Source organism: Triticum urartu, chromosome 3 (genome assembly GCF_003073215.2).
Source record: "Triticum urartu cultivar G1812 chromosome 3, Tu2.1, whole genome shotgun sequence".
Taxonomy (NCBI): Eukaryota; Viridiplantae; Streptophyta; class Magnoliopsida; order Poales; family Poaceae; genus Triticum; species Triticum urartu.
The window spans coordinates 226394762-226463474 of NC_053024.1; the positions used below are offsets into that span (position 1 = coordinate 226394762).

Here is a 68713-nt window from a genome sequence, read left to right on the forward strand (position 1 = left end):
TCATGTCTACATGTCTCCCGAACCCGTAGGGTCTACACACTTAAGGTTCGGTGACGCTAGGGTTGTAGGGATATGTATATGTAGTAACCCGAATGTTGTTCGGAGTCCCGGATGAGATCCCGGACGTCACGAGGAGTTCCGGAATGGTCCGGAGGTAAAGAATTATATATAGGAAGTGCTATTTCGGCCATCGGGACAAGTTTCGGGGTCACCGGTATTGTACCGGGACCACCGGAAGGGTCCCGGGGGTCCACCGGGTGGGGCCACCTATCCCGGAGGGCCCCATGGGCTGAAGTGGGAAGGGATCCAGCCCAAAGTGGGCTGGGGCACCACTTCCCCCTAGGGCCCATGCGCCTAGGGTGGGGGAAACCCTAAAGGAAGAGTCCTAGAAGGGGAAGGCACCTCCTAGGTGCCTTGGGGAGGAGGGATTCCTCCCTTGGCCGCCGCCCCCCTAGGAGATTGCATCTCCTAGGGCCGCTGCCCCCCCCCCCTAGGCCCCCTATATATAGTGGGGGGAAGGGAGGACCTCTCACCCCTTGCCTTTGGTGCCTCCCTCTCCCTCTCCAACACCTCCTCCTCCTCCATAGTGCTTGGCGAAGCCCTGCCAGAGTACTGCAGCTCCATCACCACCATGCCGTCGTGCTGCTGCTGGAGCCATCTTCCTCAACCTCTCCTTCCCCCTTGCTGGATCAAGAAGGAGGAGACGTTACGCTGACCGTACGTGTGTTAAACGCGGAGGTGCCGTCCGTTCGGCGCTAGGATCTCCGGTGATTTGGATCACGTCGAGTACACCTTCCTCATTCCCGTTCTTTGAACGCTTCCACGCGTGATCTACAAAGGTATGTAGATGCAATCCGATCACTCGTTGCTAGATGAACTCCTAGATGGATCTTGGTGAAACCGTAGGAAAATTTTTGTTTTCTGCAACGTTCCCCAACACTTTTGTCCTACCCTCCCGTGGCAGTGGGGTCCTATTGGAAACTAAGGGATATTAAGGTCTCCTTTTAATAGAGTACCGGACCAAAGCATTAACACATAGTGAATACATGAACTCCTCAAACTACGGTCATCACCGGTAAGTATCCCGATTATTGTCACTTCGGGGTTAACGGATCATAACACATAATAGGTGACTATAGACTTGCAAGATAGGATCAAGAACTCTCATATATCGATGAAAACATAATAGGTTCAGATCTGAAATCATGGCACTCGGGCCCTAGTGACAAGCATTAAGCATAGCAAAGTCATAGCAACATCAATCTCAGAACATAGTGGATACTAAGGATCAAACCCTAACAAAACTAACTCGATTACATGATAAATCTCATCCAACCCATCACCGTCCAACAAGCCTGCGATGGAATTACTCACGCACGGCGGTGAGCATCATGAAATTGATGATGGAGGAAGGTTGATGATGACGATGGCGACGGATTCCCCTCTCTGGAGCCCCGAACGGACTCCAGATCAGCCCTCCCGAGAGGTTTTAGGGCTTGGCGGCGGCTCCGTATCATAAAACGCGATGAATCCTTCTTCTTTATTTTTTTTCTCCGCGAAAGCAAATATATAGAGTTGGAGTTGAGGTCGGAGGAGCTTCAGGGGGCACGAGGTAGGGGGCACGCCCGCGCGCCCCCCACCCTCGTGGCTAGGGTGTGGGCCCCCTGGTCTTCATCTTTTGCAAGGATTTTTTATTATTTCCGAAAAGATGTTCCATGAAGTTTCAGGTCATTCCGAGAACTTTTGTTTCTACACATAATTAACACCATGGTAATTCTGCTGAAAACAGCGTCAGTCCAGGTTAGTTCCATTCAAATCATGCAAGTTAGAGTCCAAAACAAGGGCAAAAGTGTTTTGAAAAGTAGATGCGACGGAGACGTATCACACACATACTAGGATCAACACTCCCCCTATATTTTATAGACAAGGCATATCTTGCAACAATACGGCTAACACTAAGCAAGATAGTACATGTGAGCATAATGTAAATAGCACAAGATAGCATAAGCTCAATAAGGTACGATAAAGTGCATACGTCTTACACCACATGATAGAAAGGTCTCACAAGCGCAAACCAAACCAAAGCAAACGAGGTCCAATGACAAAGCAAACGAAAACACGACTCACAACTCGCAAATCCTACACTCTCTCCCCCTTTGGCATTGAGACACCAAAAAGGCAGAGAGGACACCTACAACACAAGTGGTGGCTCAAGCGGAGTAATCACTCGCACGCTCCTCGTCAGACTCTCAGATCCGCTGGATATCTGCTCGCCAAACGTCCTCAAGATCCGCTTGTCGCGGCAGCGACTCTCCTTCTAAGCAACATGAGACCGGTACTGCCCCTTGGCCTACATACAGAACGGAGCCTTCATCTTGTTCTTCAGCTTCTTAGCCCAAGAGGGCTCAGAATATGAAGGCGAGTAGCCAGCAGAGCTGTCCTCATCAGCGTCCTCCTCCTCAATCTCATCTACATCCACATCCATCTGAGCAGCCGCTGCCTCAGCACGGGTAGTAGTGTTGGCCCACTGGGGCTTGACATAGAGCTTGATGGGCTCATGATGAATCTAGTTAGGGGCAAGAAACTCATCATTAGGATAGAGCTTCTCCCAAGTCCTCGTGATCAATAGAAATAGGTAAGGTCCATAGATGGGTACCTTACGGGTGAACACCGCAAACCGAAGCTCGCACCACATGATATGTGAGACACCAAGTGGTTGAGTCTAAGAGAGACGCGCCTCCTCACAGATGAGCATCATATCCACCAGATAGGCATGCACTTTGTCCTTGTCACCAATGCGGGGGAAAAGAGAGTTGTGGAAGACGCGATACATGATGTCGAGGAAGGGGTTCAGCACCCACGCCTTCTTGCCACTAGGAAGCAACTTCTCAACATAGTAGGGCTGAAGCTTGTTCTTGTTGGCTAACTCGGGATTGGCATGAGGGCATACACCAACGGGTGTGTTGAGCCCCTCATCAGGAACCTGAAGCAAATCCATGAAGTCCTTCCATGTAGCAGTCATCCGCTGCCCGTTGGTCATCTAGGTCATCTTCCTTTCCTCATCAGTATGGAAGTGGACCGAGGCAAAGAACTGGGCCACAATCTCAGGGTCATAATCCAAATGGAATGAGATCACATGCTCAATGCCAAACTGCTCTACGAGGTACAGAGCCTCACCAAAGTAAGCATGGTGCCTATCATCCCTCATGTGATGCATGTCGATCCAGTGGACACCCACATAGATGTTCTGCTTGGCCTTGATCACATCCACATAAGTGAGATACCGCTGCTTGATCCAGAACAGATCATTCATGCTGAAGTTGGCACGAGGATTCACATAGGGGTTAATCTTCCTTCGAGAGGCAAACTCAGCAAGCGGTATCTCATCCATGCCCTTGGTGGGCTCCTTGAGCTTGGTGGCGGTGGTCTTGGTCCTGCGTTGGGGGGCATTGGAGCCCTCTGGAGCTTCGTCTTGGTTGCGCAGACGCTTGGAGCCCGTGTCACGACTGGGATTGGAACGGCGAGCAGGAGCACCGGAGCCACCACCTAAGACACAAAACACAAAAACACGCACGAGAAGCGAGAAAGATCAATGCAAAGACCACATCAAAACAGGTGAAACAAGTACAACTCGCACTTGGTAATTGCCACTTGGGAGATTTGACTACAACGGTAGTACCACATGGCTACGCGGTACTAAAATTTTAGTGCTGCTCCTAGCCACGGTAGTACCGCGTCGGGGTGGAACGGTAGTACCTTGTCTTGGAGAGGCAATAAAACTTTAGTTCCACGCCTCGCGCGGTAGTACCGCTCCTGAGAAGCAGTAGTACCATACGCACGGTAGTACCGCACCGGAGATGCGGTAGTACCGCACGGTGTCAGATCCGAAACCTCAACTGGATCCAAGCACAACTGTGACAACAAAGTGGTACTACGGTTGATCAAATCTACCACGGGGCAACATATCAAGTACCATCTCTACACATTACTACTCTCCTACATCCTACTCTTGCATAGATTTAGCCTAAAATCTCAAGAACAACATGCATCTCCCCAAAAACCTAGAAACGAAAGAACGAAGCACAGAGAAAGGGATTTGGGGAGAAACCTTGTTCCATGGCAAGACGAAGTGGTGGGGAACGATCCCACCGGACGGAATGCGAGGAGAGCGGCCGGAGACGGAGATCCGGCGAGGGTCTCCGGTGCCGTTCTTGGGTAGGAGAGAGAGAGAAATGGCATGGGGAGAAAGAGTGAATGGGTATGGGGGAGTTGGAACTCCCCCTGCCCGCTCTTAACCCCCACGCGCTCTCGATTGTGCGGTAGTACCGCGTGTCATCGCGGTAGTACTGCCCGGGCAGAAGTACCGCACCGAGGGCAGTAGTACCGCTCCCCCAGGCGGCAGTAAAAAATTATTGCCGTGCTGGGTGTGGTAGTACAGTGCGCAGCTCCTGCTGTAGTACCGTGTGCCCAAGAAAATGCAGTTTCAAAACAAAGAAGACCAAAGGGCCTTTGCAAAGCAACCTTCAAGCGAACAGACGCACCAAAACACAGAAACACGAGACAACACACACAAGCACGACACGAAGAAAGAGAGACAAGAGACAATGAGGACTAAACAAGCAACCCAACCTCTCCAAAGAGAGGGCGGTGGCCGGAGCCACCTATGTTTGAGTCAATTGGTATGGCGCCGCGAAGAATTATCCTTGGGCCCATGACCAAAACTCGTCTTTGAAGCACAAGTACCATCAACAATGGCTAATGTGAAAGAGTTGATCAATTTATTCATAATGGAGGAGGAGTAGCTCATTGAGAGAACAACACTCCCCCTATGTCCATGCCTACACCTAAACAAGATAACAAGTTGAGTATGGTGGGGTGTGCAAGGGTTCAAGAAACATTGCTCGAATCAATGATATTTAGCTCATGCCTTAACTCACGAAATCTTGCTTCATCCAAGGGCTTCGTGAAGATATCTGCAAGGTTATCAAGAGTGTTGACATAGTTGAGCTTGATCTCCCCTCGCCTAATATGATCCCGGATGAAGTGATACTGAATCTCAATATGCTTCGTCTTGAAGTGTTGCACCGGGTTGAGAGAAATCTTGATGGCACTTTCGTTGTCACACCAAAGAGGCACTTTGTCACAAATGACACCGTAATCCTTTAAAGTTTGCCTCATCCATAGAAGTTGTGCACAACAACTACCAGCAGCCACATACTCCGCTTCCATGGACGAGAGAGACACGCAACTTTGCTTCTTGGAAGACCAACTCACCAAAGAGCAACCAAGAAATTGACACCCTCCCGAAGTTGACTTCCTATCCACTTTGTCTCCCGCCCAATCGGAGTCCGAATAGCCCACTAGGTTGAAGTTAGATCCTCTTGGATACCATAAGCCAAAGTTTGGGGTATGAGACAAATATCAAAAGATTCGCTTGACCGCCACATAGTGGCTTTCCTTAGGTGCGGCTTGAAACCGTGCACAAATCCCCACACTCAACATGATATCCGGTCTAGATGCACAAAGGTAAAGCAAGGAGCCAATCATGGAGCGATATACCTTTTGATCCACCACTTTACCATTGAGATCTATGTCAAGTTGGCATTTGACGGGCATTGGAGTGGAAGCCGGCTTGACATCACTTAGCTTGAATCTCTTGAGCATGTCTTGAGTGTATTTGGCTTGGTTGATGAAGGTTCCTTCTCTTCGTTGCTTGACTTCGAACCCGAGAAAGAACTTCAACTCTCCCATCATGGACATCTTGAACTTGGAGGTCACGAGTGCGGCAAATTCCTCATTGAAAGCTTTGTTAGGGGAACCAAAGATAATATCATCAACATATAGTTAGCACACAAACAACTCCCCTTTGACCTTCTTAGTAAAAAGAGTGGGGTCGATTTTCCCAATTTCAAAACCACGATCTTGCAACAACTCGGTAAGGTGGTCATACCATGCACGTGGGGCTTGCTTAAGGCCATAGAGTGCCTTATCGAGTTGGTACACATGATCGGGAAAATAGGGGTCCTCGAACCCGAGGGGTTGCTTGACATATACCAACTCATTAATAGGACCATTAAGAAATGCACTCTTCACATCCATTTGTTGTAACTTAAAGTTATGATGAGAAGCATAAGCAATCAACATGTGAATGGATTCAAGGTGAGCAACGGGAGCAAAGGTTTCACCGTAGTCGATACCCTCGACTTGGGAGTAGCCTTGAGCTACCAAATGAGCCTTGTTGCGAATGATAATCCCATGAGCATCTTGCTTGTTCTTGAATATCCACTTGGTTCCAATGACATTATGGTTCCCTGTTGGCCTTGGCACCAATCTCCACACCTTGTTGTGCTCGAAGTTGTTGAGTTCTTCATGCATGGCATTAAGCCAATCCGGATCCTTGAGCGCCTCATAGACCTTTTGGGGTTCAACACAAGATACAAATGTGTGATGTTCACAATAGTTTGCTAATTGTCTACGAGTGCTTACCCCCTTTCTTAAGCTTCCAAGCACATTTGTCATGAGATGATCTCTGGTGGATAGCTTGGATGCGATCTTGGCGGCACGATGCTCTAATTCCTCCTCTGGAGAGAGTTGAGGAGTGGTTACTTGATCATCTTGAGCGTCGTCTTGAGCTCATTCTTGATCTTGAGCTTTCTCTTGATCTTGAACTTGCTTGGATGAGAGAACTTGACCTTGGGCTTCTCTTAGTGATTCAACACCATCTTGAGGTTGATCTTGCCCTTGGTCTTGTTCATGAGGTTGAGGGCCTTCACTTTGTTCTTCGAAAGCGTGTGGGCCTTGGGTTGGTGATGGCTCCACGTGAGTGGAACATTGTCCTTCTCCTTCGGCCACAAGGGGATCCTCAATGGGTAGGATAAAACCAACACCCATTCTTCTTATGGCTTGGGGAGGAATTTCATCACCTACATCACAAGTGCCACTTTGCTCCACTTGGGAGCCGTTATTCTCATCAAACTCCACGCTACATGTCTCCTCAATAAGTCTCATGGACTTACTGAGGACACAGTAAGCATGGGAGTTTGTAGCATAACCAACAAATATGCCCTCATGAACTCTACCCTAAAATTTAGACAAACGAACACCTTTCTTGAGAATGAAACACTTACACCCAAACACCCGGAAGTACTTGAGGTTGGGCTTGTTACCGGTGAGTATCTCATATGGAGTCTTGTTCAAGCCTTTGCGGAGGTAGAGCCGATTAGATGCATGACACGCAGTGTTGATGGCTTCAGCCCAAAAGTTATATGGAGACTTTAACTCCGCCATCATGGTCCTTGCCACATCCATCAACGTCCGGTTCTTCCTCTCTGCTACACCATTTTGTTGAGGGGTGTAAGGTGCGGAATATTGATGCTTGATCCCCTCATCACTAAGAAACTCATCCAAGGTGTAGTTCTTGAACTCGGTGCCGTTGTCACTTCTTATTGTCAAGATCTTTGCATTGTGTTGACATTGAGCTTCATTTGCAAAGTCAATGACGGTTTGTTGGGTCTCGCTCTTCCTCTTGAAGAAATATACCCAAGTGTATCTTGAATAATCATCCACAATCACCAAGCAATACTTTCTACCCCCAAGACTATCAAAGGATGGAGGCCCAAAGAGATCCATGTGAAGGAGCTCCAAAGGCCTCTTCGAGTAAATGGTAGTCGTGGGAGGGTGAGCCTTTTCATGTAGCTTTCCTTCGATAAAAGCACTGCAAGCACGATCTTTAGCAAAACTAACATTTGTTAGTCCACGGACATGGTCCCCCTTGAGAAGACTTTGCAAAGATCTCATATTAACATGGGCTAAACAGTGATGCCAAAGCCATCCCACATCAACTTTAGCCATTAGGAATGCCGCGGTCTTAGTGGGTCGCTCCGAAAAGTTAATCACATAGAGACCGTTCTCGACATGCCCAATGAAGGCTACTTTAAGAGTCTTGCTCCATAAGAGGGCCACGGTATCAACATCAAAGAAAGTGGCAAAGCCCATGAGTGCAAGTTGACGAACGGAAAGTAAATTGTATGCAAGGGACTCAACAAGCATGACCTTCTCGATCGTGAGATCATGAGAAATGACAACCTTGCCAAGTCCCAATACCTGAGAGGACGAGGCATCACCCCACTCGACATTTGTGGGCATAGATGGAATCTTGTGAACGTCCACCACCAAGTCCTTGCTTCCGGTCATATGATTAGTGGCTCCACTGTCGAGCAACCATGATCCCCCACCAGAAGCAAACACCTACAAGAGATCAATGCTTGGTTTTAGGTACCCATTTTGTAATGGGTCCTTTGATGTTAGTAACAAGGGTCTTAGGAACCCAAATAGACCATTCAATGTACTCATAAGAAGAACCAACAAATTTGGCATAAACATGTCCATCACTAGCACGGCATAATACATAAGAAGGGTTAAAGTCGCCGGCTTTGTCGGGAGGGGTAGCATTTCCCTTCTTGGCATCACTACCCTTCACATTGCTCTTCTTCTTCTTCTTAGAAGCACCCTCTCCCTCCTTCACAAACGTTTGCCTGAGAGGGGGAGGTCGTTTGGCCTTGTCATCCTTCGTCTTGCTCTTGGACTTGGGTGTGAACCCAATTCCTTCCTTGGCCACAACTTCCTTTTGATTGCTCAAAAGGTCATTGAGGTTCTTCTCACCTTGTATGCATGACACAAGGACTTTCTCAAGTTTCTTCTTCAAATTTGCATTCTCCTCAACAAGATGCACATGCTCACAACATGGGTTAGTAGCATTTGCATTATCAATTAAGACCATATGAGGAAAGGTGGCTTTCTCCTTGGTTAGCTTTACTTGGAGTTGATCATGAGACTCTTTGAGACTAGCATGAGCACCCTTCAAGACCTTGTGAGCCTTGTCAAGTAAGTCAAACTCCTCCTTGAGTCTAGCAAGATCAACCCCAAGCTTGGCCTTCTAGGAGTTTAGCACACGAGATATAATAAGAGCATGATCAAGATCTTTCTTTAGTTGAGTGTGGTCACTATTGTATGACTCCTCAAGAGCCAAACGAAGACCTCGCTCTTCCTCAAGAGCATTGGAAAGATCCTAAATCTCATCGGCATAGTCACGACTATGCCCCTCCATCTTAGAGATGGTATCTTCGTGAGCCTCGATCATGTCATTGGCTTCACCAAGTTGTTCCAAGAGAACAACAAAGTGCTTCTTGGATTTGCCCTTGAGTTTACTCATAAAGGACTCAAATTCATTCTCCTCCACATTGGACCCCTCATGTTCATCAATGCAATCCGTCAACGAAGGATTATTAATGATGGTAGTTTTGATGTTGGGAGTTACCTTGTTGGTGGCTTTAGCCATGAGTCACTTGGTGGTGATGTTCTCATTGGGTGAGTCGAAGAGAGACGCCCGTGGAGTTGTTGCAATGGCAACGGAGGCCATGGCAACTGACTCACCATCTTCACCATCATCATCCTCATGGTACTCTTCTTGTGCCACCAACCCCTTGGGAGGAGTCTTCTTGATGAAGTTGCTCTTGTTGGGGAAAGACTTGGCCTTGTCTTTTCGGATGAGCTTGCCACCATTGTCTTCCCTTTTCTCATAAGGACATTCGCAACAAAGTGGCTCACATTGCCACAATTATAGCAAGTCCTCACTCGTTGCTTGACCTTTGTGCCACTTGAGTTGTTCAAGTTGAAGTTGGGCCTTGTGTTCTTCTTGCTCCAAAATTGCCTTGAAACAAGAGCCATGTGTTCATGATAAGCATACTTTGTATCTTCAGGATTGCTCTCCTCTTCTTCTTCTTCTTCTTCTTCTTATTCTTCCACACTAACTTTGGCCTTGAAAGCAAGGTTGGGCTTCTTTGCTCTTTGAGAGCGTAACACCGCATTGTCGGCGGTCTTGTCCAAGATGCTCATAGCCACAAACTCATCCGAAACTTCACTTGAGGACAAGGTGTGGAAGTCTGACCTTTGACGAATGACGGAGGACATGGCCTTGTGGTAAGGCATCATGGCCTTGAGGAATTTGCGCTTGATCCAATTGTCATCCGTATCCTTGCTCCCATGATCTCGGAGTGAGACCGCGAGAGTATTCAATCTCCGATAAAGCTCACGAGGTTCTTCATCTTCTTTCATTGCAAACTCATCGGCTTCATCTTGCACCACTTCATAGTTGGAGCGTTGAATGCTTGCGCTTCCCCGGTAGAGGGACACAACATGGCGCCATGCATCCTTGGCCACAGTGAATGGCCGGAGGTGAGCAAGATCTTCGGGTGGAATTGCATGTTGGATGATGAAGAGAGCATTCTCATTGAATTGATTGTCCGCGGCTTCTCTAGGGGTGAAGTTGCTTCGGTCATGCAGATAAAAACCTTCTTCAATGATTCTCCAAAGGTTAGTATTAACATGATTCAAATGACGCTTAAAGTGATAAACCCAAGAATCAAAGTCCTCATTTTTTACAATCTTAGGGGGAGGACTGGCATGATTCAAATGAGTGGAAGGAATCGGTCCACCATAAGTAAGTGGAGGTTCCACATGGGCAAAGATGTCGTTGCCAATTTTACCACTAGAGGAAGGAGCCTTTTCACTAGTAGCTTCCCCCTTGTCAGAGTTAGCATCCGTCACCTTGTTAGTGGGATCACCCACTTTCACGGCGCGGTAGATAGTTTAAGCCCTTCTATGAATTTATTAAACATGCTTTCAACCTCGGTCATCATGGAGGTTTTCAATGTGTCTAAAGCCACATTGAATTCCTCACGAGAGACCGTGGTTCCCCCATCGGCCGTAGATGAGATCGGATTCGCACCGGAGTGCTCCTCCTCACCGTCTACGGTGTCAACCATACTCTTTGGACGGTAAAGTCCTTAAGAAAGAGACGAGGCTCTGATACCAATTGAAAGGATCGATACAGTTGACTAGAGAGGGGGGTGAATAGGCAACTAACAATTTTTAGCTTTTCTTTACCAATTTAAACTTTGCATCAAAGTAGGTTGTCTAGATATGCAACTAGGTGACCACCCTATATGATGCAACAAGAACAAGTACACAAGCAAGCAAGGGATATAACACAAATAAGCTTGCACAAGTAAAGGCACGAGATAACCAAGAGTGGAGACAGTGAAGACGAGGATGTGTTACCGAAGTTCCTTCCTTTTGATGGAAAGTACGTCTCCGTTGGAGCGGTGTGGAGGCACAATGCTCCCCAAGAAGCCACTAGGGCCACCGTATTCTCCTCACACCCTCACACAATGCGAGATGCCGTAATTCCACTATTGGTGCCCTTGGAGGCGGTGACCGGACCTTTACAAACAAGGTTGGGGATATTTCCACAACTTAATAGAGGCTCCCAACGATACCACAAAGCTTCACCACAATGGAATATGGCTCCGTGGTGACCTTAACCGTCTAGGGTGCTCAAACACCCAAGAGTAACAAGATCCACAAGGGATGAGTGGTGGAATCAAATTTCTCTTGGTGGAAGTGTAGATCTAGGCCTTCTCAACCAATTCCTAGAGAATCAACAAGTTTGATTGGCTAGGGAGAGAGATCGGGCGAAAATGGAGCTTGGAGCAATAGTGGAGCTTGGGGGTGGAAGAGATGGTCAAATCGGAGAAGAAGACACCCCTTATATAGTGGAAGAACAAATCAAACTGTTATCCACCAACTCAGCCTGCGTAGCATGGTACTACCGCGCCGGGGACGCGGTACTACCGCAAGGGCACACGGTACTACCGTAGGGCCCCGCAGTACTACCGCCCTAGCACCAGAAAACAGAACAGCCCAGATGCAATGAAGCAGAGGGCGGTAGAACCGCTGGCGCGGTATTATTGCTCCTCCTTGTGGTACTACCGCAAGGCAGGGATGGTTCAGATTTTGGGAAGGCACGGACATATAAAAGTACATCCGTGGCAACTTCCGCTGAGTTGGGACCTATGCAAAAATCCGACACGGTAGTACAGCAAGCCAGGAGCGGTACTACCGTGCGGGGTGCGGATGTAAAAAATTACATTTGCTCCTACTGCCGCGCAAGCTGCTGAGCCTGGCCAAAGCGCATGGTACTACCGCGCACCTAGCACGGTACTACCGTGTAGGGCGCGGATGTAAAAAAATTACATCCGCCCCTACTACCGCAAAAGCAGCAGCGCCTGGCCTGAGGCCACGGTACTACCGCTCCAAGGAAGCGGTACTACCATGGGCACTTGCGGTACTACCGCGCCAGAGGCCGGTACTACTGTCGGTGTCAAAACCGGCGAATCTCGGGTCGGGGGTCCCGAACTGTGCGTCTAAGGCGGTTGGTAACAGGAGGCAGGGGACACAATGTTTACCCAGGTTCGGGCCCTCTCGATGGAGGTAATACCCTACGTCATGCTTGATTGATCTTGATGATATGAGTATTACAAGAGTTGATCTACCACGAGATCGTAGAGGCTAAACCCTAGAAGCTAGCCTATGATTATGATTGTTGTCATCCTACGGACTAAACCCTCCGGTTTATATAGACACTGGAGGGGGCTAGGGTTACACAGAGTCGGTTACAAGGGAGGAGATCTACATATCTGAATTGCCAAGCTTGCCTTCCACGCAAAGGAGAGTCCCACCCGGACACGGGACGAAGTCTTCAATCTTGTATCTTCATAGTCCAATAGTCCGGCCAAAATATATAGTTCGGCTATCCAAGGACCCCCTAATCCAGGACTCCCTCAGTAGCCCCTGAACCAGGCTTCAATGACGATGAGTCCGGCGCGCAGATTGTCTTCGGCATTGCTGGTTCCTTCTCCGAATACTCCATAGAAGATTTTGAACACAAGGATTGTGTCCAGCTCTACAAAAAAATTCCACATACCACCGTAGAGAGTACAATATTTCCACAAATCTAATCTACTGACAACTTTTCATAACATGACATCACGCCATGGCCCGGTCATTATTCGAACCGTTTTTCTCAACCAGCTACCGCACATATTGCGAGGCAGTTTTCTTGGTATGTCTTGTCGAAGCAGAGATTCTATCCCCTTATCACGGGATTCTCATCAATACGGGTGTGGGTAACCCAACTGCGCCTGCTGGTATGACTCCTCGATTTTAGGCAAGTTCCGAACGGCCACGCGGAGGACGCTTGATATTCATCCTCTTTATAAAGGGGCACATACCTGTCCTTTTCTTCTCGCGCTCAATCCTTCCCCTCCCCCACCTCGAGTTCCAACACCCAAGGTTCAGGCTAAGCGCCTCAGACCTTCAACCATGTCCGGATCCAACCTTCAAGGCCAGTGGATGGCCTCCTCTGTCACAGAGGGGGACATCAAGAAGCTAAGGGAAGCCAAGTATCTGACCGCCGAAATCTCGCATAGGTTGCCTGCTCAAGGGCAGGTCATCCCCACTCCCGAACCCAACGAGAGCGTCGTATTTGTTTCCCACTTCCTCCGAGGGCTAGGCTTTAGTCTTGATTCCTTTGTCAGAGGGCTTATGTTCTATTACGGGCTCGATTTCCACGATCTAGCCCCGGATTCCATCCTTCACATCTTGTCGTTTATCGTCGTGTGTGAGGCCTTCCTCCGCATCACCCCACACTTCGGCTTATGGCTTAAGACCTTCAATGTGAAGCCGAAGATGATCGATGGGCTACACGCGGAATGCGGAGGTGCCATAATAAGCAAAGTCGTCGATGCTCCATGGCCAAAGGGTTCCTTCCCGAAGGTGTCCAACTTATGGCAGCGGGAGTGGTTTTACATCACAGCTCCCTGAAGTACTAAGTGGGTAGCTGCCTCCACCTTTTGTTCAGGCCCCCCGCCACAACTGGCATCATGGGTCAACAAGGGGCTGGACTAGGGCCAGTTAATGACGTGCTGACATTGCAAAGTCGCATCCGAGATCTCCTCAAGAGGGATGTCAGTATCGTCAAGGTAATGCAGGTTATGCTAGTTCGTCGGGTCCTGCCATGCCAACGCCGATCTCTCCGTCTGTGGGAGTTCAACCGGGAAGGACCGTGAACTATTCAACAATTCTTCGGCATGACGCTCGAAGGGATGTATGGATTGTTCTTCGGATCACGGATAAAGTGCCCGGACACCACCGAGGATGCGGGTCTAAACTGCAATCGTCTAGATACCCATGTAAGTAATTCTGCGGCCGAACATGCTGTCTATTTATTTATCACAACATCGTTATGAAAAAATTGATCTTGGCCAGGACTGGATAAGAAAGGCGAAGATGATCAGGTGTTCAGCCCCCCTTCCCGAAGGCTCACCGGATCCTGTGCTAGCTAGGATGCTCGAGCACGCACTTTATCAAGTGCCATCAGGGGAAGATAAAGGCAGAGACAAAGAAGCCGAAAGCGGGCCTCACGCATTACTCATCCAAACCGGGGGAATTAGTGTCTCCGCGAAGGAGGATAATCGGGGAGAAGAATCTAGAATCCCCTCTCCCCAAGGAAGGAAAATAACCGCCCCTGAAGACCTGGAAACGAAGGTTTCCAAATGAGGGAAGAAACCTTCGCCAGGGGGCCCTGCCCCGGAGGGCGTCCTTACTGCACAGTGCCCGCAAGGGGGCCAGCCCTCCACCAAGCTGTAAGTGAATCAAGAGTATTTTTGGTAAATATATCCTGCTTTATCTCCGAGGACAATAATTGAGACATATATCTTGCAGTCCAGCTCGTAGCCCTTCTCAACAGAGTTCGTATTTGGGGGATCTTCTTCCGGAGATGATGGAGAGCGAAACGCCTCCCCCTGCCTCCCCGCCTCCTGGCGTGGACGACCCTGAGGTGTCGTCACGGAGGGTTTCTCCTGACCTGCCAAGGCCAGAAGGTAACCCTTTGGCCACCCGAAGTCCGGAATATTCATCTCCTACGGAGAGCAATAGAAAGAGTTCGGGACTGTCCAGTGCATGACCGGACGCACTAATGAGTCTTTTGGAGAAAGCGGCTATCTCAGAGGCGCATCGTACTTTAATGGGTACGGTGGTTGAGAGGATTTCATCCGCCAAAAGTGGGTTGCATGAAGCTTTTGTGAGTCTGCTAAGAGGCTTTGAGGTACGCAAAGTAATATATAAATTTTTTTTGATGGTACCGCACACGCTAGGTGTGCTCTATACAGATAGTAGCCCCTGAGACTCTGGTTGCTGTCTGGAGGCGTCAAACAGAGGATCGTAGTCCCAGGTAATGATTGTGCTACTTTCATGTGCAGGCAGCTGACGGTCCGGTGGCTCGCCGGACTACTTAATTTGCCGGACTTAGCCGGCAACTTGACGCGGCAGATGCTAACATCGCGCTTGTGAACAAGCAGCTTGACGAGGCACAGGGTATGTATTTTCGGGTGGTCAACAAATATTAAGAGGAGCATGATGCTAGTATCTATAATGTGTTGTGACTGCACATGGAGTTGCCGCCGTGGAGACCCTTCGGGCGGAACTTGCCCAAGCCAAGGAACAAGCCAGGAGGAGTGATGCGGCCGCCCTAAAGGTGGCCGAAGAGTTAAGAGCCGAACAGGCTGCTCGTCGCCAAAGCGAAGATAAAATAGCCAACATGGCTATTGAGCTGAAGGATGCCACCGACCGGTATGAGCTTCTTGAAAAGGAAAGCCAAGCGAAAGCGGTGGACCTGGAGAAAACCATGGTAGCAGCCAAGGAGACCCGCTCTAAAATCAGAGCCACGAAGGAGGAGCTTCATCAAGCCGGAGATATCACAGCTGGGAAGCCCTTTTTATTGCGGACGAAGTTCGGAGATCCGAAGTATGCCCCTCTGGATCAATTATGGAGTGCTACAGACGTGTATACGGACCTGGCAATGAGTGCTGCTGATGTGACTGAGTTTTTCAAAGATCAAAAAGATCACGAAGTGGAAAAGTTGTTCTGGTCACAGTTTAGTGCTCCAACGCGTCCGCTGCTGTTAAATGAGCAAATGGCCGAGTGGGCTGAGCTCCATAGGTTGTCCGGGCTTGCCATGAGGTCTGTCGTGGATCATCTTTGGCCGGAAGGACCAAGGCCGAATAGTTATTTTGGGTTAGTGCAAAGATTCATTGGTGTTGTGCCACATATCGACGCTGTAAAGAGGTCGGCGTGCATAGAGGGTGCGCGGATGGCTCTTGCCCATGTTAAGACATACTGGACAGAGATGGATGCCACCGGTATTGCAACCCGGGGTCCGACCGTAGGCCAGGTCTCGTCCGAGCACTATTTTGAAGAAGTCCTAGAAGACGCTCGTCTAATAGAGGCTCAGTGCTCGAAGAGTATCATGTTCGAGTGACATGTATCCCAATTTGTAAAAACAGTGCTATTTGGCTTATAAAAGGCTGTGTTTATACTTTTGCCTGAAAGTATTATGAGGCCTCCTGTGCAGCTGTTTTATGTATGTATATAACCTGAAAGTTTGCAGTTGTCGGCTTCAGCCCCCACACATATAATGCGGGGGTGTTCGAAAAAGCGCGTATTCACACTTGATCCAATGTCTTGGTCCATTAAGGAGGTGATAGCGCGGCGAACAAGGCAATCGGACTATATTGCTTTAACACTTTCACTTAGCCATAGGAGTTTGACAGTGGGGCTACTATATAGCCCCTGGTACTTCCGCGCTTATCCAAATGCAGTGTGCGTACATACATGACCGAGAAACCGGTCCTTCGTTAATGCGGAGGAATCGCGAAGATTCCGTTGAGTCCTCGAGTGGTTGACCAGTCTCGCGCTTTATCATGACAGTCAGTTTTCAGCTTTCTCTACTAAGGTTCTCGTCCAGATGAACCAGGGCACAATCGCAGTAGTTCTCCCGCTGCACCGATAGAGCGGAACGTAAGGTAGCAAAACACGGGAGCCGGGAAAACCCAACTATTGACCAAAGACATGATTCGGATCTGATGCATATAAGGCCAAACTCGTGACGCCGAACACTCCCTAAGGTATTTGGTCTTTACAATTTATACTGGGCTGAGTAACGCCCTCGATAATAAGCCCTGAATTTCCAGGTACGTGCATTAGTCTGACGTGACGAAATGTCAATAACGCCAGCATCCCTCTTGGTTATGTTGAGTATCCTGGGGGGTGAAGCAACAAGAGACAGTAAAAAAGGTTTACACAGGGTCTTAATCTAAAAAGAAACCTTTGAACGGGGCCCTGCTGCATGTCTGCGCCTGTGTCTCCATTGTGCCGTATCCTAGAAGGGTGTAGCACGATGATCATCTGTAAGAGAGAAAAGCCCAGGTGAAAGCTTTCGTGCGAAAAATTGGTTATTCTTAATAAACCTTTAAAATTCAATCTAAATAAGATCAAGCCGAACTGTAGTCCTTTTTACATGTGGGAAGCCCCAAGCACCACCTATGGGGGTGTATTCATCGACCCAGTCTTGGGTTTATCCGAGCTGTTACAGTTAGTTGTGCGCCGGACTCGTCTAGCTGTGTCCGCGGTCTTGACGACCTATCATTTATTCTGGTTGGAGAGGGCGTTCAGTGTTCGGCTGCTAAAGCTGCCACACGTTCTTCCGCACGTAAGGAACGTTCTGTGTTTCTGCTAACTATGATGATGCCACATGGACCGGGCATCTTAAGCTTAAGATAAGCGTAATGCGGTATTGCATTAAAACGAGCGAAGGCCGTTCTTCCAAGTAGTGCTTGATAGCCACTTCGGAATGGAGCGATGTCAAAGGTTAACTTTTCACTTTGGAAGTTGTCGGGAGAACCGAATACAACCTCTAGTACTAGAGAGCCTGTGCAGCGGGCCTCTGAGCCTGGTATTACTCCTTTAAAGGTAGTATTGCTTTGGCTGATTCTTGTCGGGTCTATCCCCATTTTGCGGACTGTGTCCTGATATATCAGATTAAGACTACTGCCGCCGTCCATAAGGACTCGGTGAGATGGTATCCGTCAATTATTGGGTCTAGTACCAAGGCAGCCAATCCTCCCTGCCGGATATTAGTCGGGTGATCCCTGCGATCAAAAGTGATCGGGCAGGCCGACCAAGGGTTGAACTTGGGGGTAGAGGGCTCCACGGCGTGTACGTCTCGGAGTGTGTGTTTGCTCCTCGTCTTCGTTACGTGAATCATGTTCACTGTTTTGACCTCCAGTGGGAATTTTTCTGTCCCCCAGTGTTCGGCTGGCGAGGCTCATCCTCGTCTTCGCTTGGTGTCTCCCTCCCCTTGTGTTCGGCGTTTAGCTTGCCGGCCTGCTTGAAGACCCATCATTCTCTGTTGGTGTGATTTGCGGGTTTGTGGGAGGTGCCATGAATCTGACATAATCTGTCTAGAATCTTGTTTAGGCTGGACAGTCCATCTCTGCTACCTTTAAATGCCTTTTTCCGTTGACCGGGTCGAGAGCTCCTGAATCCGGCGTTTACCGCCATGTTGTCTGGATGTCTTCCTTGTTTTGACGCTTGCTTTTATTGCGTTGTGGTTTTCCATTGCCATCCCTGACTTCGGATGTGCCTGGGTCGCTAGTGCCACTACGGGACAGCCAACTAGCTATCTTCGCCCACGCAAAAGCGGGTCATAAGGCTTGTTAGGGCTGCCATTGTCCTCGGTTTTTCCTGGCCGAGGTGTCTGGCGAGCCATTCGTCCCGGACATTGTGTTTGAAAGTCGCTAAGGCTTCGGCGTCCGGGCAGTCGATAATTTGATTCTTCTTAGTGAGGAATCTGTTCCAAAGCTTTCGGGATGACTCTCCGGGCTGTTGAATTATGTGACTTAAATCGTCTGCATCCGGAGGTCGGACATAGGTCCCTTGAAAATTAGCCCAAAAAGCATCTTCAAGCTCTTCCCAACTTCCAATTGAGTTTTCGGGGAGGCTCTTGAGCCAGTGCCTAGATGGTCCTTGCAACTTGAGGGGTAAGTATTTGATGGCATGGAGATCATCTTCGCGAGCCATGTGGATATGAAGGATAAAGTCCTCAATCCAGACCCCAGGGTCTGTCGTTCTGTCGTATGCCTCTATGTTCACGGGTTTGAATCCTTCTGGGAATTCGTGATCCAGAACCTCATCGGTGAAGCATAGGGGGTGCGCGGCACCTCGGTATTTGGATGTGTCATGGCATTCTGACGGTTGTAGTGTTCAGTTCTAATTCTACGTCGGAGCACGCTTCCTAGATCCGTAGATGGACCTGGTCATACCGGCTTTTTGGTGCAAGTCCTCACGTAAATCGTGTGCCGACTTATGTGCGACACTGTTAGCCGCCCTATCGCGGCCACGAGGTGGTTGATCTGGCTGATCGACTGTTTTATTTTTCGGCTTTATAGGCTCTAAGGCCTCGTCATCGAATTCGGGCAGCAGCTTGCATTTTGGATAGCTCTTTGTGTGGCGGCTGCCCTTGTGCTTTTCTTCAGTGTCGAGTACTTTGTTCCATCTACTGTTGAGTGTATTTTGCGCGGCCTTAAGCCTTTGCTTCTGTTTCTTCAGACTCCTCGCGGTGGCGATAAGCCTTCTATGGAGGTCCTCTTTCTCCAAGTTCCTTTCCGGGATGATGTGTGCATCATTGTCCGGACTGTTCTCCTCTTCGGAGACAGGTTGATGAGCTTTACCCTCGGTGTCGCCGTGATCGGACAGCGGCTCCGTGCTATGTTCGCTGTCCACTGGTTCATCCTGCTCTGTCACTGGGTCCATGTGGTCGTCGTTTGCTTTGGAGTCGACCGGGGTATTGTTCTTTCTTGCGTTGTTATCGCTGTTTTTGCCGAGGCGAGGTTTGGAGTGGCGCCTACATCGTCGCTTTGGTTGCTTCTCGAGGGAATTATCCTTCGCTGCATCCTTCCGTTCCTCGTCATTGTTTACTTTGGGTGTATCCACCATGTATATATCGTGTGATGAAGTGGCTGTCCAGCGCCCTGTGGGCGGTGGTTCCTGTTCCTCTCCTGCATCGTCGTCCATACCGTCGATGTCTTCGGAGTCAAAATCAAGCATGTCGGTTAGGTCGTCGACAGTGGCTATTAAGTGGGTGGTGGGTGGGGAATGAATTTCTTCGTCGTCCGCTTCCCACTCAAGCCGGACATAGTTCGGCCAAGGGTCTCCTGACAAGGAGAGAGACCTCAATGAATTTAGCATGTCGCCCAAGGGTGAGTGCTGAAAGATATCCGCGGAGGTAAACTCCATGATCGATGCCCAATTGGATTCGATAGGCACATATGCAGGCGGTTCAGAGCCTATGGCCGGGGACGAATCCAAGGATCCGGCAACACAGGTCTCATAGGAGGTGGAGTCAGTGTTCGGCTCTATCGCTGCTGGGTGTGCGGCCTCCGTGGTGGGGTCCATCCACCTATCCTCGGACGGCATGATCTGCTCCGTATTGAGGGCTGGAGTAGCCACATGTGTGATCTCCCAAACACCGTCCGGCGGCAGAGCTAAGTCATGCTCGTCGCGACTGTGCGGTGCACCTGACATGGGCTCGAATTCGTCGAAGATCAAGTCTCCGCGGATGTCGGCAGTATAGTTCAAGCCTCCAGACCTGACCTGATGGCCAGGGGCGTAGCTATCAATCTGCTCCAGATGGCCAAGCGAGTTGGCCCGCAGTACGAAGCCACCGAATACGAAGATCTGTCCGGGGAGAAAAACCTCACCCTGGACCGCATCGTTGCCGATGATTGAAGGAGCCATCAAACCTTATGGTGACGACACAGTGGAACTTTCAATGAAAGCACCAATGTCGGTGTCAAAACCGGCGGATCTCGGGTAGGGGGTCCCGAACTGTGCGTCTAAGGCGGATGGTAACAGGAGGCAGGGGACACAATGTTTACCCAGGTTCGGGCCCTCTCGATGGAGGTAATACCCTACGTCCTGCTTGATTGATCTTGATGATATGAGTATTACAAGAGTTGATCTACCACGAGATCGTAGAGGCTAAACCCTAGAAGATGGCCTATGATTATGATTGTTGTCGTCCTACGGACTAAACCCTCTGGTTTATATAGACACCGGAGGAGGCTAGGGTTACACAGAGTCAGTTACAAGGGAGGGGATCTACATATCCGAATTGCCAAGCTTGTCTTCCACGCAAAGGAGAGTCCCACCCGGACACGGGACGAAGTCTTCAATCTTGTATCTTCATAGTCCAACAGTCCGGACAAAATATATAGTCCGGCTGTCCGAGGACCCCCTAATCCAGGACTCCCTCAACTACCGCAAGGGCCTGCGGTACTACCGCTCCTAGGAGCAGTACTACTGCATGCCCCAGATCAGCAAACACGATATTTTGCATAGAGAAGAAAAGATGGAGGATGCTCCAAAGTGCCAAAGGAAAGGCGGTGCAAAGGAGTAGACGTGTATGTGATGATTCCACCCAAACCTTTCCAAAGCGGACCCCCTCTTAATAGTATGGCTTTCCTACGACTCAAATCCACCGAAAAGAAACATAGAGAAACATCGTCTTCAATAGTCTTCGAGGGGTACCAAATCGTCTTGTGCCTAGTGATGAAATGTTTGAAATACTCAATGCACATGATTAGTCCGCAAAAGCATTGTCATCAATCACCAAAACAACTAAGGGATAAATATGCCCTTACAACGTTGTTGACGAGGAGGCCACCGGAGGCGTGCGTTGGAGCAGAGGAGGACAGGGCGTGTCGTCCTCCCCGTTCGACTGAAGTAGAGGTGGGGCAGGGAACCTCCAGCGACGCCATGACCGCAAAGAGGTGGCTGGAGGCGGCGGGGTCCTTAGATCTGGTCGAGATGGGGAACGACGGCTAGCGTGGTCGTCTCTCGATGGAGCTGAGGCAAGGGAGGAGCAGAGCTTGGGGCGGCCGGACTTGGGGCTCCATGGCCACGGCGGAGCTCCTACGGATGTTGTTCCAAGAGAGAAAGAGAGGTCAGGGAGGTGAGACGAGGAAGGGAGAGAAAGAAGGGAGGAAGGAAGAAGGCGGAGGGGCAGCGCTGCTGCTGGTCTTCGTCGGTGGCTCGCGGGCGACACACTGCTCCAGCGAGGCAAGGCGCGGTGATGGAAGTCGAGGCCTTAGGCGCCTCCGAGCATTGAGGCTACGAGGAGCTTTGGTGCGGAAGAACTGGTGCGATGGGGGCCTTGTGATCTGGTGGGAGGTGGCTGCGGGCTAGAAAGAGCTGGTTGGGGCGTGCGGAAAATAGGGGAGTTGGTCGGAGGCGACGCTGGTTGGCGGGGTGGATCCCGAGGGAGAGGAGTGGCGGCGTTGAGGAGGATTGGTGATACGTCTCCAACGTATCTATATTTTTTGATTGCTCCATGCTATTATATTATCTATTTTGGATGTTATTGGGCTTATTTTTTACACTTTTATCATATTTTTGGGACTAACCTATTAACCGGAGGCCCAGCCCAAATTGTTGTTTTTTTGCCTATTTCACTGTTTTGTCGAAAAGGAATATCAAATGGAGTCCAAACGGAATGAAACCTTCGGGAACGTGATTTTCTCAATGAATGTGATCCAGGAGACTTGGAGTGGGCGTCAAGAAACAAACGAGGCAGCCACGAGGCATGGGCGTGCCCACCCCTCCTGGGCGCGCCCTCCACCCTCGTGGGCCCCTCGTTGCTCCACCGATGTACTTCTTCCTCCTATATATATCCACGTACCCCCCAAACATCCAGGAGCACCATGAAAACCTAATTCCACCACCGCAACCTACTGTACCCAAGAGATCCCATCTTGGGGCCGTTCTCGGAGCTCCGCCGGAGGGGGCATTGATCACGGAGGGCCTCTACATCAACTCCATGGCCTCTCCGGCGATGTGTGAGTAGTTTACGTCAGACCTTTGGGGCCATAGCTAGTAGCTAGATGGATTCTTCTCTCTCTTTGGATCTCAATACAAAGTTCTCCTTGATTCTCTTGGAGATCTATTCGATGTAATCTTCTTTTGCGGTGTGTTTGTCGAGATCCGATGAATTGTGGGTTTATGATCCAAATTATCTATGAACAATATTTGAATCTTCTCTGAATTCTTTTATGTATGATTGGTTTATCTTTGCAAGTCTCTTCGAATTATCAGTTTGGTTTGGCCTACTAGATCGATCTTTCTTGCAATGGGAGAAGTGCTTAGCTTTGGGTTCAATCTTGCGGTGCTCGATCCGAGTGACAGAAAGGGAAATGACATGTATTGTATTATTGCCATCGAGGATAAAAAGATGGGGTTTATATCATATTGCATGAGTTTTTCCCTCTACATCATGTCATCTTGATTAAAGCGTTACTCTATTCTTATGAACTTAATACTCTAGATGCATGCTGGATAGCGGTCAATGTGTGGAGTAATAGTAGTAGATGCAGAATCGTTTCGGTCTACTTGTCGCTGACGTGATGCCTATATACATGATCATGCCTAGTTATTCTCATAATTATTCGCTTTTCTATCAATTGCTCGACAGTAATTTGTTCACCCACCGTAATACTAATGCTATCTTGAGAGAAGCCACTAGTGAAACCTATGGCCCCCGGGTCTATTTTCCATCATACAAGTTTCCAATCTATTTTATTTTGCTTTATTTACTTTCAATCTATATCATAAAAATACCAAAAATATTTATCTTATTATTATAATCTCTATCAGATCTCACTCTTACAAGTGGTCGTGAAGGGATTGACAACCCCTTTATTGCGTTGGTTGCGAGGTTCTTATTTGTTTGTGTAGGTACGAGGTGACTTGCGTGTGGTCTCCTACTGGATTGATACCTTGGTTCTCAAAAACTAAGAGAAAAACTTGTGCTGCTTTACTGCTCCACCCTTTCCTCTTCAAGGGAAAACTAACGCAGTGCTCAAGAGGTCGCAAGAAGGATTTCTGGCGCCGTTGCTAGGGAGATCTATGCCAAGTCAAGACATACCAAGTACCAATCACAACTCTTATCCTTCGCATTACATTATTTGCCATTTGCCTCTCGTTTTCCTCTCCCCCACTTCACCCTTGCCGTTTTATTCGCCTCTTTCCCATCTGTTTTCTTGTACCATGGCCGATTCAAAAAGGGCTAAGGGTTCTCTCCCGGGTTTTACCTTGGATAGTCCCTCTGTTCTCTCTAAGCTCATAAATAATGATGCTATGGAAAGACCTACCGGGGTTATCAATGAGAGTTTGAATAATTTCGATGAAGATGATCTCAGAATTTTTCGTTATTTACTTGATGAATCTTTGAAAGACGCTTGGGATAGGCAATTAAGGATTCGAGCTAGCTATGTGCCCCAATATCAAATTGAGGTTTACCTGAAAAGCTTTTATATTGGTTTACCCTCCTCATTCAAGCAAGTTTTAGATTCTATCTTTGAAGAAGGTTTTCTTGAGGGGGATCCTATTGGTACTTATGAAAGGATGAAAACTATATTTGGACACCCCATGTGTGAGAAGGTTGAATCTACCTCTCTTTTGTGCTTTTACCAAAATGAAATTATCAAAGAAATGAGGGCTAGCTTAGATGCCAATTTCCGTAACATACTTAATCTTTCTTCTACTATCAATGGCCATGTGCTATCTCAAAATAGAAAGATAAATGCTATGGAAAAGAATTTTTCTCTTTTCTTTCCTAATACCAAAGATGGCAATACCTAGATCTATCTTCGCTTTTATGCCTAGCTAGGGGCGTTAAACGATAGCGCTTGTTGGGAGGCAACCCAATTTTATTTTTATTCCTTGCTTTTTGCTCCTGTTTAGTAATAAATAATTTATCTAGCCTCTATTTTGGTTGTGTTTTTTGTGTTTAATTAGTGTTTGTGCCAAGTAGAACCGTTGGGAAGACTTGGGGAAAGTCTTTTTGATCTTGCTGTAAAAAAACTGAAACTTTAGCGCTCACGAGAATTGCTGCCATTTTTTATTGAAGAGATATTTAGTTAATTCTTTTTTCAGATGATTAATATATAAATTCCTCACGTACAGCAATTTATTTTAGAATTTTTGGGTTCCAGAAGTTTGCGTTAGTTACATATTACTACAGACTATTCTGTTTTTGACAGATTCTGTTTTTCGTGTGTTGTTTGCTTATTTTGATGAATCTATGGCTAGTAAAAGAGTTTATAAACCATAGAGAAGTTGGAATATAGTAGGTTTAACACCAATATAAATAAAGAATGAGTTCATTACAGTACCTTGAAGTGGTGTTTTGTTTTATTTCGCTAACGGAGCTCACAAGATTTTCTATTTAAGTTTTGTGTTGTGAAGTTTTCAAGTTTTGGGTAAGGATTCGATGGATTATGGAACAAGGAGTGGCAAGATCCTAAGATTGGGGATGACCATGGCACCCCAAGGTAAAATACAAGGACACCAAAAAGCCTAAGCTTGGGGATGCCCCAGAAGGCATCCCCTCTTTTGTCTTTGTTCACCGGTAACTTTACTTGGAGCTATATTTTTATTCGCCACATGATATGTGTTTTGCTTGGAGCGTCTTGTATGATTTGAGTCTTTGCTTTTTAGTTTACCACAATCATCCTTGTTGTACACACCTTTTGAGAGAGACACACATGAATTGGAATTTATTAGAATACTCTATGTGCTTCACTTATATCTTTTAAGCTATATAGTTTTTGCTCTAGTGCTTCGCTTATATCTTTTAGAGCACGGCGGTGGTTCTGTTTTATAGAAATAATTGATCTCTCATGCTTCACTTATATTATTTTGAGAGTCCTTTAGAACAACATGGCAATAATAAAAACTTTCATGTAAGTGCATTGAATACTAAGAGAAGTTTGATACTTGATGATTGTTTTGAGATATGGAGATGGTGATATTAGAGTCATGCTAGTTGAGTAGTTGTGAATTTGAGAAATACTTGTGTTGAAGTTTGTGATTCCCGTAGCATGCACGTATGGTGAACCGTTATGTGATGAAGTCGGAGCATGATTTATTTATTGATTGCCTTCCTTATGACTGGCGGTCGGGGACGAGCGATGGTCTTTTCCTACCAATCTATCCCCCCAGGAGCATGCGCGTAGTACTTTGTTTTGATAACTAATAGATTTTTGCAATAAGTATGTGAGTTCTTTATTACTAATGTTGAGTCCATGGATTATACGCGCCCTCACCCTTCCACATTTGCTAGCCTCTATAGTACCGCGCAACTTTCGCCGGTACCATAAACCCACCATATACCTTCCTCAAAACAGCCACCATACCTACCTATCATGGCATTTCCATAGCCATTCTGAGATATATTGCCATGCAACTTTCCACCGTTCCGTTTGTTATGACATGCTTCATCATTGTCATATTGCTCTGCATGATCATGTAGTTGACATCGTATTTGTGGCAAAGCCACCGTTCATAATTCTTTCATACATGTCACCTTTGATTCATTGCATATCCCGGTACACCGCCAGAGGCATTCACATAGAGTCATATTTTGTTCTAAGTATTGGGTTGTAATTCTTGAGTTGTAAGTAAAAAAGAAGTGTGTTGATCATCAATATTAGAGCATTGTCCCAGTGAGGAAAGGATGATGGAGACTATGATTCCCCCACAAGTCGGGATGAGACTCCGGATGGAAAAAAAGAAAAGAGGCCAAAAAAAGAAGAAGCCCCAAATAAAAAAATGAGAGAAAAAATAGAAGGGACAATGTTACTATCCTTTTTCCACACTTGTGCTTCAAAGTAGCACCATGATCTTCATGATAGAGAGTCTCCTATGTTGTCACTTTCATAAACTAGTGGGAATTTTACATTATAGAACTTGGCTTGTATATTCCAATGATGGGCTTCCTCAAATTGCCCTAGGTCTTCGTGAGCAAGCAAGTTGGATGCACACCCACTTAGTTTCTTTTGTTGAGCTTTCATACACTTATAGCTCTAGTGCATCCGTAGCATGGCAATCCCTACTCACTCACATTGATATCTATTGATGGGCATCTCCATAGCCCGTTGATACGCCTAGTTGATGTGAGACTATCTTCTCCTTTTTTGTCTTCTCCACAACCACCATTCTATTCCACCATAGTGCTATATCCATGGCTCACGCTCATATATTGCGTGAAGATTGAAAAAGTTTGAGAATATCAAAAGTATGAAACAATTGCTTGGCTTGTCATCGGGGTTGAGAATATCAAAAGTATGAAAAGATAGAGCATAGCCAGACTATATGATTTTGTAGGGATAACTTTCTTTGGCCATGTTATTTTGAGAAGACATGATTGCTTAGTTAGTATGCTTGAACTATTATTATTTCTATGTCAATATTAAACTTTTATCTTGAATCTTTCAGATCTGAACATTCATGCCTCGATAAAGAAAAATTACATTGAGAAATATGTTAGGAAGTATTCCACATCAAAAATTCTTTTATCATTTACCTACTCGAGGACGAGCAGGAATTAAGCTTGGGGATGCTGATACGTCTCCAACGTATCTATAATTTTTGATTGCTCCATGCTATTATATTATCTATTTTGGATGTTATTGGGCTTCTTTCTACACTTTTATCATATTTTTGGTACTAACCTATTAACCGGAGGCCCAGTCCAAATTGTTGTTTTTTTGCCTATTTCAGTGTTTCGCCGAAAAAGGAATATCAAACGGAGTCCAAATGGAATGAAACCTTCGGGAACATGATTTTCTCAACGAACGTGATCCAGGAGACTTGGAGTGGGCGTCAAGAAATAAACGAGGCGGCCACGAGGCAGGGGGCGCGCCTACCCCCCTGACGCGCCCTCCACCCTCGTGGGCCCCTCGTTGCTCCACCGACGTACTTCTTCCTCCTATATATATATCCACGTACCCCCAAACATCCAGGAGCACCACGAAAACCTAATTCCACCGCCGCAACCTTCTGTACCCAAGATATCCCATCTTGGGGCCTTTTCCGGAGCTCCGCCGGAGGGGGCACTGATCACAGAGGGCCTCTACATCAACTCCATGGCCTCTCCGGTGATGTGTGAGTAGTTTACTTTAGACCTTCGTGTAACGCCCCAGACACACCCGCCGATGGTCGTTACTCCTAGCGAGATCTAGACTGGCCCCACAGATCAATACTAGTCTTTTCTGCGCACTTTGTCCTCACTCGTGCGCACCCGGGAGCAACTTCCCGGTTGGTCACCCATCCTGAAACTACTCCAAGCTGAGCACGCTTAACTTTGGAGTTCTGTTCGAATGGGCTTCCGGAAAAGAAGGAATTCCTTATTTATATGAGTAGTCTATCATCCCTATAAGCCAGGCTATCACATACACCCCCACTCAGAGGAACCAACGTCTTCGTCGGGCCACAGGAACATTCCCTCTTGGTACATACATCTGTGCATCCAGTCCGATACATGTGTCATGCCGTGTGCCATGACAGGTCACAAACGTCATGAACAACATGACCGCGCACCTGTCCGCAAACATCCGTGTAACCACGAGGGTCGGCTCTGATACCAACTTGTAACGCCCCGGACACACCCGCCGGTGGTCGTTACTCCTGGCGGGATCTAGACTGACCCCACAAATCAATACTAGTCTTTTCTACGCACTTTGTCCTCACTCGTGCGCACCCGGGAGCAACTTCCCGGTCGGTCACCCATCCTGAAACTACTCCAAGCTGAGCACGCTTAACTTTGGAGTTCTGTTCGAATGGGCTTCCGGAAAAGAAGGAATTCCTTATTTATATGAGTAGTCTATCATCCCTATAAGCCAGGCTATCACACTTCGGGTCCATAGCTAGTAGCTAGATGGCTTCTTCTCTCTCTTTGGATCTCAATACAAAGTTCTCCTTGATTCTCTTGGAGATCTATTCGATGTAATCTTTTTTTGCGGTGTGTTTGTCGAGATCTCATGAATTGTGGGTTTATGATCCAGATTATCTATGAACAATATTTGAATCTTCCCTGAATTCTTTTATGTATGATTGGTTTATCTTTGCAAGTCTCTTCGAACTATCAGTTTGGTTTGGCCTACTAGATTGATCTTTCTTGCAATGGGAGAAGTGCTTAGCTTTGGGTTCAATGTTGCGGTGCTCGATCCGAGTGACAGAAAGGGAAATGACACATATTGTATTGTTGCCATCGAGGATAAAAGATGGGGTTTATATCATATTGCATGAGTTTATCCCTCTACATCATGTCATCTTGCTTAAAGCATTACTCTGTTCTTATGAACTTAATACTCTAGATGCATGCTGGATAGCGGTCGATGTGTGGAGTAATAGTAGTAGATGCAGAATCGTTTCGGTCTACTTATCGCGGACGTGATGCCTATATACATGATCATGCCTAGATATTCTCATAATTATTCGCATTTCTATCAATTGCTCGACAGTAATTTGTTCACCCACCGTAATACTAATGCTATCTTGAGAGAAACCACTAGTGAAACCTATGGCCCCCGGGTCTATTTTCCACCATACAAGTTTCCAATCTATTTTATTTTGCTTTATTTACTTTCAATCTATATCATAAAAATACCAAAAAAAATTATCTTATTATTGTAATCTCTACCAGATCTCACTCTTGCAAGTGGCCGTGAAGGGATTGACAAGCCCTTTATTGCGTTAGTTGCGATGTTCTTATTTGTTTGTGTAGGTACGAGGTGACTCGCGCGTGGTCTCCTACTGGATTGATACATTGGTTCTCAAAAACTGAGGAAAATACTTACGCTGCTTTACTGCTCCACCCTTTCCTCTTAAGGGAAACCAACACAGTGCTCAAGAGGTAGCAATTGGATGGACTGGACAGGCTAGGGCTAGGGTTGCCCCCTATATATAGCAAGTGGATTTTTGGTTAGGTGCCATCTGGTCCCTTTGATCTTAACCGGACAGGGTGTCATAGGGGGTGGGTGGGCGCGCCCTGGTGCCTTGTTGGTTGCAGGTGGACCCCCTCCGATAGATCTTTGCTCCAGTATTTTTTATTTATTCCCTAAAAAGTCTTCAAAATGTTTCGTCTAATTCCTAGAACTTTTATTTCTGCACAAAAAACAACACCATGGTAGTTCTGCTGAGAACGTCAGTCCGGGTTAGTTTCATTCCAATCATGCAAATTAGAGTCCAAAATAAGAGCAAAAGTGTTCGGAAAAATAGATACGACCAAGACGTATCAGACCACGACTCGAGCATGCACCACACGACAATGGCAACCACAGGCACACCCTTGCCGTCCGGAACACACGAACCTTCTCACCCTCCTTGAACTGCTTGAGCAACCCCCTTGCGTGATTCACGAGCAATGGTACGCTTGTGAACCGGGCGATGATCTGGCGGGCGATGGCGACCTTGACCGGATCGGTGCCGACCTAGTTGTCGACCATCATCTTCCATACATTGGTCTTCGCCATTGGCGGCACGGGCGGTTGGTTGGTTGGTTAGGGATTTGAGAGAGAGAGAGAGAGATGAGGGTGATAAAGACGAGAAGGGAGGCGATGGGACGAGAGCGACGAGAGAGAGGAGTGGTGGAGTGGAGGTGACTATTGAATAAGGCCGCGGCGATTTGATTACTCGGCGTGTGTGACCGACAAGTGGGCTCGAGACGATGACCCTAACGTGTGGTGCCAAACCAGAGCGCGCGTTGGTTTCCAAAAATGCGAGGTGGGTTTGCATAAAAATGCGGCGACACTAAAACAACGGACCAATTGAGATGAGGTGACCGTTTATAGAACCGTATTTGTTACATATTTTTATGTATATAAGAACCGTAATATTATGTTTCTAAAGTTGCAGTACCAAAGTGTTGCACATGAAGGAAGAACAGTGTAATTTCTCCGCCTAGCGCCCCAACAAAAGTATCTAAACTCTCCTCGCCGAACCGCGCCTCTATCCCATCCATTCCCCTCTTCTCGCGGGCGGCTAGGGTTTTAGGTTCCCCTCTCCCCGCTCCCAAAAGGCAGCCCGTCTTCCTCTAGGGTTTTAGCCGCCTCCCTCCCCACCCCCCCTTGCTGCGTTCCCCTTCCCCGCACCGCCGCCTCCCCTTTCCCCAACGCCTCAGGCCACCGCCGCCCAGCAATCTCCCGTGCCGCAAACATGTGGGCGCTCCGCCGAGCCGCCAACCCCCTCAGGTACCGCCCTTCCCCGCCTCCCTCTAGGGATTCAGATGCTCTTGTCCGGATGATGGGTCAGTGGGTTCAGCGGACAGTCTGACGCGTGATCTGTTCCATTAGCTCAGTATATTTCGTCTTGTCGCGGCGACGCCAGTTAAATCTCTTCGTCCTATAGATTCCTTTGATTTGATTCCCCGTGCCGTACTAGCGCGATCCCCATTTAATAATAGGTCGCGATCTATCGTAACCATTGATAATAGCATCTCCAGGTGATGGGAGGTGGAAAGCTCGCACCGTCGTTGGGTTCATTTATTCCTTGATCTGCTCTGTAGTCGGAAATCGCAGTTCTCACCCCGACACCCCTGCTTCCGCACGATGCTGTTGGATGTCCACGTACCTGAAGCCTTGGCATTTCCCCGTTTCCTTTTTTCTTTCTGATGCTTGATTGAAGTACCATACTTGTCCTTTCTTTTACTTGATTGATGTCCAATTATGTGCCCATCTTTCATGAAATGAGCCAGTTATACCTATTTTATCTGCCTGTGGCTGCTTGCTCAGGACTATATAACATGCATCTTGTGTTGCATACACAGTTTAATTCTGTTAACTGGTTTAGCTGACATTTTTTGCCTCTGATTCAGGGTCAGTGCCCGCCAGGTTGCAAGTGTCCGGAGTTGCGCAAGCCTTGACGTACTTCTAAGTGCTGATACTAAGAATGCAGAACGACACTGTGAGCAGGGTTGCCAGAAATCGTGTTGCTGCAGTACACCAAAGCCACCAGCCTGTCGGTTGCCGTTCTCATCTGGCTGGTCCATGTGGAGTAGGAGTTTCTCTTCTCAGACTAGTGCAAATTCTGGTGACAAGGTCGATGACTTGGAGGACGGGTTTTCTGATCTCGAGGTTCCGCCAGAAGCTGATAAAAAGGATGTGGAGTTGCCATCTGAAGAGAGTTCTGATGATGATGCTGTTGATGGAATTGGCTTGTTGGGAGATGATGCTGATGCAAAACCTGACAAGGAGCCAATGAAGAAGGCCTCCCAGTCCCCCCTTCTCAAGGTGATGTTGGAAGCTCCAAGGAATGGTGTCTCTGGAACACTGAAGAAATGGCTTGATGGTGGCAATACATTTGATAGAAGTGATATCTTTTATGTCATTATGAACCTTAGGAAGCGGAAGTTCTACTTCAAAGCATTGCAGGTGTTTAACTTTTGCCCTGTATAACTTTTCTGTCTATTTCCCCATGATTGTGAATTCTTTTTTTTACACGCTGCTCATATTATGGATAGACATGCAAGCAATCTCTGGCTTAAATCAAAATGAAGTCAAAGTTACTTTTTTACTGGATGCATTTGTACAACCTCAAGTCCTTTTTTGTTCTTCAAACCATTTATAGAACGCCTATTATTTGTTGTTTCATAGCTATACAATGGAATTAACATTCTTTGAACAATAAAACATGTTCCTTATATAGCCTTTTGCCGTGTCAATCGCCACCGGTTTAATTTCTTTACTACTTGTCTCTATAGTATCATGAGAATACATGACTGTTCTTATTGTAGTCTCTTATCCCAGCATGTTTGTCTTATTATATGAAAGATAATTCATTCACTTTTACGCAGCTCCTGGAGTGGCTTGAAGATTCCAAAGTAATTGATCTGGGAGAACGTGATTATGCTTCGCGCCTTGATTTGGTGGCTAAAGTTCATGGTGTTTACAAAGCTGAAAAGTATATAGATAGCATTCCTATATCTCATAGGGGTGAGATTGTATACAGAACTCTTTTAGCTAATTGTGTGTCTGAAGCAAATGTGAAGAAGTCAGAGGAAGTCTTCAATAAGATGAAGGATCTTGGGTTCCCAGTTACAGTATTTGCTATCAATCAGCTTCTGCTACTGTACAAAAGGGTGGACAAGAAGAAGATTGCTGATGTTCTCGCGAAGATGGAAAAGGAGAATGTGAAACCATCACTCTTCACTTATAAGCTCCTTGTGGACACCAAAGGTGCTATAAGAGATATTGCAGGTATGGAAAAAGTTGTTGAGTCGATGCAAGCAGAAGGTGTTGAGCCAGATCTTCTGTTTCAAGCAACAATTGCAAAACACTACATATTTGCTGGTCACCGTGAGAAAGCTGAAGCAATTTTGGAGTCAATGGAGGGTGGTGATATCAAAGGAAACCGCAATGCCTGCAAGATTTTATTACCTTTGTATGCTTTTCTTGGAAAGAAGGATGATGTTGAGCGGATGTGGCAGGTTTGCGAGGCCAATCCTCGTCTAGACGAGTGCTTGTCTGCTATAGAATCTTTTGGTAGGCTTGGAGACGTTGAACGGGCAGAGAAAGTCTTTGAGGATATGTTTGCGACATGGAAAACACTCTCCTCCAAATTCTACAATGCTTTGATGAAGGTGTATGCTGATCAAAACCTTCTCGAGAAGGGTAAGGAGCTAGCAAAGCGCATGGATGAGGATGGTTGCAGACTAGGCATCTCAACAATTGATTCGCTGGTGAAGCTCTATGTGGGTGCTGGAGAGGTGGATAAAGCTGAATCTATACTGCACAAGCTGTCTAAAAGTAACAAGATGAAGCCTCAGTACAGCTCATACCTCATGTTGCTTGATACTTATTCAAAGAAAGGGGACATCCACAATTCAGAGAAGGTGTTTGACCAGTTGCGGCAGATGGGTTATAATGGGAGGGTTAGGCAGTACCAGTTGCTGCTAAATGCATATGTGCATGCAAAGACACCTGTTTATGGATTTAGAGAGAGGATGAAGGCTGATAACATTTTCCCCAATAGTGTCATCGCGTCTTTACTTGCTGCTACCGATCCATTCAACAAGAAGAAGACATTATCTGACATGCTCGAGTAGGATCTGGAATACCGTTAGGTTCATCCCGTTGCCATGCAATATACATTTGCTGCTTACGGGTTTCTGCTAAAGTATATGATTGAGATAATAATGTTTTGGTCATGTAACGAACCACTAGTGTTTGTTTTGCACTTGGGTGCTCATGCACTACTGAACTTTCTGCCAGGAATAGATATCGAGCTGCTGCCCTAGATTCTTATTTATGTTGATCCTTGAATTATGTTTCTTTCTACTTGTTTCCCTGTAAATATTCCCTATTTTACCAGCAATTTTTGAAGGACCGATGGCTGAGGGCCTTAGATTGCTTTTTGTGGGAATTCTCTACTGATGCTCGTATGATGGATGTGGACATTGAAGTTTGTTCCTGGAATTTCTTCTTATAATAAAGTGTAGTGGTCTTGTCTAATCTGCAGCGTTCCTTTGGTACAACCTATGAAGAAAACTTTAGGCCAATTTTACTTGGGTTTAGAGCAATTCTGTAGGGATTCTAAAGGATAGGAATTTTGCAGGAAAATTTTCTTTGCAGCACTAAGCTTGTAGGAATGGATTTCTATTCCTGTGTAGGATTGAAATCAATCCTTCACATTTCAAAGGAAAAATGACATTAGTCTGAACCAACGTAAAAATTCGTATCTTATGAATCAAGTGACTTCTCTTTCTATCTCTTTCCCTATACTATAGGATTGACAATTGAGATGCATGTCATATCACTTATACTATTCCTCCAAAGAGGCCTTGAGCTGAAAAACAGAACTGTAGAACTCGCAATATTTGGCTATTGCATTGTCATTTGTGCCCCTCATTTTTGTTTATAACTCAGGTCTTCAGAGATAAACCCTCCGGCCTTTGCTACTTGAAAGTCTTATCACGAGCTTAAAAGTACTACTTCAGAATATTCATGGCAAACACAGATACAGCAAGGGAGAAAATCCCTCAAGGCAAAATTCCCCTAAAGAAAGCAGCTTTCAACCAAGGATTTCCTGACGTCTGCGCCCAATGCCCCCGGCCGGGCGTCCCTCAGCCTGAAGACGCTCTCCACCACTGAGAGCTCGGTGGCCGTGGTGTCGGAACCGCAGAAGGCCGCCCAGTCGTTGACCACCATGCCGGCCGCAATGCCCTCGCTCCCCCGGTTGACGGTGCCGGCGACGAGGGGCACCTGCAGCAGCGTCGACAGCTCGTCCAGGTCCTCCACCGACGTCTGCGGGTGAACCTACACACACGAACAGTCAGGTCGACGAGTTTCAGAAATCAAGCAGTGAGCTAGGTTGAACCCTAGGTAGCTGGCGTGGGTGTGATGAGGAGCGTAGCTTACAAGTCCCCCTTTGTTGGAGAAGGCGCAGGAGCTGCCGACCAGGATGCTCCCTGCGATGGTCTGCCTAAACACCTCCACCCCAAGAACGTCCGAGATGATCTCCTCGGTTTCCCTGGTGAGATCTGGGTTTGTGAGAGCCACGTGGTCGTTGCAAGCAATGCAGTTGCCGAGGGCGGAGAGCCGCTCGTCGACACGCTGGACGACCACCTCATCAGGCAGGCTATTCTTGAGGTGCTGGAGCTCTGTGGCAGGCAGGCATTTCAAACCCATGTCAGGTCACTGCTGACTCACTCACTGGACAAGGAAGGACCTTTCTTTCTTACCTTGGTCGTTGGTGGTGTGTGGTAGAAGAAGGCCCTTCTTGTTGCCCATGCACAATGTCCCGAGGATCCTCATGCCGCCGATGGATGCCTTGACCACCGGGACGGTGTCGGCGAGATCGGCCTCAAACACACTGCAACCACAGGACCAATTAGAAGAGAAGAAGCCACCAGGGGAGGGGGTCGCGATTAACCATGACAGATCGAGTCGAGGACAGCCAACCTGGTGAAATTCCCCGCCCCACCGGCCGGGACGAGGCAGTAGGCGTTGGTGAGCCTCGCGAACACCCCGACCTCGCACGAGTTCTCAAACTTGAGGCCTGCAGCAGAGAGACACCAAACCAAAGCATCATCACAATTCACATCGATCAATTTTTTCTTTTTTAAAAAAGAGAGGAAACCTAACAAGGCAGGCAGGATCGGAGGGGGACTTACGGGACGCCATTGTCGGACGAGCTCGCGAAAACCTCTGTCGCCGGCGAGTAGGGTAGGGTTTAGCGGGCGGGCGCGGGCCGATGAGGTGCGCGCAGTTGGTCAAGATGTTCCGGGGATGGAGGTTGTGGCTAGGTGAGGTGAACTCCTCTTATAGTATGCATCACAGGCTGCACGTGCCGTGGTTACGTTTTCTCCAAGTTTTTGTGCCCACCACGGATCTGCTCTTGGCTTTTGCTTTTTTTTTGAACAAAAGATGGGTCACGCGACCCAGAAACTGCATTAACCATAGATCGGTAGCACTAGCACACCGTAGTTTACAACAGGACACACAAAGGAAAGAAAATTACAGACCAGTCCCTGCTTTTTGCATGGAGGACCCCGAACAGGAAACAAGAAATGCAATCGGGTCCAAATCATCTCCCAACCGGATCCAATCCCGTCGTCGCCGGGGACGTTAGCACTTGGTACGTCGGGACCTCCGCAGCTGCTTCTCCCATAGCACAACACCGCAGAAGAAGAAGCCTTAGACTCCGATTCGGAGATGAACTGCCTCCCATCTAGGCACCAGGCCGGGAGGAAGAGAAAGGGCCGCCCTTCGGCCAGCATATTCAATGGCGAGACGGTGAGGACCGGCTGCCGACAGCCGAAGCGGGCGCCGTTGCCTCGTCTCAAACCCATTGAGGATGAGCTCCTTCCCAAACTGCAAAGTCCAGCTCGCCGCCTCTCCTTCTGCCTCCATCCACCACCACGATGGCTTGAAAAGAAAGGGAAGAGCAGCCGGGCCTCCACCTTAACAGGAAACACAACGAGCTTATTGAAGGAGTCGCCGCCGTCATTTCCTCCGGTTGCACGCAGCACCTCGCCACCGCAACCATCAGAAACGCCGACGCTAGCCACCAGGCGCAGCTCGCGTGCGCCGGCGGCGCGCTCCACCACGGCATAGCGCCAGACACCACTTGGGCAAGACTCGATCTAATCCTAGACCTGCTATTTACAGATCTCCACACACCTCTCCCATCTCTCGTCCGGCCGGCATCGCCGTCGTCGGAGATTGGGGATCGGGCGGGATCGGGGAAGCTACAGGCGACTCTCAAGGGGCTCTCTAGAAGGGACTCGCTCCTGCTTTGGTTCGGTTGGCTACTTGGCTTTTGCTTTGCTTCGGTTGTTTTGGGTTTATGTTGGCGCCTCCCGGAGGTCAAATCCAATAATCCCCATGGTGACAAAAGAAAAAGGAAGGGAAAATGTTATCTGACTGACGTTCTCCAGGAGTCTGGTGCTGACGAACTACCTTTTAACCGAGACCACTGATTCCTAACCTCTTGCTGACGAATTTTTTTGCCGTGACCGACGATGTGGAAGCATCTTTTTTTTCTAGAACCGCCGATAATTTTACTGGGACCGGCGAATTTTGTGCAGCGACCGGCGACTATTGAAGATTTTTTTTCCTAAAATTTGTTGTTTGCTAGGACACAGTCGTGCAAAGCCAAATGATAGCGAGTGAGGGGCGGCGATGGCAGTGTTGCTACCGGTGATTGGGGGGGTGGGGGGGGGGGTAGGAAAGGCGACGAGGTTTGCTACACGCTGGATGGTGGTGCCACGAGAGATCAGAGAGAGTGCAAACACGGCGACCGAGTGTTGCGACCACGAGCATGCAGAGCTGCAACCCAGTGAAGACGAGATGGGTGAGCAGCGTCGACGACGAGGCTGGATCATCACCTATGGTCCAAGGCCCCAAACGGGCTGACAATAAACCACTCTCACGGGTGAGGGAAACTTTTTGTTCTCTTCTTTTCTGCTTTTTTTTCACCATGTCGGCCTATTTGGTGGCCACCGGTTGAATGTTGAGCCAGTCGACTAAATAATACCCTTAGTGCAACGTGTGGGCCTCTCTGGTGGCATATCCCTCGTGAGTTATGAGTTCTCATAGTTAACTAATGTTTTTCCGCAAGAGCTATATCTTGCTTATAGCGAGATAGAAACTACCCCGGCAAATTAGGGCAGGACTCGCTCACTATAGGTTTGCTCTGCTCCGGTTTTCTCCCATTTTTCATTTTTTTCATTTTTCTTTTGTTTTCCTTTTTATTTTTATTTTTTAACCATATTTTGTTTTTCCCTTTTCTCCGTTATAATTCCAGTTTTCTTTATATTACACTTGTATTCTTTGTTTTTCACTTGTTTTTCTTTTCTTTTCTGTTGTTCTTCGTTTTTCTTTTGGTTTTCTTTTCTTTTCTCTGTTTTCATTGTTTTGTTTCCTTTTATCTTTCTTCGATTTTCATTTATTCTCTCTGGTTTTTGTATTTATATTTCTTTTTCACCAATTTTTTTGGTTTTCTTTGGGTTCATTTATTTCTTTCTTTTTCTGTGTGTTTCTTTATGGTTTTCACATAAAAACCTTTTTGATTGTCATTTGTCTTGTTTTCTATGTGTTGTTTGTATAGTTTTTTCTTGGTTTTTATACATGCTAAACATTTTAAAAGTACACAGCTAACATTTTTTAAATAAATATTTTTGATGTATGTACTTTTCATATACGTCAACAATATGTTTTTATACAAGTTTAATTCTTTCTAATTACTTGATAAACATTTTCTAAATATATGTGTTTGATGGCTAGTTTTTTTTTCATATGCATACATTTTGTGTATACATCAGGAATGTTTAATACATGATTAACATTTATGTTTCACAACTACTTCTTTTCATGCAGATTGTATATTTACCTTATACATCTGGATTTTTTGAATATAAGTTCAATTTTTTGAAATATATGATTAAATTTTTTTAATACACGATCACCATTTTTAAAAGTTTATGTTTTGTTGTTCAAATTTTTAGTGCATGTTTCAAAATTTCCATATACATAATGAACATTTTTATACACTTTTAATATTTTGAAATAGATGATTAACATTTTTTTTTCAAATATTTAATGTTTGATGACTAATTTTTTTCATATACATTGTACATTTTTTGTATATATCAGGAACATTTTTAATACCTTTTTAACTTTTTTTATACGCAATCAACATTTTTTTATAGAACTAGCAAAACAATAAAAGACACAAAGTTTATTTTGCGGGAAAAAGATATAATGTTTTTGCGGGCATAAAAGATTCAACTTCATATAATAGAGGCGCTTGCCCCATCAGGATTGGACCCCGCAGCCACTGCGACGCATATGTGTTCACTGAAAAAAGAGCAGTGCAGTTTTTATAAGCTCGTGGCAGGCCGCCTGGGCCTGGCCATGGACACGGCGCTGCGCGGGCGAGCTTTGGTACGACCTCGTTTTTCAACTGTCCGTTTGTGCGTAAAGACAAGTTGTTGCTACGGCATTTTCTAAGAGCATCTCTAGCCATTTGCCCCGGTGGGTCAGAAAAAGCACCACTTATGGGCGAACCGGCGATATTTTCATCATGAGATAGGTTTTCAGTTGCCGCCCCAGACTTTTTTTGTAAACATTAAAAAAAAACATTCGGTCAAAATTCGACAAACAAGACATATATTCGGCAAACACGTCATAGATTAGGCATTCCACAGTTTTTTTACATATAGAAAACATAAAATCTACTAAAAAATAAAGGGCCGCGCCTACAGGCCGAAGAACTGGCTGAACGCAGCGTAGTCGTCGCCGCCGCCGTCCTCCTTCTCCTTCACATGGCCATCCCTGCTAGACCCCTACCCGGGGTCGCCCCGGCGGACAGGTTTGGCCGACGGCGGCGCGTTGTCCTCGTTGCTGTCCTCGAGCACGATCACGCCTCCCTCCTCGCGTCCACGGCGGCGCGGGGCGATCTCCTCCAGGGCGTGGCGCTGGCGCTCCATCTCCAGCCGGGCTCAATCCTCCCGCGCCCACTTCATGGCGGCCTCGTCATCGAGTGCATCATCGGGCTCGCTCTTCACGGTGGCGAGCCCCGGCTCCGTCCTCGGCTTGACGAGGTTGGGGGAGGGGGAGGAGGAGGCACGGCCGCCCTCATTGATGACGAAGCCGACGCTGCGGGTGCGCTAGCCAAGCGGCGTTTCTACGGGCTTGGCCTTGACGCTGACGAGTGCCGGCGACCGGGAGGAGTGGGAGGAGGATCGGGAGGAGGAGGAGGAGGACCCACCCAGCATTCTCCTCGGCAGCCACGCGCCGCCACTCCGGCGGGGGGCCGGGGCAGCCGGGTACTCGAGCGGCGGATCGTTGCCCCCGGGGCTCCCCACCACAGGCGGCGACCGTCGCTGTTGTTGCGCCCCCACACCACTGGCACGTTGTTGATGGATGCTAGCCGCTCCGCCCGCTGGCGTTTGAAGTACGCTCTCCGCCCGTTGGCGTTTGAAGTACGCCGCTCACGCCTCGTGGTTGCTGGCGTCATACTCCGGGAGGGCCCAGTCCTCCTCCGACAGGGAGGCCCGCACATGCTCGATCTTGGCGTGGAAGTAGGCGGGGTGTTCGACGTCGGGAAGAGGAGGGACGGGGACGCCCCCGACGCTGAGCCTCCACCGCCCCGGCATGCGCATGTCAGGGGGCACCGGGTAGTTCGCCTCGTGGAGGAGGTGGGCTTCCCACTCGTGTAGCGAGCGATGGCCGAAGCCGTTGGCCGCCGCCGCGTCGCCGGGGAACAGTTCGCCCATCTGTTGTGCGTGCACGCGGTGGCTAGACGGGGAGGGAGGGAAAGAGAGGGCGTCGGCGACGAGAGAGGGGGGCTGCGGGCGGGTGCTTCCACCGGCGAGGGAGGGGGCGACTTTTATAGCGGCCAGAGGGCGGCAACGTGTGTACGCATGGCGGGAAGGGGCGCGTCGCCGCACTGCGCCGCCCCGTGAGGAAGCAATGGAAGGCTGACCGGCGGCAGCCTTGGCATTGATTCCCCACGGGAAACCAAGGCGATGAGGACGACGAGGCGCGGGGGCTGCTGAGTCGGCAGGCCTGCCGTTCTTTCGCGTCAAAAACGATTGCCACGGCACCCCCGAGCGCCCTCCAGCGCGCCGGGTTCGGCCTGTGTCTGCCGGTGCCAGTTTCAAACCTAACCGGCAAAAAATAGGCTCCTAGAAGGACCTGTTGGGAACGAAACTGAGCCGTTTTTTCGATGCCAACACTAAAAAATGGTCGTGGAGGAGCTTGTTGGGGACGCGGCTGGAGATGCTCAGACAAAGTCGTCCGTCGTTTGATAGCTGTGACGTCACAATTTGACGCAGCTACACAAACCCACGTAGTTCCCTCGAATCACCTAATCTAACTCGGAAAACAGACCCGCGGCGCCCATCTCTCGCTTCACCCGGATCGCACGATAGCAAACTGACACGCCAGCATGCAAAACTGTCCAGGTGTGGCACCCCATTCCAGGCAGTGGAAGATGATCATTGATGGGAGCGGTGGTACTGAGGTATGGTGCCGGAAGTTCATCAAGATCATCGTCTGCGGGAGTTTGATGAGTCAAGGAGTCGTGCGAGTCAACACATCTCGGTCGGTCGGTCATCATCGTTGTGTCAGCGTCGTCATGTCCAAGTACTCGTCTTTGTGAGGAGGCATTGAAGATGAAGCCCATCCAGGTCGTCTATGTGTCTCGACGAGAGGATCAAGTTCAACTATGTGGGGGCGGTAAACCAGTGAAGGTGAGTCTCTTCAAGGGTGGTGTGATCCATAAGAAGCCGGCATGTATCTTGCTAGGGTGGATGGTGAAATCCACCGGGTGGGGTATTCCACAGGTTACTGGCGAGGCTTGGTAGTTCAAGACATAATTGAAGTGGTCCGTAAATTCGCCAAGTTGAAATTAGGAAGACATTTTTACGAGCAATCAAGACCGTCAATTTGATTTGTCGTGGGGTGAGCAGATGAGTTGACATGGGATGGATTTACAATGATTCAAGATCGGAGAAGCACAGAAGACAAGTGTCAAGATTAGGAAGAGATTGTTAGCTGTAATCTTGAGCAAAATAGACAGGTATACATGCACATACGTGCTGTGGTTACATGTGCGTGTGAGTCTAGTTTCCTATACGTGTTTGCGTTAGGTTGGTTTGTGTTCGGTTCATATACGCAGAGTACACTGGTCCACGTAAGTACAATTAGTCCTAGTCCTAGTCGTAGTTAAATAGAAGTTGTTGCACAGGAGTCCGGTCAGGATTTGTATCATGGGCGTGGGCTTGTGTCCGTGTACTGGTCTGCATATATATATGCACCAGGTTGATCATGTAACATTGACAGAAAAAGAGAAAACAGAAAATAAAAAAAGAGAAACAAAGGGCACGACAAAAGGCTATAAAATTTTTATGTTTATTATGATTTGATGTGATCGGTTGTGTGGACGAATTTCAACACTCCGTCCGTCCGGCCGGCAGAGCGTGCGTACCCATGCACAGAGAGTATGGGAATTGGTGCGTGCGGTGAACCTGCCCAAACAGCGTGCCCCGCCGATGATGGATAGATAGATGCCTCGCCCCTTCTTCTTTCTCTCAACTCCCCCGCCCCACCGGACCTTCTTCTTTATGATGGAGCGGCACCACGCTGACCGGTCACTGTCTTCTAATCGTGCGTGTAAATCTAGATGCGCCCCGTCAGCTTGGCCGTACCGGTAATCTGGAATGTGATTGATTATCCAGGGTTCTCATGGGGATTGCCTATCCATGCCATCTGCTGCAGAGTGATGATGCTACTGCTCCGCCGTCTCTCACTAAACTATGCTCGATCCGTGACGTGTTTCTGTTAGACCTAGTACAGCGCATTTCGTCTGAAACACACTCATCATCGTCTCTAAGCTTCTTCTTTCTCATCTTGCGGGGGCGTTCTAAGCTTCTTAATTATGCGAGTCATCAATCATGCATTACACGTTTCGTCAAATACAAACAAAGCGAATCCACGACAACGCTGGCCGGTTGTTGTAATCTCATATGGAATTGATCTACTACTACCAGAGTACCACTCCTATTTTGTATCCCAACATGCATGTTAGGCTGTTAGTTCCGTGGTTGAACCGCCTTGGGAAACCGACACTCTTTTTATTCTGCTATTATCCTTAAGTGCTAGTAGCCAAAGATTACCTACATCAACTTCCTAGAATGTTCTTTCTTCTGGCCTAAAACCACAATCAAAGAGCTAGGTAAAATTCATCATGCATCTAATCAGACCTTATAGGATTGTTGCTTTGATGCTAAGTGCCCAGCTGCGGCTGTGTGGGATATCGTCTGTGTCTTTTTGAACCTGTGACCATAGAACAACGATATGCATGTTAGGTTGTTAGTTCTGTGGTTGAACTGCCACGTTGCTGGGAGACCGACACTCTTTTGTTCTGCTATTATCCTCAACTACTAGTAGCCATGATTACTTACATCAACTTCCTAGAGTGTTCTTTCTTCTAGCCTAAATCCACAATCAAAGAGCTAGGCAAAATTCACCATGCATCTTATCAGACCTTATAGGATTGTTGCTCTGATGCTGAGTGCCCAGCTGCGGCTGCGTGAGATATCGTCTGTGTCTTTTTGAACCTGTGACTGTAGAACAATGGTATTTTCATTAAATTAATAGTAAAATATTTACAAGCAATAGTACGAAGGGGAAATCACCCAATTTCAATTCTAGGCAGCATAAAAATTAAATTATAAGTTCTGTACTATCCAATTCTAGCCACACCCATATTGGATGTCGTGCAGTTTCCCAAACCCTAATGTTTAACAGGCATTAGATTAGGTTCGATCGCTTCAGCTCCTGTCTCGTTTGATCTCTCGATCACCCTGATGCCGTCGGCCCCGACCGCCGCCGCCGTCTCACCCTTCATCGCCCCGGCTGCCGCTGCTCAGGTCGCCCCAACCTCCTTGTTTCCTGCGTCGCGACCGCTCATCCCATTGGGCGCCGCCTCCATGGCTGCCGCGGCCCAGGCCGGTGCCGCCCTCCGTTCCCCGTCCAGACGCCTCCAGGCTCCCATGGCGCCGCCGAGCCGCCGGTCCACTACGCCGCCGCAGCATCTCCTGGTCTGGTCCCGAACGCGACACCAGTGGCCGATCTACGCAACTACGCCGCCGCCGCTCCTAATGGCCTCGCCCCGCCCTGTACACATCCGCATGCATCTGGTGCAGCGCCCGTGGCTGCTTCCTGGTTGGATTACCAGCCGTACCAGCAGCAACATGCATATGGTGCAGCGCCCGCGTATGCATATGGATTACCAGGCGTACCAGCGCCGACATATGGTGCAGCGCCCGCGGCCGCTTCCAGCGGCGTTCTGCCCCAACAGCAGCAGCAAGCGCCGGCGACAGGATCCCACGGCGCCGCCACGGCCCCTCCATGGTCGACTACATCTACGACTGCTCCGTTGTCTTACGCCTACCCGACTGCCTCGGTGACCGCGCCTCCTTATGGCGCGTCCTTCTTGTATGGGGCGCCCTACGGTGGTCCGTCGATTGAGCTGGTGGCCTCCTCCGTGCTACCGAGTGGTCCTTCACCTCAGGGTTTTTATGCACCGTCTCCGTCTTCGGATCATGGTGTACTCAATGCACCGTTCTACTTTGCGCATCTCATCCCGGTGAAGCTGATGACGGATAACTATCTGTTGTGGCGTGCTTAGGTGATGCCACTTCTTCGCAGTCGTTACCTGGAGGGCTTTGTCGATGGCACTCTGCCGTGCCCCCCGCCATACCACCCGGGGCATCATGCGTGGGTTGCTTAGGATCATGCCATACTCTCTGCCATCCAGTCCTCTCTCACGAAGGGGGTCTCGTCACTAGTCATCTTCGCCGCTACATCTCGGGATGCGTGAACGACTCTTCATACCAGTTTTGCTTCACAGTCTCAGGCGCGGGCTCATGCTATCTGCACTACGCTTGGGGAGGTGAAGCTTCATGATCTCAGCGTCACTGACTACTTCAACAAGGTGACGGGTATGGCTGACACACTTGCCTCGATTGGCAAGGCTCTTGGTCCGGAGGAGTTCACCTCTTATGTGCTCAATGGACTGAGTGACGACTATGATAATTTGGTGGAGAATATCAATGGTTGTGACACTCCCATTCAGCCGCGTTAGTTGTACACACGTCTCCTCGCTTCGGAGCAGCGCATCCAGGCTCGCCACTCTACGTCGAGTTTCCCTTCCACCAACATTGCAACACTGGGAAGGGCAAGCCCTACAAGCCACCAACTGGTGGCAAACCTCCGCCGACCGTGCCTAACTCGTGGAACACCACTACCTCGACGGGAGGCCGAGTCCGTGCCTGCTGTCCTTCATGTGGTGCTCAGGTCCCCTACCAGCTATGTAGACTTGATGGTCACCTTACCTCTTGATGTCATCGTCGCTTGAATCAGGATTTCTTGGGGATCGAGAACAATGGCAAGGGTAATGAGAAGCAGGCTGGCCTGGCGAGTCATGAGCAGGGGCATCCTCCTTCCTATCCAATTGATGCATGTCGGTACATGGATATGGGAGCTACCAATCACCTGACGAGTGAGATGGGCAAGCTCTCTACATAGGAGCCGTACCGTGGACATGATCAGGTTCGCACCGCTAATGGGGAAGGTATGCACATCTCATATATTGGTCAGGCATCACTTCTTAAACGTCGATCCACACAATTACGTCTTCTTAATGTCCCTCGTGTTCCCACTGTTTCACCTAGTTTACTTTCAGTTCCTAAACTTACCCGTGATAATAATGTTCTTGCTGAATTTCATCATTTTTATTTTTTTGTTAAGGATCGGGACACGAGGGACGTACTCCTTAGAGGTCGACTGCGTAATAATGGTCTCTATGCACTTGATGTGCCAGTAGCTCCTAGTGCTTTCAGCGGTGTTCGTGTGTCTCCGTCACATTGGCATGCACGCCTTAGTCATCCTGCCACTCCCATCGTTCGCCATGTACTTCATCGTCATGAGCTTACAGTAGTGTCAAATAGACATGTTGATGCAGTTTGTGATGCCTGTCAGCAAGGCAAGAGTCATCAACTTCCTTTTTCTGAGTCAAGTCGTGCAGTCAATAAACCGCCTGAACTTGTGTTTTCAAATGTATGAGGCCATGCCCAAACCTATGTTAGTGGCCATAATTACTATGTCAGTTTCATTGATGCTTACAGTCATAAAGGGTACAAGTGTCTTCATGTTCCCTCTAATCGCATCTACATTTCACGTGATGTGGTGTTTGATGAGAATGTTTTTCCTTTTTCCGCACTTCCGGTCACCTCCACCACTCTCACTGCACCTGAGAAATACGCTTTACCTTTGCCTGATCAATTTGTTGATGCTGCATATACCCCCTTGTTGCTATCTAACCATGGTGCAGGTACTGGGCGCGGAGCACGCCTTGAGCTTCTGGATGAGCAGCTGCCCGCATCCTCTCGGATGTCCGCCGAGCCCGCTCGCGACATCACTCCGTCACCTGGTGATAGCACATTTATGCATATAGTATTTTAAGCCTTTTTGCATCTCAAGTTAAACATTTGACCACAATAATTACTTATAAAATATTCATTCCTACAGAAATGTTCCTATTATGACATTTCTTATAACACTTCTTCATATTATGCAGAATTGGTGCGTTTAGGCACCCAATCTTCATCGAAAATGCTTCCAACACTAAAGCAGGGATCAACTTGGATAAGAGTTCAGTTCTAAAGGGGGCAAAATCGAAAAGAACCAGAGGAAGCGTCCTGTGGCACGCGTGAGAGGAGCCGGGGGCTGGCGCGACCGGCCAAACAGCTGTCTGTTGCCACGCGCGGCTGGTCCTCCTCGCTATTCATCCACCACAACAAACGAAGGCCAGGGAGGCAGGGTAACGACCGGATCCACCACTACGCCTCCATCAACGCCGCCGCCAGCGCCGCCTGATCCACCACCGTGCCTCCACCATCTCCATCACCCGCCTCCACCATAACCAGCGCCATCATCCAGTCATCATCGTCACCACCAGCGCCGCATCTCCTATGCCTTGCCGCTGCCACTCCTTCTCCCCTCCTTGCTGCTGAGAGGGAGAGGATTGACTAAAGGCCAGGGGCGTCGGGCCTTCTGGTGGTGCTCTGCTCCAGATCTTCCCAAGGAATCTTCTCTGCTACTCTTCCTCAACGACCACGCGGAAGCCTCTCCTACTACAGATCGTCTCCAATGTGGTCCTGCTTTTATTCTTCTTCGCCTGCAACCTCTTCAGCTTCGAATTGAAGATCATCAAGACCCATAGGCTTTGAATCTCTATCTTCTCTTGTTCCTGTTCCCTAAATATATGCACTATTGAGTCTGAAATTTACCTTGTTACTTGTGTACCTTTGCTGAATCCTCATGTATCCTTGGCTGAATTGTTGTGACCCTTTGCTGGATATTGAGTTAGTAGTTATTGTCCTGTGAGCTATTGTTACTTTAATTGGTTGCATGAGTTGTGTGTGATGTCTGAACCCTCTTCCATCTGCTAGTGTTACTTGTCTGTTTGATTACAAGAAAACCACTAAAAAGAGACAATCCTATTTCTGAACCCTTTACCTTTGCTGCTTATTATTTGGTTTTACCTTGTGCCAGTGGCTGCTTGTTATCACTATGGTTTGATCATCTGCTCTGTTGTTCTGAATGTTTCGAATGTGTGCTTCGAAGTTCTAGATCCCTGTGGAGAACACGACATCCGTAGTTTGGGCGTAAAAACCCTGCTATATTACACTTGATCATTTGGCGCCGTTGCCGGGATTTAAATTTCATTAGCACATTAGTAGAATCATATCAGAATTTATTTTAGGTCGATTATGTAGTATTGCTGGCAACTAACAATTTCCTAACATTGGCTGCAGTTTTGAGAGAAACTAGCATGTGTCAATTTCAGGAACTTTTACAGGAAATTGTCTTATGCTTCATCCTGAATATTCACTAGAGCCATTTGATCCAGAAATTGAAAGGACTTTATTGAGAAGAAGAAGAAGAGAGAATCAAACACGGTTTCAAGTTGCTGAAACTTTGCAAGATCAAGAAGAAGAAAAGATGACTGATCAAGTACCTTTGCTCAGGGACTTGTGGATCCCAAGGGATCATGGGATACCAGGAGAAATGGTGCAACCATTATTCAGGCGAACAATTTTGAATTGAAGCCTGCTCTGATTAACATGGTACAACAGTCCAGATTTGGTGGAACAGCTTTAGAAGACCCACATGAGCATATAAGGACTTTCTTGGAGTATTGTAACACCCTCAAGCAAAATGGAGTTTCACCGAGTGCTATCAGATTATCACTATTCCCATTTTCCTTGAGAGATGGAGCAAGAGTATGGCTTCACTCATTGCCTGAACATCTGAAAGATACTTGGGAGACCTTATACTGCAGACATTTCTTGAGAGATACTTTCCACCAACAAAAGTTGCTGAATACAGGGACAAGTTAACAAGGTTTACTCAATATGATGGAGAAAGTTTGTATGATGCATGGAAAAGATTCAACTCTTTAATCAAAATGTGTCCCCATCATGGTTAGAAAAGGATGGCTGGTGTTACAAACCTTTACAAAGGACTGACTCACTCAGACCAGAGCCTTTGTTGATTCTGCTGCCGGAGGAGGAATCATGAACAAAATTGTTGATGCAGCATTTGCATTGATTGAAAGTATGGCTTCTCACCATTTCCAGTGGTCAAGTGAAAGAGCAATAGCACCATCGCGTCCTAGGTGTGTATAATGTGTCTGCAAATGATAACATGGCGGCTAGATTGAAATCTTGAACAAGAAGATGGATAGTATCATGTCAAATTGCATTAGTACATCTGTAGCTTCAGTAAGTGTGCCTCAAATGTGTGATGTATGTGGCCAAGCAAGTCATCCTTCAGGGGAATGTACCTTTTATTCAGCAATTGGATCATCGGTTTCAGAAGTGAGTTATGCCCAAAGTCAAGGTCCATTCTCAAACAGCTACAATTCTTCTTGGAGGAGCCATCCGAACTTTTCGTACAAGAACAATCAGTCATATGCAAGTGGATCAACAATACAAGGAAATCGACCACCAAATCATCCAGGTCAATTTCAAGTGCTGAGGCAGAATGAACAACAAAATGTCCAGTCAAATGGAATGGAGGAAATCATGAAGATGCAGTTGGGATTGATTATCAAGATGGCAAATGAAGTTAATGGCTTAAAAGACTCTGTTAAGGTGCTTGAGCAAGATGGATAGTATGGTGGGAGAAAATGAAGCAAGACTGCCTGCTCAACCAATTCCAAACCTAAAAGCCCATTGTGGGGCATATCTTCAGTTGATGCAGTGACTACAAGGAGTGGAGTTATGACAGGCCATTACTCCCTACTTCGAAGACATATGTGCCACTTGCTATGAGGCCAAGCTCATCTGGAACTTCTTTCAGCGTCATCCGAGAATAAAGGAGAAATAAGTTGATAACCAAATTGAAACTGGAGTTGAATTTCCTGGTTTTCAAACAAGAGCTGAGCCTTTGCTCGAGGAAGCAATAACAACCAGCAGTATTCCTTTTCCTAAGAGGTTCAACAAACCCAAAGATGTCAAGCAATTTGCCAAATTCGTTGAAACTATGAAAGGAGTTCAGATTACTATTCCTATTCTAGAAGCTATCTTGCATGTTCCAGATGTATGCAAATATTTCAAGGAATTATTAACAAAGAAAAGAAGCATGTCTGAGCCAGAAGTTGTAACTCTATCAAAGGAATGCAGTGCAATAATTCAGAACTCCATGCCTGAAAAATTGGATGATCCAGGAAGTTTTTGTGTGCCATGTGTGATTGGAAACAAAACTTACAGTGCCTATGTGACTTGGGTTCAAGTGTTAGTTGTTACCACATTCAGTTAGCAAAAGGATGTTCTTGGGAGAATTAAATCCAACATCCATAACTCTTCAGTTGGCCCAGAACATATAGGAGACCTGTTGGAATTCTTGAGGATGTTCCAATCAAAGTTGGGAAGTTTGCTTATCCGTTGACTTTGTAGTGCTAGATATGGAGGACAAAAGTGAGGTGTGACTTGGAAGACCATTTTCTGGCCACAGCTGGTGCACTTATTGATGTCCAAGAAGCTAAATTGAGCTTGAGGTTCGGAAATGAAAAGGTGGAGTTTGAACATGAACATGCAACACATGTTCCGCAAAGAGTGAAGAACACTGCTACAGTATTGATACACTACATAAATGTGTGGAAGAAGGTTATGAAGAGAGGTATGGAAGTAATTGTTGCGAAGTAGTTGAGGAGGACAATAGTGAAATTAGATATGAGGAAATCAGACCTGTGAGCATGTGGGAAAGCAGTGCCAGGCCATTAGAAGATACAGCCAAGGCAAATAGAAACGAAACAACTTCCCGAAAGTTTGAAGTATGCATTCTTAGATAATGAAAACCAGTGGCCAATTATCGTAAACAGTGAGTTGACGGAAAACGCAAATAAAAGGGCTTCAAGCAGTTTTGCAAAAGTACAAGGATGTTATCGGATATTCGATTGATGATATGAAAGGGATAAACCCTGCTGTCTGCTCTCATAGGATTTACTTGAAAGAAAGCAGTGTGCCAATTAGAGAAAACCAAAGAAGGTTAAATCCCCATTTGCAAGAGGTGGTCAAAAAGGAGATTCTGAAATTGCTTCACTGATATCATATACCCAATTTCGGATAGCGAGTGGGTGAGTCCCATTCACATGGTGCCCAAAAAGGAGGGAATATACTGTCATTGAACAACGACAACGGGCAAACTATTCCTAGTAGGAACTGTACCGGGTGGAGAATGGTTAATGATTTCAGAAAGTTAAATGAAGTAACAAGGAAGGACCATTTTCCTTTACCATTTATTGACCAAAATGCTGGAAAGGCTTGCTGGGCATAATATTTCTGGCTGCTTAGATGGGTATTCAGGATTCTTGCAATCCCAATTCACCCGATGATCAAGACAAAACAACTTTCACGTTGCCCATACGGAACATTTGCTATACATATAATGAGAATATAGCTTATGGATCTTTGTAATGCACCCCCAACATTTCAAAGGTTTACTCTCTATATTCTCTTATATGATAGGAATCAAAGTGGAGGTGTTCATAGATGTATTATAGTTGTTGGAAAAAGTTATGAAGATTGCTTGAATAATCTGGCAGCAGTTCTTCAGAGGTGTTCAGAACACAATCTAGTCCTAAACTGGGAGAAGTGTCAGTTTCTTGTAAGGGAAGGAATTATTTTGGGACATTTGGTATCTAAAAGAGGAATTGAGGTTGATCAAGTAAAAGTCGAAGTAATATCAAAACTTCCACCACCTGTAAATGTGAAGGGAGTGAGGAGCTTTTTGGGACATGCTGGGTTCTACAGAAGATTCATAAAGGATTTCTCCAAGATAGCCAAACCTCTCACTAATCTCCTTAACAATGATGTTAAGTTCAACTTTGATGCAGAATGTGAAAAATCCTTCAACCTGCTCAAGGAAGCATTGGTCACAGCTCCATAGTGCAACCCCCTGACTGGGAATTACCATTTGAGATAATGTGTGATGCAAGCGACTTTGCTGTAGGTGCAGTACTTGGACAAAGAAAAGGAAAAGATTTGCATGTCATATACTATGCTAGCAAAACACTTGATGATGCTCAAGCTAATTATACAACCACCAAAAAGGAGTTGCTGGCAGTAGTGTATGCCTTTGACAAATTCAGGCAATATCTTGTGGGATCTCATTGTGTAGTTTACACAGACCATGCTGCAATCAGATATTTACTCAGCAAGAAAGAAGCTAAGCCAAGTTTAATTAGATGGATACTCCTGCTTCAAGAATTTGATGTGGAAATCAAGGACAAGAAAGGAGCTGAAAATTTTCTGGCAGATCACTTGTCGAGATTGCAAAACAATGCCGACTTGGTAAGAGTCCTTGAAGTCTCTGTGCTTACCTGTTGGAAATATGCAAGGACTAGTAACAAAACTTATACACCATAGGTACGCAGATATAGTTAATTATCTGGTCTGTAACAAAGTTCCTACAGATTTTGGGTATCAAAAGAAGAAAAAATTTCCTATTCAGATATGAAAGCCAATTCTTTGGGATGAACCTTACTTAATTAGCATTATCTGTATGGTATTGGTTCAAGAGCTTGACGGAAGTGAAACTAAAAAGTGTGATCTATCATATGCCATTCATCCCCTTATGGAGGTCATTGGCAAGTACGAAAGACTCAAGCAAAAATTTTGCAAGCAGATTTATTGGCCAACTTTATTCAAGGATGTACATTCCTATTATTGAAGCTTGTGATCCTTGTCAGAGGACTGGAAAGATTTCAAAAAGGTAAGAGATGCCTCAAAAAGGAATTCTTGAAGTAGAGCTCTTTGATGTATGGGGAATTGATTATGTGGACCCTTGCCATCATCAAAAGGTACAAATACATATTGGTGGCAGTGGACTATGTGTCAAATGGGTTGAGGCTGTACCAACCGTCAACGCTGATTCCAAGTCAGTTTGCAATTTATTTCAAGCAAGTGATTTTTCCAAGATTTGGTGTGCCACGGATTGTTATCAGTGATGGAGGAACACATTTCAACAACTCACAACTAGAATCTCTCTTAGCAAAATATGGAGTCATAATCACAGAATTACAACTCCATATCACCCACAAGCAAATGGACAAGTGGAGTTGTCTAATAGAGAAATAAAGGCTATCCTCGAGAAGGTAGTATCAAAGCAAGGTCTGATGGGTACTGAAATTACCAGACACACTTTGGGCATATAGGACAGCTTATAAAACACCAATTGGAATGTCACCATTCAGGTTAATATATGGAAAAGCATGTCATCTACCTGTTGAACTTGACACAAAGCCAATGGGCACTAAGGAAACTCAAATATGGACCTTGATACAGCAGGAAAACATAGAAAACTTCAACTCTGTGAAATGGAAGAACTGAGAGCTGACTCTTACGAGAGTGCAAGAATTACAAAGAAAAGACCAAGATCTGGCATGATAAGCATATATTGAGGAAAGAATTTCATCTTGGACAGTTGGTATTGGTCTATGATACGAGGTTTCATTTATTTCCCGGTAAATTCAAGTCAAGATGGTATGGCCCTTGCAAGGTGAAGAAGATTCTGAAAAGTGGTGCTATCCAAGTGCAAAGTACTTCTGGAGGTCTCTTCCTTGTAAACTGTCAAAGATTGAAGCCCTATATCCCTGGAGACACACCTCTGATTTCTGAAGATGAGAATGCAAGCGAAGATCAAGACCTGGAGAAGGAAATTCAAGAAGGCGAGGGGAGCCAAGGGGTGATGTCAATCCCTGCAGGACCCTGACCCCTACTGAAGAGACATGGTCAAGCTAAAGACCTAAAACAAGCGCTTTTCAGGAGGCAACCTGAATCTTTAATAAGTTCTTTTTCTATTTAGTTTTCACAGAAGAGTTTTTATGTGTTTATGTCTTTCTTTTTCAGTGAATAAAGGCAAGGGGAGCACAAACAGGGAATACAAAACGGGAAGAGTGGAGAAAAGAAACTAGGGGAGAAAATTATACAAATACCAGGTGATTCTGTTCCACTTGAAGCAACCTTTAGAAAATTTAGTATGAGGACTGGCATTGAATTGCCTTGAAAATCTTTCTTTTTCTGCACTGTGACACGTTACTCATCACTGCAAAGTAGGATTTACCTCAAGAAGATTGTTTATTCTCTTAATACTAAAACTATGCAGATGTATTCTTCTTATGGTAAATTGTGATAATGAATACTTTATACCTCCGTGTAAATGTTCAATGGGAATGCCTTGAGTCTAAGTGAAACCTACTGATGAATTGATGTGCTGTGTCTGACTGTCCCAAGTTAAGCTAAGTAGCTGGGGGCACTTAAGTAGTAACTATGATCTCTGGATCTGTAGTCTGTGAAAAACAGTGCCATTAGCTATGGATTTCTCTTTCAATTACTGCTATTTTACTTAAGCTAAGTAATCTTCATATAAATAAATAAAATATTTATAATTATTTAAGTCCGATCGACCTACAGTAGCATGTCATGTTCCCTGGATCGGTGGCTTGTGAAATATGGTAGATTGGACTGTAAAATTTTATATAATTGTCGAACCAGGTGTATACCATGTTCTCTGGATCGGTGGTATGTTCCTTTAGGGAGACAATAACTAAAATTTGCTATAATTATCAAACCAGGTGTATACCATGTTCTCTGGATCGGTGGTATGTTCCTTTGGGGAGATAACAATAATAATAATAATAATAATAATAATAATAATTGGTCGAGCCAGGTGTATACTATGTTCTCGGGATCGGTAGTATGCTCCTTCAGTGAGACTGATACAATATCTTCACTTGTGCTTTAAATTCTATAAGTAACTTGTTTTTTAATTGATTTTGGGGTCCTATCTTATCTTAGGGCTGAAGACACAGTCAGCTCTTGATTAATAGGATTCACTTTCACTCAAGGCCATTGACTTGGAACATTTACAGTGTGTTATAAATTATTGCTTATCACAATCTAGCTTCAGTAGAGTACAGTTGCCTAGTTCCAGTATTGTCGGAATTACTATCTTTCCAAAAGTGCATCTTTACTAGGCAGTGTGGGTAGTGTCACCATCATTCTCCTTTACTTGAGGACAAGCAAAGATCTAGGTGTGGGGGAAATTGATAGCACATTTATGCATATAGTATTTTAAGCCTTTTTGCATCTCAAGTTAAACATTTGACCACAATAATTACTTATAAAATATTCATTCCTACAGAAATGTTCCTATTATGACATTTCTTACAACACTTCTTCATATTATGCAGAATTGGTGCGTTTAGGCACCCAATCTTCATCGAAAATGCTTCCAACACTAAAACAGGGATCAACTTGGAGAAGAGTTCAGTTCTAAAGGGGGCAAAACCGAAAAGAACCAGAGGAAGCGTCCTGTGGCACGCATGAGAGGAGCCGGGGGCTGGCGCGACCGGCCAGACAACTGTCTGTTGCCACGCGCGGCTGGTCCTCCTCGCTATTCACCCACCACACCAAACGAAGGCCAGGGAGGCAGGGTAACGACCGGATCCACCACTACGCCTCCATCAACGCCAGCGCCGCCTGATCCACCACCGTGCCTCCACCATCTCCATCACCCGCCTCCACCATAACCAGCGCCATCATCCAGTCATCATCGTCACCACCAGCGCCGCATCTCCTATGCCTTGCCGCTGCCACTCCTTCTCCCCTCCTCCTCGCTGCTGAGAGGGAGAGGATTGACTAAAGGCCAGGGGCGTCGGGCCTTCTGGTGGTGCTCTGCTCCGGATCTTCCCAAGGAATCTTCTCTGCTACTCTTCCTCAACGACCACGCGGAAGCCTCTCCTACTACAGATCGTCTCCAATGTGGTCCTGCTTTTATTCTTCTTCGCCTGCAACCTCTTCAGCTTCGAATTGAAGATCATCAAGACCCATAGGCTTTGAATCTCTATCTTCTCTTGTTCCTGTTCCCTAAATATATGCACTATTGAGTCTGAAATTTACCTTGTTACTTGTGTACCTTTGCTGAATCCTCATGTATCCTTGCTGAATTGTTGTGACCCTTTGCTGGATATTGAGTTAGTAGTTATTGTCGTGTGAGCTATTGTTACTTTAATTGGTTGCATGAGTTGTGTGTGATGTCTGAACCCTCTTCCGTCTGCTAGTGTTACTTGTCTGTTTGATTATAAGTAAACCACTAAAAAGAGACAATCCTATTTCTGAACCCCTTTACCTCTGCTGCTTATTATTTGGTTTTAACTTGTGCTAGTGGCTGCTTGTTATCACTACGGTTTGATCATTCTGTTCCGTTGTTCTGAATGTTTTGAATGTGTGCTTCGAAGTTCTAGATCCCTGTGGAGAACACGACATCCGTAGTTTGGGCGTAAAAACCCTGCTATATTACACTTGATCATCTGGCCTACCGACGGGGCTGGCCGAGCCGGGCACAGGGCTTCCCGATGCGCCGACCAAGCCGACATCCTCGCCTGCGTCCATGCCCGAGCCGGCGCCCGCGCCGGCATTCCCGCCCGTGTCGACTAAGCGGTCATCGTCGCCTGAGCCAACTCCCTCGCCTGGCCTGTCACCTGGTGTGACTTGTTCTGCATCTAGGGAGTAGTCTGCGTCGTCGTCTTCATCTTTGCCGACCCCGTCTCCGCCACCACCTCCGCCGCCTATCACTATTCTGTGTGCTCGTACGCGCAGTCAGAGTGGTATTTTTCGGCCGAAGGACCGCACTGACGGCACGGTTGCATGGATTGCGGCATGTATGGCACAGACAGATGCTGACCCCACTGCTGAGCCTCGACATTTTCAGGCAGCTCTTCGGATTCCTCATTGGCGCAATGTCGTGGAGTAGGAGTTCAGGCACTATAGAGGAATAATACTTGGCGCTTGGTTCCTCGTGTGTGTGGTGTCAACATCGACTCGAAGTGGGTGTTTAAGGTAAAGAAGCATGCTGATGGATCTATTGAGCAGTACAAGGCACGACTGGTGGCTAAAGGGTTTAAACAACAGTATGGTCTTGATTATGAGGATACCTTCAGTCCAGTTGTCAAACCTACCACCAGTGTGCTTCTATCCTTGGCTATTGCCAAAGGGTGGTCTCTGCGTCAGCTTGATGTCCAAAATGCTTTCCTCCATGGGGTCTTGGAGGAAGAGGTCTACATGCGGAAACCTCCAGGTTTTGTTGATCCTGCTCATCCGCATCATTGAGTCATCTTGATAAGGCGCTTTATGGACTCAAGCAGGCTCCCCGTGCATGGTATGCCTAACTTGGCTCAGTTCTTCGACGTCTTGGGTTTTCTCCGCCCACTTCTGACACATCTCCGTTCATGTTCCATCGTCCTAAGGTTACTATGTACCTGCTAGTTTATGTTGATGACATTATTCTTATCAGCTCCTCAAGGACTGCTGCTGATCGTCTGCTGTCTGCTCTGAGTGGTCATTTTGCTGTCAAGGATCTGGGTGCTCTCCATTACTTCCTTGGTCTGGAGGTTTCACAGTCTCCTGCTGGCCTAACTCTCACTCAGCATAAGTATTCCTTGGAATTGCTACGACATGCAGGTATGTTGCAGTGCAAGCATGCTACCACCCCTATGTCTACGACCGATCGGTTATCAGCCTTGGATGGTGCCTTGCTTCCTTCAAATGATGCTACAGAGTACCGCAACATTGTTGGTGGGTTGCAGTACTTGACTATCACACGGCCGGATATCTCTTATGCGGTAAACCGTGTGTGCTAGTATCTTCATGCTCCTCGGACTTCACACTGGTCAGCTGTGAAGCGCATACTGCGTTATCTCTCTCATACTATCTCCTATGGTTTGCATCTTCGGTCTACCTCCTCGAATGCTCTCTCAGCGTTATTTGATGCTGATTGGGCTGAGAGCCTGGATGACTGGTGATCAACGAGGGGCTATGCTATCTTCTTTGGTCACAACTTGATCGCCTGGAGTGCTCGCAAGCAGGCCACCGTCTCTCAGATTAGCACTGAAGCAGAGTCTAAGGCGGTTGCCAATGCCACGGCTAAGCTCATGTTGGTACATTCTCTCTTGAGAGAGTTGGTAGTCTCTCAAGAGCAACCACCGGTTCTTTGGTGTGATAATATTGGTGCGACGTATCTTTCATCTAATCCAGTTTTCCTTCCTCGTACCAAGCACATCAAAGTTGAATATCACTTTGTGAGGGAATGTGTTGCACAGAAGCTTCTTCATATCAAGTTCATATCCTCTAAGGATCAACTTCCTGACTGATAACCCATAAGTATATGTGATCGCAACAGTTTTCGAGGGTAGAGTATTCAACCCAAATTTATTAATTTCACATAAGGGGAGCCAAAGAATATTTACAAGTATTAGTAGCTGAGTTGTCAATTCAACCACACCTAGAGATTAATTATCTGCAGCGAAGTGATCAGTAGCAAAGTAGTATGATAGCTTTTATAGTAGTAGCAACAACAATAGTAACGGTAACAGTGATAGCACTGATTTGGCGGCGAGTATAACAGTAATGTAGCAGTAGTAACTTAGCAAGAACAACATGAGAGAAATCCATAGGCATTGGATCGATGAATTCGTTGGATGATATTCATCATATAACAGTCATAACCTAGGGCGATACAACACTAGCTCCAGTTCACAAATATAATGTAGGCATGTATTCCGTAAATAGTCATACATGCTTATGGAAAGAACTTGCATGTCATCTTTTGTCCTACCCTCCCGTGGCAGTGGGGTCCTATTGGAAACTAAAGGATATTAAGGCCTACTTTTAATAGTGAACCGGAACAAAGCATTAGCACATAGTGAATACATGAACTCCTCAAACTACGGTCATCACCGGGAAGTGTCCTGACTATTGTCACTCCAGGGTTGCCGGATCATAACACATAGTAAGTGACTATAACTTGCAAGATCGGATCTAGAACATAGATATAATGGTGATGTGAAATCATGGCACCCAGGCCCAAAGTGACAAGCATTAAGCATGACAAAGTCATAGCAACATCAATCTCAGAACATAATGGATACAAGGGATCAAGCCCTAACAAAACTAACTCGATTACATGATGAATCTCATCCAACTCCTCACCGACCAGCGAGCCTACGAGGGAATTACTCACTCCCGGTGGGGAGCATCATGGAATTGACAATGACGAAGGGTTGGTGATGACGAAGATCGAAGATCCCCCTCTTCGGAGCCCCAAACGGACTCCAGATCTGGCCTCTCGATGAAGAACAGGAGGTGGCGGCGGCTTTGTCTCGTGAAACACGATAATTCGTTCTCCCTGATTTTTTCTCCAAATATGTGATTTTATAGCATCAGGGTTGAGGTCTGCGGGGCCACCAGGTGGGGACAACCCCCCTGGGCGTGCCTAGAGGGGGGGGGGGAGGCTGGTGGGTTGTGCCCACCCAGGTGCCCCCCTCCGGTGGTTCTTGGCTCCAGAAATTCTTATTTATTGAATAAAAAATCCTTGCAACATTTCATTCCAATCCGAGAACTTTTATTTCTGCACAAAAAAACAACACCATGGTAGTTCTGTTGAAAATAGCATCAGTCCGGGTTAATTTCATTCAAATCATGCAAATTAGAGTCCAAAACAAGAGGAAAGGCGTTAGGAAAAGTAGATACGACGGAGATGCATCAACTCCCCCAAACAATTCAGTTGATAAACTGAAAGTGAAAAAGAAAACTTTTACGAACTCTTTTGCTCTTGTTTACGTAAATAAGCTTAAGTAGCACTGATACGTCTCCGTCGTATCTACTTTTCCAAACACTTTTGCCCTTGTTTTGGACTCTAACTTGCATGATTTGAATGGAACTAACCTGGACTGACGCTGTTTTCAGCAGAATTGCCATGGTGTTTGATAACCCACAAGTATAGGGGATCAATTGTAGCCTCTTTCGATAAATAAGAGTGTCGAACCCAACGAGGAGCTAAAGTTAGAACAAATATTCCCTCAAGTTCTATCGACCACCGATACAACTCTACGCACGCTTGACGTTCGCTTTACCTAGAACAAGTATGAAACTAGAAGTACTTTGTAGGTGTTTTTGGGTAAGCTTGCAAGAAAGTAAAGAACACAAAAATAAAAGCTAGGGGCTGTTTAGATAAAGACACAACTAAATTAGTTTTAGTAGAGAGCTTTTGTCAACAAGAAGGTTATTTGTCCCTAGGCAATCGATAACTAGACCGGTAATCACTATTGCAATTTTATTTGAGGGAGAGGCATATAACATACTTTTTCTACTTAGATCATATGCACTTATGATTGGAACTCTAGCAAGCATCCGCAACTACTAAAGATTCATTAAGGTAAAACCCAACCATAGCATTAAAGTATCAAGTCCCCTTTATCCCATACGCAAACAACCTACTTACTCGGGTCTATGCTTCTATCACTCACGCCACTCACCATAAGCAAATCATGAACATATTGCAAACCCTACAGCGGGAATCCCTCACGCTTGCGCGACACGGAGAGCACCATAGGACAGCACCATTAATAAAACATACAACTCAAACCAATCTTGATCATCAAATAGCCCGTAGGACAAAACATATCTACTCAAACATCATAAGATAGCCATACATCATTGGGAAATAATATATAGCATTGACCACCATGTTTAGGTAGAGATTACAGCGGGTAAGAGAGAGGTTACACCGCTGCATATAGGTGGGAAGAGTTGGTGATGATGGCGGTGAAGTTGTTGGTGAAGATGGCGGTGATGGTGATGACCCCGGCAGCGCTCCGGCGCCACCGGAAGCAAGGGGGAGAGGGCCCCCCTTCTTCTTCTTCTTCTTCTTCTTCTTCCTTGACCTCCTCCCTAGATGGGAGAAGGGTTTCCCCTCTGGTCCTTGGCTCCCATGGCTGGGAGGGGCGAGAGCCCCTCCGACATTGGATCTATCTCTCTGTCTCTCTCTGGTTCTGCGTTCTCTCCTGGCTCTGTTTCACCGTTTCGTATATATATGGAGATCCGTAACTCCGATTAGCCTGAAACCTTCGCCGTGATTTTTTTTCCTGAATATTAGCTTTCTTGCGGCAAAAGAAGAGCGTCAACTGCCTTACGGTGGGCTCACGAGGGTAGGGGGAGCGCCCAGGGGGGCAGGCGCGCCCCCTGCCTCGTGACCACCTCGCGCACTGGTTCGGTTGATTTTCCTTCCAAATTTTCCATATTTTCCAAAAATAAGCTCCATCCGTTTTTATCCCGTTTGGACTCCGTTTGATATGGATATTCTGCGAAACCAAAAACATGCAACAAAAAAGAACTGGCATTGGGCACTAGATCAATATGTTAGTCCCAAAAATAATATAAAAAGTTGCCAAAAAGTATATGAAAGTTGAATAATATTGGCATGGAACAATAAAAAATTATAGATATGATGGAGACGTATCAACATCCCCAAGCTTAATTCCTGCTCGTCCTCGAGTAGGTAAATGATAAAAAAGATAATTTTTGATGTGGAATGCTACCTAGCATAATCTTGATCATATGTCTAATCATGGCATGAATATTAAGACATGAGTGATTCAAAGCAATAGTCTATCCTTTGACATAAAAATAATAATACTTCAAGCATACCAACCAAGCAATTATGTCTTATTGAAATAACATAGCCAGAGAAAGCTCATCCCTACAAAATCATATAGTCTAGCTATGCTCCATCTTCACCACACAAAGCATTCACATCATGCACAACCCCGATGACAAGCCAAGCAATTGTTTCATACTTTTGACGTTTCTCAAACCTTTTCAACTTTCACGCAATACATGAGCGTGAGCCATGGACATAGCACTATAGGTGGAATAGAATATGACGGTGGAGGAGACAAAAGGGAAAAGATAGTCTCACATCAACTAGGCGTATCAACGGGCTATGGAGATGCCCATCAATAGATATCAATGTGAGTGAGTAGGGATTGCCATGCAACGGATGCACTAGAGCTATAAGTGTATGAAAGCTCTAACTAAAACTAAGTGGGTGTGCATCCAACTTGCTTGCTCATGAAGACCTCGGGCATTTGAGGAAGCCCACATCGGAATATACAAGCCAAGTTCTATAATGAAAATTCCCACTAGTATATGAAAGGGATAACTCAAGAGACTCCCTATATGAAGAACATGGTGCTACTCTGAAGCACAAGTGTGGTAAAAGGATAGTAACATTGCCCCTTCTCTCTTTTTCTCTCATTTTTTTATTTTTTGGTGGGCTTCTTTGGCCTCTTTTTTTATTTGGGCTTCTTTGGCCTCTTTTATTTTTTTGTAAAGTCCGGAGTCTCATCCCGAATGGGGGAATCATAGTCTCCATCATCCTTTCCTCACTAGGGCAATGCTCTAATAATGATGATCATCACACTTTTATTTACTTACAACTGAATATTACAACTCGATACTAGAACAAAGATATGACTCTATATGAATGCCTCCGGGGGTGTACCGGGATGTGCAATGATCTAGCGTAGCAATGACATCAAAAAACGGACAAGCCATGAAAACATCATGCTAGCTATCTTACGATCATGCAAATCAATATGACAATGAATGCTCAAGTCATGTATATGATGATGATGGAAGTTGCATGGCAATATATCTCGGAATGGCTATGGAAATGCCATGATAGGTAGGTATGGTGGCTGTTTTGAGGAAGGTATATGGTGGGTTTATGGTACCGGCGAAAGTTGCGCGGTACTAGAGATGCTAGCAATGGTGGAAGGGTGAGAGTGCGTATAATCCATGGACTCAACATTAGTCATAAAGAACTCACATACTTATTGCAAAAGTCTATTAGTTATTGAAACAAAGTACTATGCGCATGCTCCTAGGGGGATAGATTGGTAGGAAAAGACCATCGCTCGTCCCCGACCGCCACTCATAAGGAAGACAATCAATAAACACCTCATGCTCGGACTTCGTTACATAACGGTTCACCATACGTGCATGCTACGGGACTTGCAAACCTCAACACAAGTATTTCTCAATTTCACAATTACCCGACTAGCATGACTCTAATATCACCATCCTTATATCGCAAAACTATTGCAAGGAATCAAACATATCATATTCAGCGATTTACAAGTTTTATGTAGGATTTTATGACTAACCATGTGAATGACCAGTTCCTGTCATCTCTCTAAATAGATATAAGTGAAGCAAGAGAGTTTAATTCTTTCTACAAAAGATATGCCCGTGCTCTAACAAATATAACTGAAGCAAAAGAGCATTCTACAAATGGCGGTTGTCTAAGTGAAGAGAAACAGGCAATCCAAACTTCAAATGATATAAGTGAAGCACATGAAGCATTCTATAAAGCCATACTCAAAAGATATAAGTGAAGTGCAAAGAGCGTTCTATAAATCAACCAAGGACCATCTCATACCAGCATGGTGCATAAAAGAAAAGTAAAAACCTAAATGCAAAAGACGCTCCAAGACTTGCACATATCGCATGAACGAAACGAATCCGAAAACATACCGATACTTGTTGAAGAAAGAGGGGATGCCTCCCCAGCATCCCCAAGCTTAGACACTTGAGTCTCCTTGAATATTTACTTGGGGTGCCTCGGGCATCCCCAAGCTTGAGCTCTTGCCTCTCTTCCTTCTTCTCACATCGAGACCTTCTCGATCATCGAACACTTTATCCACACAAACTCCAACAGAAAACTCGGTAAGATCCGTTAGTATAATAAAGCAAATCACTACTCTAAGTACTGTTGCAAACCAATTCATATTTTGTTTTTGCATTGTGTCTACTGTAATATAACTTTTTCATGGATTAATCCACTAATAGGAATCGATAGTTTCATCAAAAAAAGTAAACTATGCATCAAAAACAGAATCTGTCTAAAACAGAACAGTCTGTAGCAATCTGAACATTCACCATACTTATGATACTTGAAAAATTATGCACAGATTAGGAAAAATAAAATTTTGTACAGAAAGACATTGCAAAAAGAATCAGAACCATTTGATGTTCCAGCTAAAAATGTAAAATCGCTCACTACAGGCAAAGTTTCTGTCCTGCACCGTACAAACCATCAAGCAAATGTAAACATCCTAAAGGCAAACCTTGGCATATTATTTTTATAATACAATGGAATTGTACAAGGGGATAATTATTTTTATTGAAAAGTTTCTGTAATCAAGATTCACAAAGTTTCCTTGAGCATGAACAAAGTTCAAGGCTAGCTCCCACATCAACAATGCTCGTCTTTCTCACTTTCGCTTTTCTTTTTGAAAAAGTTTTGGGTTTCCCTCTTTATTTTTGTTGTTTTTAAACTATATGAAAGCACTCAACAGAAATAAATGACTCTCTAAAACTTCCGGGTTGTCTCCCTGGCAGCGCTTTCTTTAAAGCCATTAAGCTAGGCATATAGTGCTCAAGTAATGAATCCACCCGGATCCCAAGGTATATCAAAGCCAATTTTAATTAGCAATGATTTGTAATTTAGTAGTGAGCACAAAGTAACATATATCATGTAATGAAGAAGTCTAACTCTCTTCCTATGCATCGGCATGTCATAAAAGAACAATTCATGCACACAAAGTAAAGGCCAATGCATAGTATAAACAATTCCTTGCAATTTTATCGTGTTGGAAGCATAGAGAGGTGGAGATATAGTTCCTCTCTCATAATAATTGCAAGTAGGAGCAGCAAGCACTTGCATATTATACTCATCAAAATCATCATGTGTAGTAGTAAAAGGCAACCCATCAATATAATCCTTAATAAGTGCAAACTTCTCCGATATAGTGTAGTTGGGAGAATTCAAAAAGATAATAGGACTATCATGCGTGGGTGCAATAGCAACAACTTCATGTTTAACATAAGGAACTATAGCAAGTTCATCGCCATAAGCATCATTCATATTGGCATCTTGGCCACAAGCATAGCAAGCATCATCAAAAAGGGATATTTCAAGAGAATCAAAGGGATCATAACAGTCATCATAGCAATCGTCCTTCGGTAAGCACGAAGGGGAATTAAACAATGTATGAGTTGAAGATTTACTCTCATTAGAAGGTGGGCACGGGTGATCAATCCGCTCTTCCTCCTTTTGTTCTTCGCTCTCCTCCTCATCTTTTTCATCCAATGAGCTCACACTTTCATTAATTTCTTCTTCCATAGACTCCTGCAAAACATTAGTCTCTTCTTGGACAGCGAAGTATTCCTCAATATATTGTTTAACATAGGTATTAGAAGCATAATTCTCATAATAGTATTCAAGTATAGCAAAATTTTCAGATTTGTAAAGAGTAGCATCATACTTTTCAATCAAAGAAGCAATTTCAAAAGCACCCTTAAAAGCAACAAATTCTTCAATTTGTTGAACATTGTAGTAATTATAAACACCCTTAGCATACGAAGATAAGATTCCATTATCAATAAACTCACATTGGTAGGGAAGGTGTTTCTTAGGGTTTTTAGAACAACAAGTAAAATCACAATAATAGCATAAATTCCAAGCATAACATTGCATAGTATTAATTTGATGCTGTAAAAGTTTCCCTTTTTCAGATATACGGTGTCGCACATAACAAGCATGCTCATCTAAAGATTTTCCCTCAACTAAGCTAGTTGGGGTTTCAGCACGAGCACATATGGATCAAAGATGATCCAAGTAATAAGCTTCAGCAGTGTGATAGATTTTGAGTGGTTCTTCAACCATTGGTTCAGTAGGCACAACTAATTTTTTTTGGTATTTTGCGTTTCCTACCCATAACTAAAGATAGAAAACAACTAAGAACAACAAATAAAAATTACTTAGTGATAAAGCAAACAAGCACACACACGAGAATATTCACCCCACGCTATTGCTCCCCGGCAACGGCGCCAGAAAAAGGTCTTGGTAACCCAGAAGTATAGGGGATCAATTGTAGCCTCTGTCGATAAGTAAGAGTGTCGAACCCAACGAGGAGCTAAAGGTAGAACAAATATTCCCTCAAGTTCTATCGACCACCGATACAACTCTACGCACGCTTGACGTTCGCTTTACCTAGAACAAGTATGAAACTAGAAGTACTTTGTAGGTGTTTTTGGGTAAGCTTGCAAGAAAGTAAAGAACACGAAAATAAAAGCTAGGGGCTGTTTAGATAAAGACACAACTAAATTAGTTTTAGTAGAGAGCTTTTGTCAACAAGAAGGTTATTTGTCCCTAGGCAATCGATAACTAGACCGGTAATCACTATTGCAATTTTATTTGAGGGAGAGGCATAAGCTAACATACTTTCTCTACTTGGATCATATGCACTTATGATTGGAACTCTAGCAAGCATCCACAACTACTAAAGATTCATTAAGGTAAAACCCAACCATAGCATTAAAGTATCAAGTCCCCTTTATCCCGTACGCAAACAACCTACTTACTCGGGTCTGTGCTTCTGTCACTCACGCCACCCACCATAAGCAAATCATGAACATATTGCAAACCCTACAGCGGGAATCCCTCACGCTTGCGCAACACGGAGAGCACCATATGACAGCAACAATAATAAAACATACAACTCAAACCAATCTTGATCATCAAATAGCCCGTAGGACAAAAAAGATCTACTCAAACATCATAAGATAGCCATACATCATTGGGAAATAATATATAGCATTGAGCACCATGTTTAGGTAGAGATTACAGCGGGTAAGAGAGAGGTTACACCGCTGCATAGAGGTGTGAAGAGTTGGTGATGATGGCGGTGAAGTTGTTGGTGAAGATGGCGGTGATGGTGATGGCCCCGGCAGCGCTCCGGCGCCACCGGAAGCAAGGGGGAGAGGGCCCCCCTTCTTCTTCTTCTTCCTTGACCTCCTCCCTAGATGGGAGAAGGGTTTCCCCTCTAGTCCTTGGCTCCCATGGCGTGGGAGGGGCGAGAGCCCCTCCGAGATTGGATCTATCTCTCTGTCTCTCTCTAGTTCTGCGTTCTCTCCTGGCTCTGTTTCACCGTTTCGTACATATATGGAGATCCGTAATTCCGATTGGCCTGCGACCTTCGCCGTGATTTCCCCCCTGAATATTAGCTTTCTTGCAGCAAAAGAAGAGCGTCAACCGCCTTACGGTGGGGTCACGAGGGTAGGGGGCGCGCCCAGGGGGTGGGGGGGCAGGCGCGCCCCCCTGCCTCGTGACCACCTCGGGCACTGGTTCGCGTTGATTTTCCTTCCAAATTTTCCAAAAATAAGCTCTGTCCATTTTTATCCCGTTTGGACTCCGTTTGATATGGATTCTGCGAAACCAAAAACATGCAACAGACAAGAACTGGCACTGGACACTGGATCAATATGTTAGTCCCAAAAATAATATAAAATGTTGCCAAAAAGTATATGAAATTTGAATAATATTGGCATGGAACAATCAAAAATTATAGATACGACGGAGACGTATCAGTGTTATTTATGTGCACAAACAAAAGTTCTCGGAATGACCTGAAACTTCACGGAGATTATTTTTGGAAATAATAAAAAATACTGGCAAAAGATCAAGACCAGGGGGCCCACACCGTAGCCACAAGGGTGGGGGGCGCGCCTCCCTATCTAGTGGGCCCTCTAGAGCTGCTCCGACCTCAACTCCAACTCTATATATTCGTGTTCGGAGAGAAAAAAAATCAAGGAGAAAGATTTATCGCGTTTTACGATACGGAGCCTCCGCCAAGCCCTAAACTCTCTCGCGAGGGCTGATCTGGAGTCCGTTCTGGGCTCCAGAGAGGGGAATCCGTCGCCATCGTCATCATCAACCATCCTCCATCACAAATTTCATGATGCTCACCGCCGTGCGTGAGTAATTCCATTGTAGGCTTGCTGGACGGTGATGGGTTGGATGAGATTTATCATGTAATCGAGTTAGTTTTGTTAGGGTTTGATCCCTAGTATCCACTATGTTCTGAGATTGATGTTGCTATGACTTTGCTATGCTTAATGCTTGTCACTAGGGCCTGAGTGCCATGATTTCAGATCTGAACCTATTATGTTTTCATGAATATATGTGAGTTCTTGATCCTATCTTGCAAGTCTATAGTCACCTACTATGTGTTATGATCCGGCAACCCCGAAGTGACAATAATCGAGACCACTTCCGATGATGACCGTAGTTTGAGGAGTTCATGTATTCACTATGTGTTAATGCTTTGGTCCGGTACTCTATTAAAAGGAGGCCTTAATATCCCTTAGTTTCCGCTAGGACCCCGCTGCCACGGGAGGATAGGACAAAAGATTTCATGCAAGTTCTTTTCCATAAGCACGTATGACTATATTCGGAATACATGCCTACATTACATTGATGAATTGGAGCTAGTTCTGTGTCATCCTAGGTTATGACTGTTACATGATGAACCACATCCGGCATAATTCTCCATCACCGATCCATTGCCTACGAGCTTTCCATATATTGTTCTTCGCTTATTTACTTTTCCGTTGCTATTGTTATCATCACTACAAAATACCAAAAACATTACTTTTGCTACCGTTACTTTTGCTATCGTTACCACTACTATCATATTACTTTGCTACTAAATACTTTGCTGCAGATATTAAGTTTCCAGGTGTGGTTGAATTGGCAACTCAGCTGCTAATACTTGAGAATATTCTTTGGCCCCCCTTGTGTCGAATCAATAAATTTGGGTTGAATACTCTACCCTCGAAAACTGTTGCGATCCCATATACTTGTGGGTTATCAAGACTATTTTCTGGCGCCGTTGCCGGGGAGCATAGCTCCATTCTTTGAGTCACTTGGGATTTATATCCTCTTATCATTATGAAGAACTTGAAAGATCCAAGAACCAAGATTTATCCCTCAACTACGAGGGGAGGTAAGGAACTGCCATCTAGCTCTGCACTTGATTCACCTTCTGTTTTGAGTAAGCTTGCAACACCTAAACCTACTTCTGCTATTAATTCTGATATGTCGCATATTATTGATGATGCCACTTCTGCTATGCTTGATACTTATGATGAAACTACTTCTATGTCTGATACTACTGTGCCACTCGGTGAATTTCTTGATGAACAACTCGCTAGGGCTACAGAGAATGAAATTATTGAAACTGATAATACTGATGAAAGTGATTGTGAAGGCTCTCCTAATAAATATGAATTACCTGTTGTGCCTTAGGGCTATGTTATGGATGAACAAACTAAAAGAGACTTTCTTGCTTGCAATGATAGAAGTGATCTTAAGAAATTATTAGCTAAGCTTAAACAAAAAACTCTGAATACTAGAATGAAATATGATCCTGCTTATGCTACTTCACCTATCTTTGTTACTGATAAGGATTATGAATTTTCTATTGATCCTGATATAATTATTTTGGTTGAATCTGATCCTTTTTATGGCTATGAATCTGAAACTGTTGTGGAACATCTTACTAAATTAAATGATATAGCTACCCTGTTCACTAATGATGAGAGAACTCGCTACTTCTATATTCTTAAAATATTCCCGTTCTCATTAAAGGGTGATGCTAAGATATGGTTTAACTCTCTTGATCCTGGTTGTGTGCGTAGTCCCTAGGATATGATTTATTACTTCTCTGCCAAATAATTCCCTGCTCATAAGAAACAAGCAGCCTTAAGGGATATATATAATTATGTGCAAATTGAAGAAGAGAGTCTCCCACAAGCTTG

The 68713-nt window shown here is 46.0% G+C and overlaps 2 protein-coding genes and 1 non-coding gene across 3 annotated transcripts; 1 reads left to right on the top strand and 2 right to left on the bottom strand.

Annotated features, from left to right (window-relative positions):
* The first annotated feature begins 30593 nt into the window (after positions 1–30593).
* LOC125543693 (pentatricopeptide repeat-containing protein At1g80270, mitochondrial) lies at positions 30594–33879 on the top strand. The gene is made up of 3 exons (XM_048707149.1): positions 30594–30824; positions 31448–32003; positions 32426–33879. The coding sequence occupies exons 1-3, from the start codon at positions 30790–30792 to the stop codon at positions 33674–33676; spliced, it is 1842 nt and encodes a 613-aa protein (XP_048563106.1). The 5' UTR covers positions 30594–30789; the 3' UTR covers positions 33677–33879.
* A 551-nt stretch (positions 33880–34430) lies between these two features.
* Positions 34431–36934, bottom strand: LOC125543694 (eukaryotic translation initiation factor 6-2-like). The gene is made up of 5 exons (XM_048707151.1): positions 35744–36934; positions 35532–35628; positions 35312–35442; positions 34989–35230; positions 34431–34886 (listed from the first exon to the last, which is right to left on the bottom strand). The coding sequence occupies exons 1-5, from the start codon at positions 35751–35753 to the stop codon at positions 34626–34628; spliced, it is 741 nt and encodes a 246-aa protein (XP_048563108.1). The 5' UTR covers positions 35754–36934; the 3' UTR covers positions 34431–34625.
* Positions 36935–48026: 11092 nt separating this feature from the next.
* On the bottom strand, positions 48027–48134 carry LOC125549639. The gene has a single exon (XR_007301415.1). It is a non-coding gene; the product is annotated as a small nucleolar RNA R71 (small nucleolar RNA).
* Positions 48135–68713: the final 20579 nt, after the last annotated feature.

What these genes read in the sequence shown, in the direction of transcription:
- LOC125543694 (XM_048707151.1), bottom strand. An exon ending in ACACACCACCAACGACCAAG is followed by an intron (nt 35,231 to 35,311) that starts GTAAGAAAGAAA and finishes TGCCTGCCACAG; the next exon opens with AGCTCCAGCACCTCAAGAAT. An exon ending in TCTCCAACAAAGGGGGACTT is followed by an intron (nt 34,887 to 34,988) that starts GTAAGCTACGCT and finishes TCGTGTGTGTAG; the next exon opens with GTTCACCCGCAGACGTCGGT.
- LOC125543693 (XM_048707149.1), top strand. Translation starts at nt 30,790, where the DNA reads ATGTGGGCGCTCCGCCGAGCCGCCAACCCCCTCAG. An exon ending in CGAGCCGCCAACCCCCTCAG is followed by an intron (nt 30,825 to 31,447) that starts GTACCGCCCTTC and finishes CCTCTGATTCAG; the next exon opens with GGTCAGTGCCCGCCAGGTTG. An exon ending in TCTACTTCAAAGCATTGCAG is followed by an intron (nt 32,004 to 32,425) that starts GTGTTTAACTTT and finishes ACTTTTACGCAG; the next exon opens with CTCCTGGAGTGGCTTGAAGA.